The following is a 72089-nucleotide window of genomic DNA, read 5'->3' on the forward strand; positions in this document are numbered from 1 at the left end:
ATATTCACAATGGAGAATATAATAAATGGAAAGAAGTAACACTGGCAAAGTTCTCTTGGGCCTGGAGTCAGAAACACGTAAATTCACATCCAGTCTCAGACACTTACTGTTTAACCTTTGGCAAATCACCTAGCTTCTTTTTACCTCAATTTCCTTAACTGTAAAATAGGGATAATAATAGCACCCATCTCATAGGCTTGTTGTGAGAATCAAATGGGAAGATATTTGTTAAAAAAATTGCACCTAACTTCAGTGCCTGGCACATAGTAGGCACCACATAAATGCTTGCCTGGTTTCCTTACTTCTCCTCCCAAAATAATTTTTGGGGAATAAGATGGTAAGGAGGATGAGTATTCTAAAGTCTTTACTGAGTAAATGACCACCTGAGTTGGGTCTTAAAGGACTGTAATAGGAAGAGAAATGGGTGCTAATCCAGGTATAGAGGGACAGAGAGTATTGGCTCTAGATTGTAGTTAATTCAACTTTTACCATGTCATGCTCTGTTGCAATTGGGTTCTCAGTAAATGTTATTGCATCATACCAGGATGTGGGTGAAATTTTCCAGTGCAGGAAGATGGAATAAGAAAGATGAGCAAGTCTAGGGGTGAAGATAAGAGACAGACCTAGATTTGGCTCAGGTCAAGGGAAAGGTATGTGAATGAACGATCAAGGTGGAACATGAGGGGTTCTTCAACATGACACCAGCTTCTGATATCAGAAAGATGTTCTTATTTTGACCTAATCATCTGGTCCAGGATACCTATCCTCCTTGACCATTCACTTTCATGCCCTTCCACTTACCTGAGTCACACATGTTCCTATCCTATATTTTCAACCCCATTTGGAAGTGAACAGATATTCTACTGAAAAAATAATAATAATCTAAACAAGCCTTAGATCTAAAATATAGGTGAGTAGTCTAGGTAGTGGGAATCAGGAACTCAAGGAACCCTATCACATGATAGGGATTAGAACAGTGAGAAGGAGTTTGCATAACTGTCACTCAGGAATCAAGGTGAGAAATTTAACAGGTAGAAAGCAGCAGCAGAATTCTAGTGTTGTGAGCAGGGCTGTTATGGAGCTCATGTGAGATAATGGATGGAAAGCACATTGCAAACCATCAGACACTATACATAGGCCAGTTGTTACTATTAGGTTCTTATCTCTAGGCCTCTAGTCTGTAATAGCTTCTTTACCTTAAGCTTCTACTGAAGTTCTACTGAGCTCAAGTAATGCCTATAGAGCAGCACATGGGTGTGTTGATAAATTTGTGTAAAATTGTTGCCAGTTTTTATTCCTGAGTTAGAAATGCTCCTATTGAAAATTCAACAGTGGCTCTTGAGAGCCAGTTAGAATTGGCTCAGGCACATCCCTGGTCAGAATAGAGAGGTGGAAGGAACCTCAGTGTCTATCTCATTCCAATCTCATTCAATCTCTGTCATTTTACAGATGAAGAAGCTTAGGCCTAGAGAAGAGGAGTGACTTGCCCAAGGTCACACAAGTAATAAGTGATAAAGTCAGGATTTGAAGACATAGCCTTGAACAATAGACCCATTGTTCTTTCCCATTGTATCACACTATGTCTCAACCTTACTTCAAAAACTTTTCTTCTTCTTCTTCCTCTTCTTCTTCTTCTTCCTCTTCTTCTTCTCCTTCCCCTTCTTCTTCTTCTTCTTCTTCTTCTTCCCCTTCTTTTTCTTCTTCTTCTTGTTCCTCTTCTTCTTTTCTTTCTTTTTTCATGATTCTTTTTGAGGCAAGAACCAAACCTTGGGGTCTGCAGGTAAGAGTTAGAAACTGGGAGCAATTAGATGAAAGGTAATCTGGAGGAGATTCTGGAGCATGTAACATCTATGTTTATATCCCTCAATGGAATCAGGAAGACTCATCTTCCTGAATACAAATCAGGCCTTAGACATTTATTAACTGTAAGACCCTGGGCAAGTCACTTAACCCAGTTTGCTTCAGTTTCCGTATCTGTAAAATGAGCTGGAGAAGGAAATGGCAAACCACTCCAGTGCCTTTGCAAAGAAAATCCTAAATAGGGTCACAAAGAGTCATCACAACTGAAATGACTGAACAGCAACAACAACAAATCCCCAATGCCTAGCACACTATCTGGCACTCAGTAAGTATGAAATAAATGTTTGTTAAACTGTATTGGATCATCTTGATTGATAGCAATTGTTACTATGTACTTCTACCAGGTAGGTTTTGGAATGTTTACTTACTTTTCCTTATATTCTCAACTTTCTTTATACAAGGCATACAGCTCATGCTTAGGCAGAGTAAATAGTCATCAAAGATCATGGTATGATTTGAGGCACACTCCAAATCATTTTCCATTCCCAAATCCCTTCCCACCAAACCAGATAGTTTACCTTTAACGACTTATTCTTTTTGGTAATGCAAATTTTCCTGGAAAGAATCATATATAAAGTCACTAACACCTTAACATAAATACATTGATTTGACTATTTTAATTTAATAGTATTAGGAGAGGGAGGGAGAATTGAAGGAGGACAAGAGTTATGAGAAAAGTGAGAATAAAGCAGAAGGATTTGCCAAAGACAAACCTTTTTTCCCAAGGAAAGCTCTGGTCCTGTGGCATCCTAAAGAACAAATTCAATCATGAAAGAAAATCTCTGAATGCTCGTATTTAGGAAAAAGGAGAGGAAATTTGAAGATGAAATTTGATTCCCAGTTAAACTACCAGCTGCTTGTGTGGCCTTATGTTCCATTGGGTCCAGCTCCTTTTATTAGCATAAAAGAGATCCAAATACTTATTTCTCTTCACCTTACTTGGGTGCAAATAGCCCTTTGAGATCCTTGGAAGCAAGGTGCTATGTAAACCAGGAGGGTGTGGTCTTAGAGAATAGGGTGGGGAGTGCTGTGAGGTCTTGGATACGAGTTAGTTTGTCCATGTGCATCCAATTTCTGTTTTTCATTCTTTGGAATCCACCCATGCTGCTGATGGAGTGGGTTATGAATCTGGAAAGAAAAGACTACATGTACACACAAACACACACACACTTATACACCCTCATACATATATCCTAAATAAATTAATAAATAGCTGCTGTCTGCTTTCGAAGTCCATTGCTTCTTCCAAAGTGAGTCAGCACAAGCTGGAACTCATTGAGAAAGCTACAATGCTCTACCTTTCCTGGGTTTCATTTATAAATAGCCTTCAGACTTGCTCATCTAGGAGTGAACAGAAGAACAAGAGGGGAACACGGAAAAGAACATTCCAGCCTTCCAACTGTGACTTTTGATATGTTGAAAGATCTCCTGGTTGTGCCAGGTTAGATTCAGATCTGGAAATGGTGAGAAGCCTACTTTCTTCACCGAAGAAAGCAAAAGCAAAAGTTGGTTTTCCAGGCCACAGAGGATGAAATGATCCTCTCCTTTTCATCCAGAACTTTGTTTGTAAGACCAAATGATACTCTAATACAGGAGCAAAGACCTTCATTTAGAAGGAAATATGCTGGCTCAAATGTTCTATGCAAATTGCTTGTGAAATCCTGTTGAAAACATAATAATCTAAGGCGATGCTAATGTGTTTTTGTATTGTCATTGTGAAATAAATTTCTTAACAATGAAATACAGGGAAATCACCACATTAAAATGATGAATGATCAGGTGATGAAAAATTGGTATTATAATCAAAGATTAAGCAGACAAAGGGAAAATAGAGGTGTTTTCCAAATATTTCATTCTTCCTAAATTTTTGCATTCTTCATGCAAAATGTCTTAGAAACAAAAATTTTCTAAAGTATTGAGAGAGAGAGAGAGAGAGAGAGTGAGAGAGAGAGGGAGAGAGACAGACAGACAGAGAGAGAAAGAAAGACAGAGACAGAGACAGAGAGAAAAAAGATACAGGGCAAGGGTAAGGGCTTCTTCAGATTTAGAGTTGGAATGTCTGTATAAGCTTGGAAAAGCCATTTAGAATTTCTTGGCTTCAATGTTCTCATCTGTAAAATGAGGGGGTTGGTCCAGATTATATTCCAACTCTAAGCCTATGATCCTGTGGTCTCAAAGGTCCCTTCTAGGTCTAAATGTAGGATTAAATGAGAAGGGTTTCACTGGTTACATATCAGCCAAATTGATATTCCTAGAGCATAGATGTGAAACTCCCTTATTTAAAAACCTCTAATGGCTCCCTATTGTCTATAGGATAAACTACAAAAGCCGCTACCTAGCATTTAAAACCCTCTCAAGTCTGAATCTCACTTTATAATAGTTTTTGGTTTGGCTTTCTCCCATGCTTCTCCTCCCCTCCCCCCCCAAATATTACTTCCTTCTCAAGACATTTACTATTCTAGCAAAGGAGGCCTACTGGCTATTAACTGTATATGAGTATTCTGTATTTTACCCACCTCCTTGCCTTCATACAAGTGATTCTCCTCGGATCTAAAAATCACTTCATCCTTACTTCTGCCTTTTAATATTCTTAATCCCCTACAAAATAAATTCAAATATATTTCAGGTATCACCTCCTATCTGAGACATTTACTGATCCCCTCCCATTTACTATTGGCTTCTTCCTCTTGAAATTAATTTTATTATTTTGCATGTACTTTATAACATTTGTACATGTTGAAGTATAAGTTTGAGGGTAAAACCAAAACAATCAAAATTATTCCCTCTTCAGCCCCCCCAACTTTGGAAGATAAGCATCACTACCTGACACCAACCATGTATTTCTCTTTCCACTGAGAAACTGCTGTTCCACATTCACTCCTTTTCACTGCACCCTTGAGTATTGGTTCCTCTGTGCATGCATAGAGGGAAGGAGAAGTATGAATGAGGGAGGTCAGATAGGAAAAAAGCCTAGTTTATGCCAGATGGTAAAAGGCAAAGGACCCTCTGAATCATTTTGATATAAGAAGCAGAAGAAAAACCTCAGGTCCACCTTTGTTCATATTGGGAACATTAACGAAAATAAATAAATCAAAACCCTAAGATTCTCTCTTGATTTGGATTCCTCCTCAGATAGGAAAAACCTGGCATTTTTCAAAGCAAGCTCAATTACTAAAATCAAAGACTATTCTCCCTTCTGTAACCCCTGTTCACAAATCACCATACATCACATACATCAACCAAAATGAGTGAAAATGGATCATACTATAGCAAACTGCCTTTAAAAGTACTACTTAGAGTAACAATAACCTTAAGGAGGGGGCAGAGCCAATATGCAAGAGTAAAAGCAGGGACTTACTTGAGTTCTCCCCCAAACCCCTCCAAATACCTGTAAAAAATTACTCTTAACAAATTCTAGAGCAACAGAACCCACAAAATGACAGTGAAACAAATTTTCAGCCTATGACAACCTGGAAGGTCAACAGGAAAGGTCTGTTGCACCAATCTGAGAGAAGAACGTAACCTGTATGAGCTGGTTTGAACACACAAGGCCCTAGTAAACCCAGAGAAGGTCTTAGGGCACTGAATCAAAGGCAGCTGTGATGGTTTCTGGACTTTTCAACCCACAAATGCTAAATGACTTAGAAGGTCAGTAGGAAAGGTCTGTCAGACCTGGGTGAGAGAGGAGCATGGTCAGACCTCAGTCCTAGGGCAGCAGCAATAGCAACAGCAGTGGCTGCTCTTGGTCTACAGACAGTGGGGGAACAGAGTAGTTGGTCAGAGTGGGGATCTTTTTGCTGGCACTGAGGCAGAATTATCTTGCTTTGCCCATGCTTCAATCTGGGTCACAGTCCTGGGTGGTGGTTCTGGGGAGAGGAGTACTTGTGTGGTAGAGCTGGTAGCAGAGGTGGAGAGGGAATCCTCATAATTTCAAGGCATAAAAGAGTGCCTGAAATAATTCACAGACAAGAGCACAGATCAGGAGAGGAGTAAATAACTCTCCTTTGATCATAAGACTTTGGAAGAACTGAAAACTTACAGGTCTCTAGAAATATTTCTGAACACAGCTGCAGAAAACCCCTGAAGCTTGGGATAGTTCACCCTCCAAAATGGAAGCAGAGCCCTGTCTTCACAAAGAGCTAAAAAGTCAATGAATTGGCTAGGAAAAATGAGCAAATAGTGGAAAAAAATCAGATGATAGAATCTTACATTGATGATAAGGAATATCAAAACATACAACCAGAAGACAACAAAGTCAAAGCTCCTATATCCAAAGCCTCTAAGAAAAATACAAATTGGTTTCCAGACAAGAAAGAGCTCAAAAAGTATTTTGAAAATCAAGTAAGAAAAGTAGAGGAAAAATTTGGAAGAGAAATGAGAATGATGCAAGAAAATCATGAAAAATGAACCAATAGCTTGCTAATGGAGACCCAGAAAAATACTGAAGAACATAATACCTTAAAAATAGACTAAACCAAATGGCAAAAGATGTCCAAAAAGTCAATGAGGAAAAGAATGTCTTAAAAAGCAGAATAGACCAAATGGAAAAAGGGTCCAAAAGCTCACTGAAGAAAAGAATTCCTTAAAAATTAGAATGGAGCAGATGAAAGCTAATGACAAAGAGAAATCAAGGAATTATAAAACAAAACCAACAAGAATGAAAAAATAAATGACAGTATCTCATTGAAAAAGCAACTGACCTGGAAAATAGATCCAGGAAAGATAATTTTAAAATTATTGTATTACCTGAAAGCCATGATCAAAAAACAAAAAGAACCCAAACACTGTCTTTCAAGACATCATCAAGGAAAACTGGCCTAATATTCTAGAACCAGAGGGTAAAACAGAAATTGAAAGAATTCGAGGATCACTTCCTGAAAGAGATCCCAAAAGGAAAACTCCTGGGAATATTGTAGTCAAATTCCAGAGTTCCCAGGTCAAGAAAATATTACAAGCAGTCAGAAAAAAACAATTCAAGTATTGTAGAAACATAATCAGGACAAAATAAGATTTAACAGCTTCTACATTATGGGATCAGAGGGCTTGGAATATAATACTCAGTAGATCAAAGGAACTAGGATTAAAACAAACAATCACCTACCTAGCAAAACTGAGTACAATCCCTCGGTGAAAAAAGAACATTCAGTGGAGTAGAGGACTTTCAAGCATTCTTGATGACAAGACCAGAACTGAATAAAAATTATGACTTTTAAATACAAGAATGAAGTGGAACATGAAAAGCTAAACAGGAAAAAGAAATCATAAGGAACTTATCGAAGTTGAACCGATTACATTGCTACCTGGAAAGATGATATTTGTAACTCATGAGACCTTTCTCAGTTTTAGAATAGTTGGAAGGATTACATACATACATAGGGCACAAGGGGCACAGGGTGAGTTGAATATGAAGGGATGATATATAAAAAATAAAATTAAGGGGTACGAGAGGAATGTACTGGGAGAAGGAGAAAGGGAGAGGTAGAATGGGGTAAATTATCTCACATAAAAGAGGCAAGAAAAATTTTTACAATGGAGGGGAAGAGGAGAGAGGTGAGAGGGAATAAGTGAACCTTATTCTCATTGGATATGATTTAAGGAGGGAATAACATACACACTGAATTGCCTATGAGAATCTCTTTTACCCTACAGGACAAAAGGAGGGAAGGATGTACTAAAGGGGGGGAGTGATGATAGAAGGAAGGGCAAATGGAAGGAGGGGATAATCAGAAGCAAACACTTTTGAGGAGGGACAGGATCAAAGGAGAGAATAGAATAAATGATGGGGAGTTGGATGGAGGGAATTATAGTTAGTCTTTCCCAATAGGACTGTTATGGAAGTGTTATGCATGACTACACAGGTATAATTTATATTTAATTGCTTTCTTTCTCAATGAGGTAGGGTAGGGATGGAGGAAAAGAGAGAATTTGGAAATCAGGGTTTTATAGATGAATGTTAAAATTGTTTTTATGTGCAACTGGGAAATACGATATATAGGCAATGGGTTATAGAAATCTATCTTGCCCTACAGGAAAATAGAAGGGAAGAGGATAAGAGAAGGGGGGAGTGATGGAAGAGAGGGTAGATTGGGGGGAATTCATGCCATCTGGGGTAGGGGGCAGGGTAGAGATGGGGAGAAAATTTGGAACTCAAAATGTTGTGGAAGTGAATGTGGAAAACTAAAAATAAATTAATTAACCTTAAGAAACAGAAAAGTGTGGATTGTGCACCCATACTCTGAGCACACACATGAAAAGAGGTAGTTTTATTAACTTATTGGATTTTTAGTCAAAAGAAAGGTCAACAATTGTCCAACATTCCAATAGCTAGGTCCCACAGTGGATAGAACTCTGACTGTGCCTGGAGTCAGAAAGAACTGAGTTCAAATGTGACCTCAGACACTTATTATCTGTGTGACCCTAAGCAAGTAATTTAAACTCTGTTTAATTCAGTTAAATATGGATATTAGTAGACCTACCTCCCAAAATTCTTGTGTGGATTCAGTGAGATAATATTTGTAAAGCATTTATTATTATATCTGGCAGAGAGTTTATTCCCTTCCCTGTGCCTTATTCTCACGTTCTAGTTATCTGTCCCTTCAGATTAAAGAATCAGTGGTCTCAGGCTCCTCTGTCCCAAGGATATCTTAGCTATTGCCAAAACTAAACCAGTAGCCAACCAGCCCTTCCTCTCTCTGCTGCAGCCTGAATTCAAAATGCCCATTATCTCTCCTAGCATCACTTCCAACAGAATCCTCAAGTCTCTTCCAGAGAAAGAAGATAACTCTGTCTCCCTCATAGTACTTCTAGGAACCCATCAAGTCAGGCTTAATCTCAAAACTCAGTTCCACTTTGTATTTTCTTCTCTGTGTACAAGATATGCCTTGTCCCCTGAACCCTACACCACCTCCCTGAATACAGACTTTTTCATTATTAGAACTGTATTCCCAAAGCCTAACACCTATTAAGTATATCCTAAAGGTTAGTTAAGTTGAATTGAATTAGTAACAGAGAGGGAATGTAAGATATCATCTACCAAATGAATCCTGGACTATCTATGGATAATGCAGCACTGAATAGACTGCTATTTAAAAAGAGATCTTCAAAGCAAACAGAACTTGGGTCTTTGAAGAAAGGGTCATGATTTCGGGTGATTCTTGGATCCTTGTCTTTAAATCACACTGAGTGGTCAATGCGTCCATTCTTTTGACTTTGGGAAAGATCACTCACAAAACGAATCCAGAACACTGAAATCTTAGCAAGCCTTGGAAGATTCTCATTTTAAGATGTTCTATCATATCCAACTGTAACCCAGTTTCACGCTTAACTGTTCTTTCATTATCAGTAACTTCTCTCTTTCTTACTCAAATTTTTCCTGTTGCGGAATCAACCTGCTTCCTCTTGTTCAGGCCTCAGAAGAGAAGAACAACAACTACTGCTTATTCTCTGGGACCACAGCTTTGCAATATTAGTTGAATTAATTTTCGCTGAGAATATTGTTAAGCCTCCTACAGAATTTTTTGCTCAAAGCTGAAATCTGACAGTTTCTTTAATATTCTTGGAAGTCAGAAAACAGCCACATTCCAGTGAAGGCTCACTCATAAGTGGTTTTCTGGTTGTCCTTGGGAAGGTAGACTGCCTTGATTTTGTCACTTTATTGTAGTTAAGGAACTCTAAAGATACTTGTTTCAGATGTCTTCTATGTGAAAGGGCTATTTTTGTTGAATAAAATGGAATTTGCTAAGAGGAAAATAGCATGAGAATTCCTGATCAGTGAGGAATTCTCTGGAAGCTGGAGAAAAGGCCCTAGGAATAAAAAGTCTAGATTTTTATAACTGCCATTAATGGTGATTGATCTAGGAAAACTTCTTGCCCCCAGGATATGTACTGAATAGAAGTTTACTGGATTCACAAAAGGTAAGCTATTTGAAACCAACCACTTTGCCTTTACAATATAGAAACATCCTTTAGGAAACTGTTCTTTCCTAGTGTTTGCAAATACCAAATATAACACAGGAGAGGAAACGAAAATGTGAACAAACATTTCAGCAGAAAGGGCACTGTGAAAGAGATGCATGACCTACATTAAAGAGGTAGAGAGGGAGGTTTCTGGTGGAAAAAAAACTGAAAAGAGGAGGAAGTAGTTCAGGGTGACAGCAAAGGACGTCTTAATAAGTCTTACATCAAAAAATTATTCCTGTATCTCAATTAGGGAATGTCTTGTAGTTTTATAAATTTGGTCAGTTTTCTATATATTTGAAAAATCAGGTCTTTATCAGAGATACTTGCTGTAATTTTTTCCCTCCAGTTTTCTGTTCTCCTTCTAATTTTGGTTGCATTGTTTTTGTTTGTACAAGACTTTTAAAATTTTATATAATTAAATCATTCATTTTCAATTTTGTAATGCTTTCTATTTCTTGTTTGTTCTTAAATTCTCCCTTATCCAAAGATCTGACAGGTAAACTACTGCATGATTTCCTAATTTTCTTATGGTATCACCCTTTATGTCCAAATCGTGTACTCATTTTGACCTTATCTTGATATAAAGTGTGAGATGTTCATCTATATCTAGTTTTTTGCCATACTATTTTCTAGTTTTCCCAGCAGTTTTTGTCAAAAAATGAATTTTTGTAGCAAAAGCTTGGATCTTTGGGTTTATCAAACACTAAATTACTGTGGTCATTTACTACAATGTCTTGTATACTTATTTTTTTTCACTGATCCATCCTTCTATTTCTTAGCCAATGCCACCTTGTTTTGATAATTAATGCTCTATAATACAGTTTAAGATTTGGTAAATCTAGGCCATCTTCCTTTACATATTTTTCATTGGTTTCCTTGTTATTCTTGACTTTTTGTTCTTTCAGATGAATTTTGTTATCTTTTTTTAGCTCTATATAATAATTTTTGGTAATTTGATTGGTATGGTACTGAACAGGTACATTAATTTAGGTAAAAATGTCATTTTTATTATATTGAATTGGCTTATTCATACTGAGGCAATTAGTTGATCAACAAACATTTGTTAAATGTTTTATTTAAATGTTAACATGCAGGCATTGTGGGTATGTAAACATCAGCAAAGAAATAAAGCAGTCTCTGCTCTTAAGTAGCTTACATTTTAATGGGGTGGGGGTAGTGAGGGAGTAAGATAACATCTGAAAGGAAAGTGAAAGAGGGGGAAGGAAGTGGACAATTGATGAACTACAAAGTGCAGCCTAGTGAGAAATGAGATCTTTCTCTTTAAATAAAGGTTCTAGGAAGAGACATTCAATCAAAAGTGCAGAGGGAACTTTCAAGATTTAAATTCCAAGGCCTAAAGTGACAAAAAGGTTCTGTGGCATGACAGAGAAGTCTGGGAGAACAACCAGGTGGTACAGCAGTCAGAGTGCTGGGCTTGAAGTTAGGAAGGTAAAAGTTCAAATTTTGTCTCTGATAATGATTAGCTATGTGACCCTAGCCAAGTTTCTTAAATTCTTTCAGTCTCAGTTTCCTTATCTGCAAAATTAAGAACATTTAAACTAAAGATTAAATATTTTTTACAAGGGTAATAGCACCTACCTCACATAGTTGTAGGGGAACTCAGATGAGACAACCTATGGAAAGGACTATTATTATTATTAATTTGTATTACTGGCCATAAAATAATCTAACTAAGAGAACTAAGCCACTTCCATATGTATAATGTGTCTTGATCCCAAGTCATTCTCATTTTTGTTAAAGAAACAAAACATAAATGAATGAGTAAAAAATACTTATTAAGGGCTAAAGATACAAATAAAAGAAAGAATAGTTTCTCTTCTTGAGGAGCACAAATTGTAATTTGGGAAGGCAAAATATACATGAAAATTCAATTTCAGTGAGGATGGAAAGACTGAGAATTACTAAGGGTAAACCTACAGAGCTGTCCTTAGGAATCATCAGAGTGCCAGTACCAAAGGAGCAATCCACTCTTACTGGAAGTAGGAAAGTAGAAAAAGGATTATGATGGATTCTTTGTGGCAGGGATGGGAATGGGAATTTAAGGGTAAGGCACTTAGGGAAAAGGAATATTTTCAGGCAGTTTGGGGTTGAATGTGGATATCACATCAGTTGCCTCTTCTTAGTTGTGGCTCTGCAAGTGCATCCAAAAGGGTCTGGTGAGGCCTGAAGCTCTCTAATATATATTCAAGTAATATTGATAATAGTTAATAATCAACAAATTTTCTTTAAACAGTACTTCTTTAAACAGTTTTAGCAAGTTGTGCTAAAAACTAGAGAAACAAATATAAAAAAAATTAAAGACAATTCCTGCCATCCAGAGCCTACATTCAAATGGGGAGAGACAATACACAACAGAAAGCTGAGAAGCAGGGGAAGGTAAACCTAATGTGGTGAAGAAGCCAAGGAGGTTTAACTTGAATAAAGCCCAGTGGGCAATGAGGAGGTATTAGTCCTTCAGTGGAAGTGTTTATGTCTCCTAACTTCAATCAGAGGGACAGAGGGTACTGATGAAGTGTGAATGATAAAGATGATTTGGGTCTTGCAAGATGAGGAGATTTCCCAGTTATGAGTTTACTGGGGACATGATGGAAAAACTGAAGAAATTCAAAATGAGTCATGCCAGAGATGTTAAAGAAGTCCAACATACATGCAGTTGGATGGGAAATGAGATGTCAGTCCAGACAATTGTAAACTATTGCTCCATCTCTATGTCTAGGAAAAGTGAAAATACAATACTAAGTTTTTGGCTTACTGCTTTATTCTTAGAGCAATTATCTGTTTTCCAAATATCTACCCCAGAAGCCACTGCCAAAGAGAAAGACTGAAGGATTTGCTGCAATGGTGATGGTGGTAGGGAGGTGAATGTGTTGAAGGAGAAGAAGATGGTGTTTTGCATTAGCGTTACAGATGAAGTTCAAAAATAAATAAAGGGATTAGGGTGATGAGACAAGATCATCCTCTACCTTCCAAGAGTAAAGTATGTCCTGGTGTCCTGAATGATGTCTCTTCCAAACTCCAACGAGGCACTGCCTAGCAATTATCTTATTCCCCTTTTCTGTAGTATTTTCTCTCTTCATTTCTATTGCTTCTTATTCTTCCAAAGCTTTTCCTTAACCTGAAACTGCCTAATGTTCCATTTCCTTTTCTTTTGCCTCTTTTCTTCTATACTCTAACAAGTAGTCAATATCTCCTTCACCTTTACCCACCATATTTGATTCTTAACCCCTATCTTCAGTTAACATTATGATAACAAAATAGTAATACACTTTTGTTTATAGAGAACTTTACAGTTTACAAAAAACCCTTTCCCTATAACAAGGCTATGTATAGGGCAGATAGTACAAGTATTATTATCCTCCTTTTACAGATGAAGAAACAGAGGCTAAAATTATTTGATTGACTTGCCCATGGATACATAGCTAGTGAATATCAGCATCAAGCTAGGATTGTGAGGAACTAGACTCCAATTACAATCACAGAATATTACGTAGCACTGTTACTCAAAGCAATCAGTTAGATGGTTGGTTGTTGTGTTTCTTTCTCAAAGAGGACCAAAATGACATCACCATGATAAGAGAAGTTCCAATGTGTACGACTGTGGCTGATAAGACCAATACAAGCTCAGAATGCTCTACCACAGGTTGGGCATAGATAGTTCTTGTGAATCTTTGGGTGGATACTCCAAATTTGTGCATCCTGTGTTTACTTTGTGCTGTCTCAATTCTGCTTTGCTCATAGAGCACAGCACTCTTTCTGATGTGGGCACGCCAGGTTGAGTGGTCCTGTGCCAGTGTCTCCCATGTTGCACACTCAAATCCAAAGTTTTTGAGAGAGAACTTGAGAGTGTCCTTGTATTGCTTCTGACCACCATGTGATTGTCTGCCCCATATGAGTACTCCATAAAATAGTCTTTTTGGCAAGTATACATTTTGCATTGGAACAACATGGCCAGCCCATTGGAGTTGCACTCTCTGAAGCATAGTTTGAATACTTGCCAGTTCAGCTCAAGCAAGGACTTCAGTGTCTGGCACCTTATCCTGCCAGATGATTTTCAGAATCTTCCTAAGAGTATTCAAATGGAAGTGATTCAGTTTCCTGGCATGAAACTGGTAGACTTTCCAAGTTTCACAGGCATATAACAATGAGGTAAGCACAATGGCTCTGTAGACCTTCAGTTTGGTGGTCAGTCTAATACCTCTTCTCTCACAAACTTCTCTATGGAGCTTCCCAAACACTGAGCTAGCTCTGGCAATGCCTGTATCAACCTCATTGTCAATATGTACATCCCTGGAAAGTATATTACCAAGGTAAGTGAACTGATCCACAACATTCAAAACTTCTCCATTTGTTGTAAGCAATGGTTCCATGTATGGATGGTGTGGTGGTGGCTGGTGGAGCACCTGTGTTTTCTTGATGTTAATTATTAGGCCAAAATTAGCACAGTCAGCAGAGAATTGATCCATACTTTGTTGCATCTCAACTTCAGAGGCTGCATTGAGTGTGCAATTATCTGCAAATAGAAAACCATTCACCAACACTCCCTCCATTTCAGTCTTGGCTTGTAGCCTTTTCAAATCGAAGAACTTACCTTCAGGATGGTTGTTGTGCTCAGGGAGAACCAGTAGCTTTGGTGTGATGACTTTCGAGCCCTTTTCTGGGCTCTTTCTACCTCTGGTGTCCACCTGTTTCACCAAACTCTCACTTGTGGTTCCCAGAAGCTGCAGCATGTACAGCAGCCACATTCAAGTAAACTGTTTCAGTAGATGGGCCAAGCAAGGTTTAGGGTAACCAAAGGGTCTCAAACCCATTGGTAAGTCACAGGGGTATCTACTCCAAGCATGTGAAGAGTTCTGGTGGAATGGGCAGATGAGAACAATTTGTTCCAATGGCCATGAAGGCAGCTGAAGGAAGTGATGTGGAATGCTTAGAGCTTGATTAGATACCAAAGACGCCAAGGTCATCTACTGCATCCTGAGCCATCACCTGTCATCTTGACTTTGTCCTGATACTGGACTGTGATGACTTGGGAGGAGAGAGTGAGGCTGATGACTTCTTGCAACTCTGCTTCACTTAAATCCAATTTATGCAGGAATCAAAAGACATTACCATACCATTTTAGTATTATGCCTCAAAGTCCTCTGGCAACAAACAAGTGATGAAACAGCAGGTATGGATACATTGGGAGTTGTAGTTACAGTCCTGTACACAGGTGGCTCAGGCATAGGGTCATTTCTCACTAGAAGCAGTAGTGGAACTCCGCAGGCCCCTGGGTGTCAGCCTTTTAAGGCACCAATGGAATGAAACAGGGCTGTGTGCTTGCTCCCATGCTTTTTACCATGATGTTTTCAGCCATGTTGTTGTCAAATGCTTTCAATGAGGATGAACAGGACATCAATGTCAACTACTGTACTAATGGTAAATTCTTCAATTTGAAAAGCCAAGATCAATAATGTTGTATTTATAAGAAAGGCAGACAGTTCTCATTTTACTTAATGTAAATTTGCATGATGCAAATTAGACTTAAAGTGTGCTCAAAGAAATCCACAGTCCAAACAAACAAACAAACCTATGTTAAATTTACAGTACTGTGAACTCTCTAGTCCTACCCATCAATTAGCTGTTCTGAGGCTTTCTACGCCCCATCTACCTTGTAACTAACAAACAAAAATCCTTAAAAAGATCTCTAAATGAGACTAGAAGAATGGATGTGGATAAAGACCTCAGGTGGATGGGGCTTGGTTTCAGACCTCTGGTGCCAAGAGAGGATACTTTTGCCCTACTCAGCCCACCTGGCCACATGTGCAGGTCCCTGAATGTCTGTCTTCAAGCAGTCCATGCCTGGGTCCCATGTTTATCCCAATGTTCTTTTTCTCTGTTCTGGCCAGGCCTGCACATGGCTAGCCCTGGACTCCTCTTGTTCCTCCTCATACTCTTACTTCTCTGTCTCTGACCCCCACCAATCTTTAAATCATATGTTAGTACTCAGAGGAACAGAAGGCCTCCTTCCTCCCTCTCTCCCTTTCTTCCCCATGTCAGCAGGCAAATTCTCATTATGTAAAAATCACTTTAGGTGGAGGCATGCAGAATGGTCTACTTAAGTAAAGCAAGAAATGTCTATACAGATGAATTATACAGATTTACATAAAATTAAAATGAAGTAATCATTACCTCAGGGCAGAGAGCAGTATAAAAATATACAATTTTAAAATATGCAGTCTTTAACACTATTGATCATCCCTTTTTCCTCATACTCTCTTCTTTCTAGCTTGTTAGGACCTTATACTTTCCTGGACTCTTACTACCTACCCAGCCCTTCTTAGCCTCCTTGTCTGGATCATCATTCAGGCCAGACCTGCTAACTATTATCCCATGTCAAATTATTTTGAAAAATAATAAGGCAATAATTATTGGGGATTTCAACATATCCCTCTTAGTCCTAGATAAATCCAACAAAAAGATAAACAAGAAAGAAAATAAATACCTGAATAAAATATTTTCGGAAGTTAAATATGACAGATCTCTAGCAATAATAGGAGTCAAGGAATATATTCCTTAACTTTTCTTCTATTTAATTTTATTTTTAGACTCAAACACCACAACACAAATACAGAATAGAGAAAAGAACCAAAGACATATCATAAACTTATATATTAGAACTTAAATACAAAGTAAGAAAGGGGGAAAAAGCATGCCTTGTGTATAGCAGAACATGAGAAGATTCAATATATGTAACAATATGTAACAATGAACAATAAATGTTCATTTCAATATAGCCCGCATGATAAATAACATACTTTGTGTTGAGAACTGTCCATCTTTGCTTCCTTGTAAGTTTTCTTTGTTCTCTGCTTTGTGCTGTTTTACTTTGTCCTTTTTTTCCCTTCCCCTCTTCCCCCCAAAACCCAGAAGGCTACAATTAAGTGCTATACATAGCTATAAATACACATATATATGTATAGCTATAGATATAGTTATACACATATAACTATATACATATGCATATACATAGATATTTAGACATATACTTTCCCAAATTCTACTCTTTATCTTTATTTTTATGTTTGTACATATCTCTTGTTTCCTATACCTCCTGCCTCCTCTTCTTCACTTTACTTTACCTACTAGCTTGCCCACCTATTACTTACCTACCCACCTCCAAGGATCCCTACTCTATCCTCCCATTCCTATAAATCTAAACACCCTTCTCTATATAGCCTCCTAGAACCTATTCCCTCACCCTCCTCTCTAGAGATCCCTCCCTTATCCTCCAATTCCCATTGATCTAAACACCATTCTATACCTTCTATACTTATTCCTTCATTCTCCCCTCTAAAGATCCCTCCCATGTCCTCTCCCCCTCCTTATCCCCTTACCATTTTATTCTTCTGAATTTAGAAGACCTTTATACTCATATATATATATATATATATACACACACACACATATATATACACACATATATATATACACACATATGTGTATGTATGTGTGTACATATATATGTATGTATGTATTGTTCCCTTTAAACACATTTCCAATGCAAGTAGGTTACCAGAACTACCAGCCCTCCTCCCCCATCTAATTCCTCTGTATGGAGCCTTTTTCTTGCCTCTCATTTGTATAAAATAATTGCTCTTTTTAGCTCTTCCTAAATGGTTTTACTTGTTAAATTCATATCATACTCATATTTACCCCAATCTTTCTTATGAGCTACCCAATTATTAATAAGAATCTTAGACATTCGTTTTGCATTTTACATATATAAAAAGTATGTCATATATTCTATTAAGTTCAGTTTGTTGTTGTTGTTTTTAACAGTCTTCCAAGTCTGAAAATTGATCAAATGTCCACTTTTTTTCTCCATTCAGGATTATTCTGAACTTTGCTGGGTATGATATTTTTAGCCAGAACCCCAGTGCTTTTGCTCTTTGATATATAACGTCTCTACTGCTACATCTTACGTGATTCTAACTGTGACACCATCATATTTAAATTGTTTTATTTTTGTTGTTTTTAATATTTTATCCTTGGGCTGGGGGGTTCAGAATTTTACTATGATATTCCTATGAGCTTTCCTCATAGAAATAAGTGGTGATCAATGGAATTTTTTTTATTTCTTCTTTTCCCCACCTAGTTCTATTGTTTCAGAATAATTTTCTTTAATTATTTCTTGTATGATTGTGTCAAGATTTTTTTTTGATCATAGCTTTCACTTAGTCTGATTAATTTTATGTTTTCTTGATCTATTCTGCAAATCTGTTGTTTTTCTTATGTTTCACTTTTTCTTCTATTTTTTTCATTATTCATATATTAATTATTTCTTGATCTCTTGTGTTTTTGCTGACTTCACCTTGTCCAATTCGAACTTTTAAAGTGTCTTTTTCTTCCTTACGATTCTGGATCTACTTTTCTAATCAGTTGACTTTCATAATCTTTTTGTTTTTCTTGGATCATTCTTATTTATTTTTAAAGATTTTCCTCTATCTCTGTTATTTGATTTTTAAAATATTTTAAGATGTTCTATGAATTCTTTTTGGGCAGGTGACCATTTGACATCACTCTTTTGGGGTAGATGGGGGATTCTTTGCTCTAATATCCTCCCCTGATATGGGCAGCTAGGTGGTACAGTGGATAGACCACTAGTATGGAGCTGAGTTCAAATCTCACCTCAGACACTTGACACTCACTAGCTGTGTGACATTGGGCAAGTCATTTAACCCCAATTGCCTCATCCTGGGTCATCTCCAGTCATCCTCATGAATATCTAGTCACTGGATTCAGATGGCTCTGGAGGAGAAGTGAGGCTGGTGACCTGCACAGCACTCCCTCACTCAAAACAAAGTCAAGTGCAAGTCGTGTTATCATTTCTCTGATGGCATGGTCTTTTTTGGCAACGAATGATGAACACACACATCCTCTCCTGAAGATGAATCCCAGTCTTCTCTATTCCCATAATACCCTTTGATGGTTGGATTCTTTCTCCATTGCCTGTGCATATTAATAGCTTAATTTTTGTAATCATCTCTAGCCCTGGAGTATGGGGGATGGTGCATCTTGCCCCAGATCTTCAGTTTTCCCCTCTAGCCTGGAACCAAAATCAAACTTCCAACCTCCAGTAAGTGCCCACAGCCAGGAGCTTTCTGCACCACTGCTTCTGTACTTACCAGGCATATGCTCTTTTGAAGAACAGCTGGGCCTGGGATTCCTTGTGAGCAGAGGTTCCCTTGATCTTCCCTGGCTAAAGCACCCAACGCCCTTCATAAAAAAAGTAGTTGTTACATGGATACATAAAACTAGAAACATTTTATAAAAAATTAATAAAGTAGATTTTTAAAATAACTAGATAAAAAAAGAAAAACAAATGCAAAAATGAAAGAGGACAAAGGAGAATTCACAATAGATGAGGAGGAATAATGAAAATAGCTATAACTATTTTGCTCAACTATTCATAAATAAAACTGAGAAATGAAGTGGATAACTTTTACATAAAATATAAATTGCCCTGCTTAACAGAATAACAAATAGAGAATTTAAATGATTTAATATCAGAAAAATAAAGTGAAGAATTTGTGAAAAACTCCCAGTCCGTGATACTTACAAGTTAATTTTATCATGCATATACAGAAAAGTTCATTCCAAGATCTAATAAATTGTTTGCAAAATACAAAAAGAAAGCATCTTACCAAACTCTTTCAACAAAAATGGTAATATATAGAAAACAATAAGAAAAAAGGCAGAGCAAAAGCTATAGACCAATATGTCTAAAGAATATTGATTCAAAGTAGCAAATAAATTATTAGAAAAATGCAGAAATTTATTTTGAAGTTTATTTATTGTGACCAAGTTGGAATTACAACAAGAATAGAAAATTGTTTCAACATTAAGGAAAACGAAAAATACAATAATTCTATTAATCACAATTGTTTTAAATTCCATGATTATATCAATAGCAAATGGCAAATGTGATATTCATTTATATACAAATGTACTAAAATCATAGCAATAAGAAAACGCATTTATTAAACATTTATTATGAGCCAGGTACTATGCTAAGCATTTTATATATATTATCTTATTTGATTTTATTACAATCTCACTTTATAATTGAGAAAACTGAGGCAGAAGAGGATAAATCGCTTGCCTAGGGTCACACGACTAATAAGTATCAGATATTCCAACTTCAGGTTCAGTCCTCTGTGGCATCTGGTTGTCTCAATAAATGGAATTTATCACAATGTTGTAAATAATCTCTACCTAAAACAATGAGCTAGCATTAACTGTAATATATAAACTTGAAAATCTCTAAAAAGAAGATCAGTGGCAAAGCAACATATTCCATTCTCGCCAATATTACTTCAAATAGTTCTAGGGATGTTTGTTATAGTAGCATAGTAAGAAAATGAGCATAGGTAAAGAGGAAATGGTGGGGCAAGATTTAATTTTGAACTATGTAAACATTTTGTTGAAAATTAAAAATGGAGAGTAGACAACATATATAATATTGACATCGATTTGAAAGATTTTCATCTAGAAGTTAAACCATTGTAAATTAATTATTGCAAAAATGGGACTCCAAGGGACCATAAAATGTGTGAGTCAGAAAAAAAAAAATCTGACCTATTTGTCAAACTGAGTTGTTTGCCCAAGGCAACACTAGCTTAGAGTATAACTTGTCTGTAAAATCTCATACATAAAAATAATGAATGATTATAAGTAGTTTGTTTTATTAAGCAGAGAGAATCCTTGGAAGCTAAAACAACATTTTTTTTGTTTTATTTTTCTTGGTAGATATTAAATTAAGCAGAGTCAAGGAATTGTAAGTCAGGAAGAGACAAGAGACTAGATATGTTGGAAGAGTGAGAAATACCAATAGGTTGTTGTACTTATATCTTCATACAAGGAAACACTTAGTAAAGCTTCCAGTATTTTGAGTAGATTCCCTCTGCTAAACTTTTGGTAAACATTACTAAATGTTGCATAGAATGGATGAACATGAATAGATTGAAAACTGCATTGTGGAAGGGAATATTGACATCAATGAGATCACAGATAACTGAATATTTTAGTAAAAAGGGAACAAAATTATTACTATTAACAGAGAAGGGATTATATAGATATCCCTAAAAATTCAATTAAAAAATGAACAATTTCAGTAAAAGAACAGATTATGAAATAAAATCACAAAAACCACCAGTCATCCTATATATTGTCAATGAAATCTAGCAGGAAACAAGAAATACAATCCACAAAAAATAACTATAAAGTTTTTAGAATCAACCTACCAAACACAATAATATATTAAAAGAGCATAACTATGAAACTCTCCTTACACAAATAAAGAAAAATGATTAGTAAATTATTTATTGTTCATGGTTTGGGCATGTCAACATATAAAAAATAGGACATTACCCACATTTATGAATTTAATGTCATTTCAATCAAACTACTAAGAAGTTACCTCATAGAATAATGCACAATGATAACAAAATTCATTTGAAAGAATAAAATAAAAAAGAATATTAAAGGAAATAATGCCAAAAGGAGGCTTGAAACACTATCACATCTTGTACTATGCTACAAAGCAGTTCAAAACTCACTGGATAGCAATTTTAAAAAATAAAATAATAAATTAACAACAACAACAAAAAGATTAGACAAACAAGACCTAAAAGCAATTATAGTTCTTACTAACCTGAAGGACACCAGTTACTGGTTATGGAAAGACTTTGGATTCAACACAAATTATTTAAAAAACTAGAAATCAGAATGACAGAAACTTTACATAAATCAGCATCTTACATCTTATTCCATAACAATCTGCAGATGGATACATGATTTAAATATTAGAGGTCATAAAACAGACAAATTAGAAGAGAAGAGAAATAGATATCTTTCACAGCTATAGGGGAAGAATTTTTAATTAGATCTGTCATAGAAGGGGGCCATGGAAAATAAAAACAGATAATTTTAATCACTTAAAGTTGCCAAAGGTTTTGCACAAGAAAAAGTTTGAAATAGAAGAGAAGTAATTAACTGGAAAAGGAATCTTTTCAGGAAATTCATTTTTAAATTTTTTTATAGAAAATGATATAAACCTTTGAGAATGAGAGTTATTCCCCAGTAGATAAGGGGTCAAAGACAAGAACAGGTAGTTAAAAAATAAAAAAGAAAGAAAGAATACGAAGCTATCAGCGACCATATGAAATAATGCTTCAAATTACTAAAAGTAAGAGAAATGCAAATACCTATTTTTTTTAATTTGCATTTTGCTAATTTCCAAAAAAGGAAGACAGTTATCAGAGGAACTGATTGAAGGCAGATACTGTAATATAATATCACTGCAGGTATGAATTGGTCCAACAATTCTTTTAAAAGTGAGCTACATTGTATCTATCTATTGACATATTAAATATATCTAGCATTCAGTATGTGTGATATATTTGACATAATATCTTTATTATAGTATATCTTTTAAAAAATATTATATCTTTAAAGTAATTTAACTGCAAGTTTCCTTTGAAACAGCAATATCAGCACTAGGTATTTACTCCAAAGAGGTCAAAAGCAGAGGGAAAGGACTCACATATAAAAAAAATTTATAATTTATACTAGTACTTTTTGTTGTGTTAAACAACTGGGAAGTAGAAACCTATCATTTGTTGAATTGCTAAAAATTCATGTATTTTCCAAGTTTTTTATATTTTTCATATTTATCATTTTTTAGTGTAATGTTATTTAATTATGTTACATTAACTAAATGTTATTGTACTGCAAAAAATGAAAAATATGAAGAAACTTGGAAAATATTGTCTGAACTGATGCAGAGTTGGACCTGGGGAAAATATATGTGGGTGTGTTTATGTATTAATATATTTGTGCATATATATTACATATCTTACATATGTATATAGATATACATATTGTATGTGTGTATATAAGGGTGTGTGCATATGTGTGTATTCACAGACATAGAGATATAAATAAAACTACTGTATTCAGAACCCTAATCCACACAATGACCCCAAACAATACTTCAGAAGAGATGATGAGTACATCTTACACCTTTTACCAAAATATAAAGATAATAGAGATACAAAATATACCTGTTTATGCCAATCTGTTCTTTTGTTTTACTTTGTTATGTTTATGAGTTATTAAAAATAGGGCTTCCTTTGAAGAAGGAGGGCATGGTGACTTAATGAGTAGTCTTAGATTTGCAAAAAGTAATAAGGGAAGAATATCAATGGTTTTTTTAAAGGACACAGAAGAAAATAAAAAGAACTTCAAGAACTGACTCAGATATATAGGGCAATACCGCCATTACCTTGTCAAATACATACATATATATATTATATATATAAATTATATGTTTGTAGTTATCATATATGTATAATTATATATAATAAAATATATGCAACAAAAACTTACAACTTTTCATAAATCTACTTTTTTATGTATATTTAAATGCTGGTGTTTATTATTAAGTTCATAATAAAAATAAAATTTTGAAGTTTATATGTTCATGTCTTATCTCCATACCTAGATTGTCAGATTCTTGAAACCAAAAGGTATGTATTTTACTTTATTGAAAACCCTCCCATACTTCTAATTTAAAAAATTGTGCCAAATATTTGTTAAAAAAGTGATTGATATTAAGAAAACTTAGAGGTGGTTCTGTGTATATTCATATTCACATATGTATATACATGGATTTGCACCCAAATATAAGATATTTGTGGTTAGGTTCATCTAATAATTCTATAGATCTCCATAACTCCCCAGTAATAAGTCATTTGAGGGCAGGCACTGTTTAATTTTTACCTTTATGGTCCTAGAACAGCACAGAGCTTAACATACATGCACACACAAATTTGCTAAATATAATTGAAAATATCAGGTGTGTAGAAAATAAGAGGTTTTATTTAGGAGTTAACAATGATTTAGAACCATAGATTATGGTGACGCCAGATTAAACCTAATAATGACCTAACAGCATTAAAAAAGTTATCATGATTGAGTATGACACATATTCTATTTAGCATTGCAAAAATTTTTATAATTCTTGTGAATTATAGTCTGGAAAATAGAATGAAAGAGAGGGAGTCCATACAAGACATTAAATAATTAAAACATTTGTTCTACCAAGAGTTAAATGAAAAGTTGATTTGTCTACTCTTTGTCATATTAAATTTATGGTTTCAGAAAACTTCTTTGGACATGCAGTCATAGATGAACATAGATAATGGAAGGTCCAGGCCTTTAGATTAACAGTCTTGAAACAGTTAAATCCCAAGGCTTTTCCATTTCAAAAAGTGGATGGTTGGGTATGAATAAAAGATATCACTTTCATCTGAACATAGTCACTAAATTGGGATTAGTTAATTGCTCTATAAAATTATTATGATCTACAGGATAAGAAACGTGTTATACATTGTAATTTCCAAAACAACAAATCAATTCCACGGGGGACCGTCTCACCTTGATGTACTGTGATTTACACACACAGCTCCCATTAGTATAAATGGGAATTATATGCACAAGTCCCTTTAGTAGCAAAAAGGAGATTCTAACCCCACATGTTTATTTTAAGCTTTTAGATAGGAATCAGAGAATAGAATTCCCAGAGCTATAGAATGTCAATATTTCACATGTCAACAGTAAGAATGGATATAGGATATGTTTGTATCATTCTTTCTTATGTTGAGCTAAAAAAAATGCTTTATCAAAACTACATGGGTGACCTTCAGTTTACCTATGATACAGCTCTCTTAGTTCATTTGGGATACGTTAGGTCAAAACTGAAGCCAAGGTCATTGTTGCTACAGTTTTTATTCAAACATATTTTTCATCTTTTTTACTTAGGAAATAGACAGAAGGGAATTCTTAGAGGGGAGAAAACTGAGGTGAAGAAAGATCTATACTTTTAGTTCACACAGCACAATGGAATGCTTAAGGTTAAAACAATGGCACATGGAAACAAAAGTTGTATTGACCAACGTGGTGGTTTTATTAGGGAAAAAACAAAACAACTCTAAAGCAAATTTCTAAGCCCAGTTTGAGAACAAGAAGACATCCATTAATTGGTGACTTTAGAAAGACATAGCTCTAAAAAGGTGAAGGAGAGATCATTTATTTCCCCTATTTCCCCTACTGAGATATTCACATTACTTTTAAAAAGCCACACCAATAGGTTAAAATTAGGCAGACCAGATAGCTCTCTCCCTAAACATCTGGGTACTGACCTTCAGAACTACAATTGGTTAAGAAGAAAAAGCTATTTCTCAATTTCTCAGATTTTACCTCCCTCCCTAAAAAAGAGTTGTTTCAGGATCCATGGACTTAGAGCGGATAAGTTGATGTTAGCATGCCTTTTATGGGTTATTCAAAATGTAGCTCCATGTCTTTATAGATTACATAATATAGATTAAATTATTGTTTAGCATTAATTTAATTTCTCTGGCTAGAGTAGAAAAAAAAATACCAATATCTGTCGGGCTGATGGAGGGGAGAAGGGAGAAGAAATACAAAAGACCTGTCGTTAAGTTCTTTGCTACTGGGATTAGAGAAGCCAAATTCCCAGTCACCTTGTTCAGAAGACTGCTGTAGCCCAACTGTTTCAGGCTCAACGGGTTCATTTGTACTTGCAAACTCTGGGTATTCTTTGCAGTATTTCATTTCTGAGCCCACAGTCATGCTGAGCTCTGATAGATATTCTTTTCTGTTCTTCTCTCAGAGAAACATTAGGAATATCTTTAGTCCAGCCAAAGAACAGATTCTTGGCTGTCATACATTTGAATGAAAATGCTCCAAATGTTGCCTATAGGAACTGGTGTGTTTCTCATTTAAAGGTTTGAGGTCAAACAAACCTCAGAGACAACCAGTAGACTGCAGAGTTTTAATGGAGATGCCAGGTCTATTTCACAGCAGACATACCAGTGACACCCACCCTAGCCCAGCCCTCCTTCAGCAGGTAACCTGTCAAATCTAGTACCACTCATCAAGGATAAAGTAAGCAAACATCAGATCTGATTAGACTAGACTTTCAGGAGTGTGTGTGTGTGTGTGTGTGTGTGTGTGTGTGTATGTGTGTGTGTGTGTGTGTGTGTGTGTGACGTAGTTGAGATCTTGAATCAGACTCCTAAAGCCAAAAAAAAAAAATGTTTATTATAAACAGACCTGCACAAACTCATTTGACAAGCTTACAAATTAAAGCTTTGTTTGGAGATCGTTAACAACAACAAGGAAAATAATCTCACTGGGCATTTTCACTTTAGATTGGTTACCTTAAGTCAATGGAGAATGTTAAGTAACCCAAATGCTCATGATCTATAACATACCTTCATTAAAGCTCCTATGATCTATAGCTTCATTTTATGTAGACCATATGCTGTAAAAAAAAATAAATAAATAAATAAAATAACTAGAGTTGCTTTATTTTAAATGTGCTTTTCTAAGCATTTCCAAATGCAAAGAGGACATTAAAACACATGCACATGCTCACACATGCACACACACACACACAAGTTAAATGTTTTCATTTCACTTCTTTCCTTTTTATTCTTTTATAGCAATGCTACAAAGAGGAACTTTTGATAACTATTACCAGCAAAAACCCCTTGTTGCGACATAGTTAACTGCCCCCAGAGCTTCTATTTAAGGTTACCTGGCAGAGTTAGCCATTCCAGATGTAGTTCTGCTATTGGATAATTTGATTTGCTGACAATGTGTACTGCCTTAAAAAAGGAAGTGCCTAGGTGACTTATGTCCAAATCACACAGATTCTTTTGGTTAAAATGAAATGTGAGACTGAATTTAGCCTTTAATTACATTTCCTTCCCTACCTCCAACAAACAAATTTTTATAACCTTTCCAATGAAAAAAGTCATATTTTGTGAATTACTAGCTTGGAAGCAGCCCAGAACCAAAAGTTATTTAGGAAATTTTCTATTATTTGTATTAATCAAAGATGTACGTTGGCTGTGTTTTCAGTGGCTTTATCAAACCACCCGTGCCTTACAGGCCTCTTTTGGCCATAGGATTTTAGGCTTTTATCTAAACTGCTAACTGGCAAATTGAAATTACACTTGTAAAGAAACAGGCACAGGATAAAACAAGCCTTTGTAGATGCGGAGCAATATACGAATAGGTCCTGTAATATCTCAGGAGCTCTGACTGGCTCAAAATTATCTTTATTTTAAAGATAAGGATCAACTGAATTCATGCAAAAAAATAAATAAATAACCCTGTCATGGAGAAGGAAGAATGCTGCATGTGCAATGAAAAATAAAAAAGTCTCACTTAAGTGAAATATTAAATCCAAGTATTATTAAAACTCTCTTTTCTAATAAGACGTCTATTATTCTTATTATTTTCCATTTTGTTTTGACCCTGTGAATACTGCATTGTTTTGTCGTGGATTGCTATGTCAAGTGAAAACCCTGTTGGCCTTTTACCATGTGCTTAAACAAGCAAGACTAAGTATTAAATCTGAAGTCTCTGTACTTTAAGAAACATTTTTACAAGTGGAAAGTTATTCAGCTTACATACTTCATCCATTTTTCCAGAGCCTTTTAAACCTGCATAATATATTGAATGTCAAAAAGCTATAAAATCTCTTTAACTATTGATATCTATTTGTAGATAGCAATATAAATCCCGCCATAAATTTGAATAAGTAAATGACTTTATCTAAACAAAGATTTGGCGCATCGCTGTACTATTACAGAGACATTGCTGCCCTGGCATATTGAACATCAGGGAGCTAGAATTTTTATGCACTCATGGTTCTTAAATTATTGCCATAGAAAATCAATATGGGGTTCTTTCTAATAAAGAAAAAAAGGTGTAAATTTTAATACAAATGCATCTGATACATAGCAGGAACTATAAACACATGAGTTCTATATGTGTAGGTGTCTCTTGATGAACAGATATTCTCAAAAGTGTGGGGGGAAAGCCTGTATTTAGTCAAAATGCACCCGTTCATCTCAGGTCCAAGTAAATTCTGTTCTTGATGTCTTTGCCGTTACATAATGTCATTCACCATCCAATTAAAACCAAATATTTCTTCTGCTTCCTTTTCTCTGGTGACAATATGGTCTAAGAGAACACTGCAGTCATAGGAGAATAATTTAAACATTGTTTTCATTGAAGTTCAAAAGGATTCAACATCTTCTGTAAACTGGTCTCTTGAATACTTTAGCAACTGTCAATCCTTATGCTCTTCCACCCATTCAATCATTTCTTATTCAACTGTCACCTTTCTTCAAGTTCTCCAATGCAATGCTGCCAGATAAATGGTTGATTACTTAAAAGGTCCATAGCTTACCACTAGCTAATGAACAAAATTCACATTCCTTAAGCCTGTCAAAGTCCTTCATGTCTGGACTCCAAACTGCCTTTTCAAATATCTCCCATTACTCTTCTGTTTATACTCTGTTTTCACAAAAACAAAACAGAAACAAAAACAGATCTCTCTCTTTGCAGACTTCCTTACTACAGAATTTGCTGTTACTTTCTTCTTATGTCTACCTCTTGGATTCCTCCCCATTCCTTAGAGCATATTTTAAGTGCTGTATTCTCCCTTAATTTTTTTCCTGGTCCCTCAGGTACAAGCCATCCTTCTTTCTCTGAATTAAGACAGCACTTTATACATTTAAATTATGTTTTCTATTTTAGTAATTTACATATGTGTCATCTCAGCTACTAGATTGTGAGCTCTCGAGAGCACAGATTGTTATCTTCTATGCCTTCCAGTAAAAATCCTATTGCAGTGCTCTGCATGAAGTAGGCAAACAATAAATATTTACTGAATAAATTAGGTAATGAATGGCCATTTTGATTCACAGTAGAATAGATTTAGAACTGAAGGAATATTAATCATCATCTTGTAGCCTAATCCCCTCATTTTACATGTAAGGAAATTGAGGCTCAGAGAAACTATATTTCTTGCCCAAGATCACACAAATAGCAAAAAGCAGAAGTAAGTTTCAAATGCAGGTCTTCTGACTCTAATTCCAGCATCCTCTCCATTGTATCAAGGAGCTCTTGACCAATATGAATTTTCTCTAATTACTTCAAGCATATAGGTTACCATTTTAATTAGCCTGTAAGTCAATGTCCCCAGTACAATGAGTGGAAGGAGTAGTTGACATAAATCACTAGGTCTATAAAATTATATAACTTGAGGAACTGGGATTTTTTTCTTTTCTTTTTTCTTTTGGTGGTTGTGGTGCCTTCCCCAAAGAACAGGGCATAGTACTTTCATTTATACTTTCAGGAGGAAAGATTTGAGATCTTTCTCTCTCAAAATAAAGCCTGTTCTTCCACAGAGTATGAACTAAGGACTGACTTGGACTCCTTTCTTGGAGATCTGTTAGAACATGCTATCTCATCCTTATCATTTCATTTGAGGACAATATCTATCCTGTCCTAGCCTCACTCATTTTGTCTTATCTCTTCCTTCTTTCCCCTGCCTAAGTACTACTGCTTCAGTTAAGCTGAGATATAGGAAAGACCTTAATTTAAAAAAGGCCAAGGGCTCCCACTGCATCTGGGGCCATCTCTAGTCACCTTGAACTATATCTTTTCACTGGACCCAGATAGTTCCAGAGGAGAAAATGAGACTGATGACTTTGCACAGCCTTCCCTCACTGAAATCCAATAATTCACTTGCAATTCATCGTATCACCTTCCTGATGTCATGGTCCTCTTTGAGAATGAAGGACAAACAACAATGACAAAAACAGGGCATGGTGCTGTGCATGTTTGTGTCCTTTATGCTTTCATTATGTGGGAGTGGAGTGATCATGCCAAGTGGTTCTAACTACAAAGAGACATTTCTGTTTTTAGCCAAATATATCACTAATCAGAGTTTTAAGTGATCCAGGTGGCAACACCACATGTCTAACAAGGCATCCCCTCTACAACACACCTGAGAGGTGGTCTATGTTGAGATGCAGACTTTGTTTGACTTTGAGTGTGTCTTCACCACAAACCAGAAGAGCGATTTGGTCAGTTTTCTCAAATAATTGGTCAATCAAATGAAAAGAATTGCTTAAACTAATGTTCTAGTTTATCAACAACAGAAATGCTTTGTTGTTAAAAGAACACAAAAGATTATTGAACTAAATTTTGACTTTTCAGACAGTTGCAATGATTTTCCATGGTCTTAGTCTTAATTGGATGTTTAGTTTAGATTTATAAAAGCAAGATTCCAAATCCAGTGGATTCTCTGCTTTCCTTTCTGATTCTCCATATGTTTGGACAAGAAGCAGAAAAGTTTGATACTCACTGGTAACCAAAGTGAAACCAAAAAAACTTTTTTAGAGCATAACTATAATATGGGGAAATGCCCAATTGGGAATGTCCCTTATTAGATCTGTTAGATAAAAGACATTTTAGCATTTCCCAAAGCAATATTTTTATGATATTTTCACAGTACTAGTCACCTATAAAGGAAGAAAAAAAGCAATTGACTTGAATGATCTTCATAAGACAATAATGAAGAAGATTTAAAAAGAGATTCCACAGCCAATCATTATTCTATACATTAAAATATATAAGTGGGTGACAAAGTTTTCCATATTTATTGAAATATTATTAACCAACTCTGGATGGACCTACAAATAACTGTTTATAGATTAATCACCATGCAAAAAAGTCTTCAAATAGTTCTAAATGGTGTAACAATACTTTCAAGCATTGTGTTGAATTTGGTAGATGTGACTCAGATTAGCTCAATGATAAATTACTTGTTGATGACTTATGTGAAATTTTATTTAGCTAATAATAAATGAATGGCGTTTCTTACAAAAGTATACTCAGTTGGGTCATTTGTCCTTCCTTTTTATATGACAAAAATGGAATAATGTTACTCTAACACATGGAGTTTTACACAGAGCTGTCATTTGAAGTGGGATAGAATGAAAACAAAAGTTCATTTTTTATTATTTCTTTAAAAAGAAGGAAGAATTTGACATATATAAAGGAAGGGACCCAAATAATGTTCATCTAGCAGAACTACAAATTCTAAAGACCAACTTAAAATCTCAAAGAATATAGGGAAATAGAACATAGATTCTCAGAAGGGGTGACACATTCAGACTCCAAGAAGATTGAAAGTAGAAATACCATCACTGACTAAGGGAAAAGTTTAATGAGGGGACTAGTATTTGAGAAGAATTTGAAGGATACATAGAAATTAAGAAGGCAGAGAAGAAATCAAAGGTCATTCCAAGTTTAGGGGATAGGATCAGTAAAAGCTACATTGTCAGTTTAGGACAGTACTTAACATAGTTTGTCTACAGTGAAAAGTGGTAGGAAGTAATATCATGAGCTAGAAAGCAATCATGTCACCACATTGTAAAAGATACCAGGGAAAGAACATTGAAAAAATGCTGAGTACTCAGTAAAGAGCCACTGACATTTGTTTTGTTTTGGCTTTTTGGTTGTTTTCTTGTTTTGTTTTATTTATTTACTTAAACATAGTTTATTTATTTTTCAGTTCTCAAAATTCACTTCCATAAGAGTTTGAATTCAAAATCTTCCCCCCAATCTCTCCCCATCCCCCACCCCAGGACAGCAGACACCCCATCCACCCCTTTCTCCAGTCTGTCCTCCATTCTATTCCCCCCCTTCTTCCATTCTCTCCCATTTATTTTCCTGTAGGTATAAACAGATTTCTATGCCTCATTACCCGTACATCTTATTTTCCAGTTGCATGCTAAAACAATTTTTTAACATTCATTTTTAAAGCTTTGAGTTTCATAGTCTCTCCCTTCCTCCCTCCCCACCCACCTTCCTTGAGAAAACAATCAATTCAATATAGGTCATACATGTGTAAGCATGCAAAACACTTCCATAATAGTTATACTATAAATCTAACCAGATTTCCTCATCCTATCCTGCCTTCCATTTATTCCATTCTCTCCTTTGACTTGTCCTCCTACAATAATGTTTGCTTCTGATTATCACTTTCCCCAATTTGCTGTGCCTTCTATTATTTTCCATCTCCTATCTCCTTCTCCCTGCCTTCATGAAGGGTAAAATAGATTTCTATATCTGATTGAGTGTGTGTTATTCCCTCCTTAAGCTAAATCTCATGAGAGTAAGGCTCACTTATTTCCCTTCATCTCCCCCCTTTTCCCCTCCATTGTAAAAGTTCATTCTTGCCTCTTTTATGTGAAATGATTTGCTACATTCTACCTCTCCTTTTCTCTTACTCTTAGTACATTACACTCAACAGTAAATTTTATTTTTTAGGTATTCTCCCTTGATATTCACCTCACTCTGCTACACACACACACACTTACATATATATATACACGCATAGGTATGTATGGGAGTGTATGTGTGTGGATATTATATATATGAGTAGGTAAGTGTATGTACATGGGTGTATGTGTGTATATATGTATGTATATACATACATACATATATACACACACACATACACATACATGCATACAAGGACTTCAGTGTCTGGTAACTTATCCTGCCAGGTGATCCTCGGAATCTTCCTAAGATAATTGAAATGGAAGCTGTTCAGTTTCCTGGCATAACACTGGTAGACTGTCCATGTTTCACAGGCATACAACAATGAGGTCAGCACAATGGCTCTGTAGACCTTCAGTTTGGTAGTCAGTCTAATACCTCTTTTCTCCCAAACTTTTCTTCAGAGACTCTCAAACACTGAGCTAGCTCTGGCAATGTGTATGTCAACCTCACTGTCAATGTGTACATCCCTGGAAAGTACACTACCAAGGTAAATGAACTTATCCACAGTATTCAAAACTTCTCCATTCATTGTAATGGATGGTTCCATTTATGGATGTTGTGGTGGTGGCTGATGGAGCACCTGTGTCTCATTAGTGTTGATTATTAGGCCAAAATTAGCACAGTCGCAGAGGATTGATTCATACTTTGTTACATCTGAGCTTCAGAGGCTGCACTGAATGCATAATCATCTGCAGACAGAAAACCATGCACCAACGCTCCCTCCACTTTGGTCTTGGCTTGTAGTCTTTTCAAATTGAATATATATTCCCTCTAACTACCCTAATACTGAAAAAGGTCTCATGAGCTATAAATAACATCTTGCCATGTAGGAATGTAAAACAGTTCAACCTTAATGAGCTTCTTAAGGCTTCTCTTTCCTACTTACCTTTCAATATCCCTCTTGATTTTTGTATTTGAAAGTCAAATTTTATATTCAACTCTGACTTTTTCAACAAGAATGCTTGGAAGTCCTCTCACTGAAATTCCATTTTTTCCCTGAAGTATTATACTCACTTTTGCTGGGCAGGTGATTCTTGGTTTTAATCCTATCTCTTTTGACCTCTGGAATATCATATTCTTAGCCCTCTCGCCCCTAAGTGTAGAAGATGATAAATCCTGTGTTATCCGATCGCATTTCCACAAGACTTGAATCATTTCTTTCTACCTGCTTATAATATTTTCTCCATGACCTGGGAACTCTGCAATCTGGCTACAATATTCCTAGGAGTTTTCCTTTTTGTATCTCTTTCAGGAGGTGATTGATGAATTCTTTCCTTCTCTATTTTACCCTCTACTACTAGAATATCATGGTAGTTTTCCTTGATAATTTCTTGGAATATAATGTTTAGGCTCTTTTTTTTTTATCATGATTTACAGGTAGAATAATAATTTTTAAATGATCTCTCTTGGATCTATTTTCTAGGTCAATTGTTTATCAAATAAGATATTTCACATTGTCTTCTATTTTTTCATTCTTTTGGTTTTGTTTTACAATTTCTTGGTTTCTCATAAAGTCCTAACTTCCATCTGCTCCATTCTAAATTTTAAACAACAATTTTCTTCAGTGAGGCTTTGAATCTCCTTTTCCATTGGTCACTTCTGCCTTTTAAAACATTCTTCTCCTCATTGGATTTTTGGACCTCTTTTGCCTTTAGGGTTAGTCTATTTTTAAAGGTGTTATGTTCTTCAGCATTTTTTTTGTGGTCTCCTTTAGCAAGCTGTTGACTTGCTTTTCATGATTTTTTTGTATTACTCTCATTTCTCTTCCCAATTTTTTCCTCCACCTCCCTTACTTGATTTTCAAAATCTTTTTTTGAGTTCTTCCATGGCCTAAGATCATTGCATATTTCTTGGAGGTTAGGAAGTAGAAGTCTTGACCTTGATGTCTTCCTCTGGTTGTATGCTTTGCTCTTCCTCATCTGAAAGGATGGAAGAAAATACCTTTTCATCAAGAAAGTAACCTTTTATAGTCTTATTTTTCCTTTTTGGGGGCATTTTCCCAGCCAGTTACTTGACTTTTGAGTCCTTTGCCAAGTGGAGGGTATACTACCCTAGTCTTCAGACATTTTTTGCTGTTGTTCTCTAATATATCTTTAGGGATCTGTAAGTTCTCAGTTCCTGCAAGGTGGCACAGTAAAAAGGAGAGCAGTTTCCTCCTCCCTGATCAGCACTCTGATCTGTGAGAAATCAAAATCATTCTTTTCTGCCCTGGAAGTGAAAGTAGGATTCCCTCTCCATAGCTGCCACCAGCTCTATCATGCCAGCCTTCCTTCTCACCTCAGGACCACCACTCAGAACTGAGACCCAGATCAGCTGTTTGATTCCCCCAGTATCTTTTGGTCTAGGGCTCCAAAATCAGATGCTGCTGTCTCAGTGGCTGCCACCACCATGAGGTTGGCATTGGGACCAGACCTCACTCCCCTCTCACCCAGATGAAAGAGCTTTCTTACTGACCTTTGAAGCTGTCTATGGTATTTGTGGGTTGAGAAATCTGAAAACTGTAGCACTTGCCAGTGATTCAGCACCCTGAAGCCTCTTCCAGTCCTATCCATGCCACATGGCCCATGTTGGACTGGGCTCTGAACCTGGTGTGATAGATCTTTCCTGTCAGCCTTCCATGATGTCTCAGGCTGGGAATCTGTTTCACTGTGTCATTTGGTGGTTTCTGCTACTCTAGAATATGTTTAGAGTAATTTCTTTACAGGTTTTTAAGGACTATGGGGGAGAGCTAGAGCAGGCTTATCCTTCTACTCCACCATCTTGACTACACCCCTGACCCATGTTTTATTTTATTTTTAGCCAGAGAGTAACATGACCAGATCTGTGTATGAGGAAGATTAGTTTTGCAGTAGAATAAAGGTTGTATTAGAGAAAGTAAAAGAAAATAAGGTATCTGTCAGACAATGAAGTTTTACTAGATCATCTCTAAGGTCTATTGCAACTTTAAATCTTAAGTTCTATCAATACATTTTAGTGTGCTATTTTAATAGTTCTTATCACCAATAATGAGGTGTTGTTCTTAGGTGCTGGTAAAGAGATACAGAAGAAAAGGTGGATGCTACATACTATTTTTTCAAGTTTAGTCAATAGGAAATAACTGAGTATAAGATTACATGATAGTATGAGAGGTACTCAAAAGAGAGAAAAATGTCATATCATTATATTTGAATAGAATAATTATTAATGCTTTAGTGTCATCTTGTTGGAAACATAGCAAAAGGGCACTTCTCTAATGTACAAAAAAGAAGGAAGTTTATTATTAGGTTACCAAAGACACTAAATTGGGAAGGAGGCTAATAGATTAGAAAACAAATAAAAATTTCAAATGATCTGGACCAGTTGACCTAATGGGCATAAATCAATGGGATGACACACAATTAGGGAGAATGTTGGGTGTGTTGCTTAGGAAAGAAAAATAAGCATTAAAATCCAAAGGTGGTCAGTACTGTTTTCATTTCATGCAGAGCAATGAATAATGTAACATTAACCCACTTTAAGTTAGATATAGCTCAGTGTTGTTAGCAATTAATCCAGAAGCATTTATTTAGTGCTTATTATGTGTCAGATACTGTGTTAGGTGATAGGGACATAAGGTCAAAAATATAATAGTCCCCACCCTCAAGAACCTTACCTTGTATTCTCAGAAACAATATGTCTGACACAGGGCATAGATTTATGTCTGGAAGACTTCTTAGAGCCATCAAGTATCCGTTTCCATATTTTCAGTGAGCCATCATCTAAAATAGTGCTTCCCACCTTTTGGGCTACCAAACCCACAGGTCATTGGGAGCTATTATAAAGGTTGGGGATGGGGGAAGCAAAATTCAATATGTGAATCAAATATTGTCATTTTTTTCATTTCATATTTTATCAATCAACAAACTGAGAACATGTGGGAAGTCCATGATTTTACACACATATATGTGTATGTATGTGTGTGTATATATATGTGTGTGTGTGTGTGTATATATATATATATATATATATATATATATATATAAAGGTTCTAATACTGTAAAATGGCAAGGAGTAACATCAAAATAATCTGAATAAATCTCTATAAAGATGAGAAAAGAGAAAATAGTTTAAAGACACGTTTAGTTCTGAAAGCAAAAAGGACACAAATTTTCTCCTCCTGAATACGAGAAAATTAGCAAAGTTAATAATCTACTTAAAAGAGAAGTGATTGAGTGTATATATATGATGCATATGTATATGCAACCAGGTTTTTACTTTTTTCCACTGTGGATAGGACAAGAAGAAATGACAAAATTATATAAAGTAATTCTATTTTGAAAAGTCGAGGTGATGACAGGCTCCTCTGTTTGTGTGTGTGTGTGTGTGTGTGTGTGTGTGTGTGTGTGTGTGTATGAGAGAGAGAGAGAGAGAGAGAGAGAGAGAGAGAGAGAGAGTGAGAGAGAGAGAGAGAGAGAGAGAGAGAGAGAGAGAGAGAGAGAGAGAGAGAGAGAGAGAGAGACTCTGGGCAAGTCATTTAATCCTCTTCGCCTCAGTTCCTCATCTGTAAAATGAGCTACAGAAGGAAATGGCAAACCACTCCAGTATCTTTGCCAAGAAAACCCAGAAGGGGATCATGGAGAGTTGGACACAACTGAAAAACAATTTAACAACTGCTACTCACTATCTCTGTGATCTTGTACAAGTCTCTTAAATATTGGGCCAAGAGGCAGGGGGCAGAGAGGTATTGTGTCCCACTTTCCTTATTTGTAAATCGAGGGATTTGTATTAGATGGTCCCTAAAGGAATTTCCATCTCTAAATATATGACCCTAAGATTTAATAAAATTATTCCTATTTGATTTATAGGATAGTTTGTAAGCAATCCTGGTCAGAGAAAGTGAAAAAAGTTAGATGATCCCATGGTTCTTAGGAGAGAAGGAAGGCTTTAGTCAGAACATTTATAAAGTTTTTTCTTTGAGTGGGAAAAATAAATCGCCAAGATGGTGTGGGACTCAGAACCCAAAGGCATCTGTCATTCTAACCACAGCAATGGGAAATAATTGCTTTCAGGGAGAGATGAACAAAGCTAATAAGTGAAATATCTAGTATCATCCTTTAATATTAGTCTTATGAGGTTCTGGATCAACATTAATTAATGAAACCCCCTGACACCTTTATGTGATAGGCTAAAATAAGCATCTTCAGTTTATCCAGGTGGTGCAACTCGAGGTGGAAGGCAGGTTGATTTCCTTAGCATGCTTCCATGTCAGTTGTTAGGTGAAGTGTCCAAATCCCCAACCCCCAGTTCTAACCAATCTTTGCCTAACAAGCCAAATTTCTTCTTATGCCTATCTTTTCTTGAAGCAAATCACTGCAACCTCTCCTTCCTGCCACTAGGAAATTATAATTAATGGAAAGAAAAAAATAAGGCCTAATTAATGTTTTTGGCATACTCAAACTATATAAGCACAATTAATAACCCAGACAAAATCCAGTCCTAACATTATTGATCATAGAATCACACAATAGTTCAGGATTAAAAGGATTCTTGGTGGCCATATGGGTCAATGGGTCATTCAACAGCATTTGTTAAGTGTTTTGTTTACTATGTGCCTGGCAATGGGCTAAACAGTGGGTATGTAAAGAAAGGAATATATAGTTTTTGTCTGCAAGGGGCTCACATTCCAAAAGGATAAGCAACATGCAAGAAAATATGATCATATGAAATATGATAATAAGAATAGCTAATACTTAATATGATATACAATACTTAATATAATACTTTCATATATGTATATACATATATATGTATAAAATACTTAACAGTTTACACAGCATTTTACTGATTTGATTGATTATCTGATTTTATCTTCACAACAATCCTGAGAAGTAGATGCTACTGTCACTCTCATTTTACAGATGAGAAAACTGAGGCAAACAGAAGTTAAGTGATTTGCCCAGGGTCATACAGCTAATGAGGAACAGAGGTGGCATTTGAACTCAGTTCTTCCTTACATCAGGTTTATTATTCACTGGAACAGTATGTAATTGAAGAGAGAAGGCCATAGTATGCCATTTAATATAAGTTTAAAAAAAATAAAGCCCTCTTTATTAAGGGGTGATCCAGTCTGTGCTTGAAGATACGCAATGAGGGAGAGCCTACTATCTCTTGAAATAGCCCATTTCACTTTTGGATAGCTCTCATTGCTAGGATGTTTCCTTGTTGTGTTTTCCTGATATGAATCCCAACCTTGTGTCTTTTCAGCATGCACCTATTGCTCCTAGTTCTCCCCTCTGGGGCCAAACAGAACAAATCGAATCCCTCTTCCATGTGACAGCCTTTCAAGTGCTTGAATGCAGCTATCATGTCCCCCCTGAGTCTTTGCTACTCCAGGCTAAGCATTCTCAGTCCTTTCGACTGAGCCTCATATGGCATGAGCTCAAGATAATGAAGCTAAAGAGTGTACATTAAAATTCCATGTACCTGCCTCATGAGACCATAGAGATGGGGAAATATGAAAAAGGCTCATGGAGACTTTGTTGTTGTTGAGGGTTTTTATTTTTATTGGTGGAGGGGTCAAGGAGAGTGGGGTGCTCACTATGGCAAATATTACTTCTATTGAAGGGAAAATCAACAGAACTGTGTCAGACCCTGCTGCCTTTCCTTACCAGCTTGAATCCAAAGAGGAGTTTGGGTACCTGCATAACAATCTGCACACAACCTTCTGTCATCCTTTGAAAGAGCAAATGGAAGTTATTTAAACCAGATGAGTGACTGGGTAGGGAATTAGTGCACCTACAGAGCAGGATATACAGTATCATGCACCTATTTCCAGGGAAGGGAGAGTGGGTGGCTGGAAGAAAGGAACTTTTCCCCCCATTTAACCTGTAATTTGACAACATCTGTAAAGAATTATCCCCAGTATTGGCATTGTAATTGTTGTATCTAACATCAATCACCAGGGAGAGGTTTCTTGAAATAGATGTTAGCTATGTTATAGTTTTACAACATGAAAGTAAAAATGAAAGGAATGAAGGGTAGAAAACAGTACCCAAATTAACTGAGGAGGGGGCGAGGGGGGAAGGTAGACATTGAGTCATTTCAATAAGAAATGAATTACTGTATTTCTTTACCTAAGAAAGGCTTCAGCAGAAGAAGCAAAGGATTCATTAAACTGGACATTTGTCTCAGTGTGGAACAAAAGAATGAATTTCTAGAGATTCCCTGTTTAACAGCAAAGCCTATATTTTAAAGCATTGAATGTATTATTGTTCTAGCATTAGGGAGTGATGTAAAATGAATGTATATGTGTATATATACATATATGTATATATATACATATAAAAATGGAAGAATTCAAATATAAAGGCTTTTCCTGACTGATAATGGCTTAAAAAATGTTCACCCAACTTTTGGCCAGTATAGTTCAAAAGAAAACTATTTATTATAATTAGAAAAATTTTGAAAGTCATTGATGGAGGAAATGAGGCACAGGGTATAAAAGCACTGAATTTAGAGGCCTAAGACTTGTGTTTGAATTCTGACTCTACATGTACTACCTGAGTGACCCTGATAAATCATTAATCTATATGGTTCTGGTTTTCTTGTGGGTAAAATGAAGGAGCTGGACTAAGTGACTGAAGTTTCTTTCAGGCTGTATAATTATGATACTATGATAAGATCAGGTAATAATAACTGATGTTCCAACAGCACTTTAACATTCACAAAGTATTTTACTCATCGCATTCTAATCTTGCAAAAACTTTGTGAGTTAGGTTTTACAATATCATCCTCCTCACTTTTCAGAGGGAAAGGTGAGTCACAGATAGGTAAACTGTCTTGCTCATCATCATACGGCTAGCATTAAAGTCAGATTTTGAATCCAAATCTATTTGCTTTTCCAGGTCTCCTTTCAGTTAAAAGTTGTACATTATGGGTTCAGTTGCACATAATATTCCTTTCCCTAAAGTGAATGAGGGAGGGAGAGGAGGGATTATTGGCTTATTGGCTTACTCATTTATGTTTAAATGCACTTACATCTCATTCTAAGAGTGCCTTGGATCAGACTCTCCAGGGAAACCCAATGACCTTCCCAGACCCCCAGAATAATACCATAACAATACCTCATGATGTACATGTTCCATATGTAAGTCAAGGGCCCTGAAATGTTATCTAGCAAGCAATAATCAACCATTTCTTTCTGGAAAAATGTTCAAAGAATGATATCACATGGAGAAATTAATATCTCTGAGTATCTCAAATTATATATGTTGATCATACTAATCTCCATGAAATTAATATCAAGTGTATACTATATGCAATATAAATGCAATATATATATGCATATATTGATCATCTAGGTTATATGTATGTCAACCCAAGTTTGTCCCTTGGGAAGACTTTGACAGATCTCAGGAATCTTGTTCATCCTTCTCAAAGGGGGACTTTGATTTCTGCCTGGAGAAGGGGAGGAGATTGAAGACATGGGCTTGTCCTACTCTGCTCTCTCCAGAGATGGGATACTAGACTAGGAGTACATCTAGCTTCCCTGCCCCTGCCAATACTGCTAGTCAAGGGGAAATTGTATTTTCTTTAGGTTAAAATTGGTTATCTTATTACTATCCTTTCACAGTGAAATTGTCAGGGGAGGGGTGGAGAATAAGAATTTATATAGCACTTACTATGTGTCTGGAAGCATGCTAAATATTTTGCAAATATTATAATATTTGATCTTTAAAGAGAAAAGGTTATGCTCAGCTTACGTCTGATGACTTGACCCCTTCTCACCAAATGCTTGTTCTGCAAAAGACCATCGGAAATAGTAAATGGCAAATGAACCTATTTATCTAATCAAACAGATAAACAGAGAAGAAATTTTGTGCCAGACAATAAAAAGTGAATGAGCTTTTCCACTGGGAGAAAGGTATCTCAGCTCAACTAACAGAGAGTCCACGACCATAGTCAAAGGGGATTTTCCTGAAATCTCTGGGGAAGCAAAACTGTAAATCAGAGACATGTTAAAGTACAAGTTTGTCCCCTTACATATCTGTCTTCTGAAGTCTACTCCCTCTTTCTCCAGTTTTTCTCCCTGAAATGGTTTGAAACCACATATCTTCTTTTAAAGAAAGAATGAAGAAGAACCTTTTCTCCTTTTCCTAGGTCTCACATCAGCTCCACTCCTTACATTGACATGCCCCATTGAGTCATGATTCCTTCTGTCAGAGAGAGGAGTCATAGACAAAAGCTCTATGCTTGAATCTAGGATAGCACACAGAACTTAATAGTGTTTAGTCTGAAATCCTCACTTTACAGATGAGGAGATTCAGACCCAGAAAGTTCACGTGTCTTGCCTAAGGTCACATAGCTGAGCGGTGGAAGACTTGGGAGTTGGACCCAGGGCTCCTGATTCTCAGGCTAGTACCGTGTCATTAAATCATGCTCATGTCTCTTCAAAGTACAGAAACTTTTAGTGCTGCACAGTAGATTGGTGATAACTCAGGAAAAGGAATCAAACTTCTAGCTGAAATACTAACTCAGGTTAAACCTTGACCAATTATATTTATCTGCTTTTCTTTTTCTGATTAATCATTTAATAGATTCCAATTAAAGAAGATTTGCTGGAAACAACGTTAGTCACCTCTAATGAAGGAAGCTTTTATTTGTTTTGTTTTGTTGGGGAGTGAGATGGTGCAAATTTCATGGAAGGAATGTCTATATGTATGACATCATCAATATAGGTAACTTCTGGTGTGGGAATTTCTTCCATTGGCGTCAATATGCAACCCATAGAAAGTTGTCTGGACTTTGACAGGTTAAGTGATTTGTCCATGGTCCCAAGTCAGGTACATATTAGAGTCAAAATTTAAACTCAGATCTTCCTAATTCCAAGGTCAGTCTTCTATCTACCAGAGCATGATGTCTCTTGCTTACTTTTTTAGAGGGGAGGGGAGTATGGTAATTTGTATGGGAAAGATGAACACAGATATAAGGAATTATTTTTCATCATTCGTGGATAAATCTTAGATCTAAATATAAAGAATTTTTACTATTTAAAAGGTTTTTTTGTTTTTACCTTTTTTGACGGTAGTCTTAAGCTCAACTCTATTTTCACTTTAGTTTTGGCTTGTAGCCTTTTCAAGTTAAATGATTCACAGTTAGTGTAGCAGTTGACCTTGAAGCCATTTTCATTCTTGTCGAAGGTGTCTGACAATATTACTGAAAATACCGTTCTTAAAAGCAAGGGAGAAAGCCCACAGCCCTGCTTCATTCCACTGGTAACTAGAAAAGCATGAGAGCATCATCTATTATCCAAAACCCATGCAAGTATGCCATTTTGAAACTGTCATACAATACGGATAAACTTCTCCAAGCAACCAGTTTTTGCCATAATCTTACACAAGCCCTCACAACTGACACTATCAAAGGCCTTGGTCAGATCGATTAGTGTTGTCTAAAGACCTCTGTTCTACTCCTGGCATTTCTCATTGAGTTGTCAGTCAGAAACATTATATTAACCATTCCTCAGCCCTTTATGAAGCCACTCAATGAAGCCTCTGAGGTTGTAATACAACAAAATGTGTATCAATTCTCTGTCATTGTGCTAATTTTAGCCTAACAATTAACACCAAGAAAATAGAGGTCCTCCACCAGCTAGCACCATGCCATCCACATGTGGAACCATTGGTTACACAAATGGAGAAATTTTGAATGCTGTGGATAAATTCACTTACCTTAGTAGTATACTTTCCATGGATGTATACATAGATAATGCAGTTAACACACACATTTCCAAAATTAGCTCAACCCTTGGGAGACTTCAAACCACGTCTATCTGAATTCTCTTAGGAAGGTTCTGAAGATCACCTAATAAGGTACCAGATCCAGAGAGCATGACTCCAATAGACTGGACATGTTGTTCAAATGTCAAATGGACATTTACCTAAAAGTCTGTTTTACAGAGCACTCACACAAGGCAGGCAGAAGAAGCAATAAGGGAACACTCTCAATTTCTCTCTGCAGAACTTTGGTATTGACTGTGAGACATGGGAGACACTGGCACAGGACTGTCCAGCACAGTGTCCCTGCATAAAAGAAGGCTCTGCACTCTATGAACATAGCATAATAAGAGACATCTCCCTCCCAAATGTGCATATGGACTATTTGTGCCCAATATGTGGTAGAGCCTGCTGAGCTTCTATTGGTACAATTAGCTATAACCAGGCACACAGTACAATGATCCTAACATCATGATGTCATTTTGATCTCTTTCAAATAAGAAGAACAAATGACAACAACAGTGTAAGCTCAAATTCCATATTTGTTTTAAGTTTCTGTAACTTCAGTGAGAGTTGGTGCTGGTGAAGGGAATAGAAAATTAGTCAAGAAGACCAGGGTTCAAATCCCACCTCTGATATATATTGGCATTGTGATCTTGGATCCATCACAATCTTCAAATATTCTAGGAAGTTCTCTAAAACTATACAGTTGTCAAGAAGGTAGTGATTTGTCATGGTGGAGGGTGTTCCTTCCAATCAAATCAGAGGTCTAGTGTTTATCACTTAAGTATTTCAATATAAATGATTACAGTATAAATCTTTTCTGATATGGTTGTATAATATCTCTCAATTGTTTTAAAGCTCTTCTAAGTGGCTCACAGTGGCTTTGAGATGTATCTCTTATGAAAAGGGATATACTGGTAAAGGTTTAACTGCTGGTTCTCAAAAAAATACCTATAACACACATTTAACATTCACCTACATTATAATTTTCTCCATTACTTTTTTAAAGCTAGACAGTTTACAAAACAATAAATTAAACCATGATTTGTATTGTTTGATGATGCCCTGGTACTCACTAAAAAATTTATAATCGGCGCTCCTCAGCTGATCCAACCTGGTTCTAATATACCCCTACTTATCATACACTGCCTACTATACCCAAGCTTCACATCTCCAATCAAATCCCTATGCTTAAGAGACTGATAGAACTTAACAAGGCATAGAAGTAAAGGAATCCTTTGAGAAGGAAACTGGTTTTATTTGTAAGTAAGGCACAGGAAACTTCAGAAGTTTCAACTCTATGTAGCTCAGAAAATGTCCTTATCCTCTAAGGCCCCACCACGCCAAAGTAGATTTTCAATGAGGCAAATACACAGTTATTATAATTTATTTAGTTTCTTATAAAAAAAATTGTGTGTTTAAAAAAGGTAAAATTCAGTCAACTTGTAAGGCTTCTTCTTGTAAGATAATCAATTGCCTATAGAGACCACAGCTCAGAATCACGAATCTTACATTCCCCAGAGGTCATTAACCAAGTCAAAACATGCTAGAGCCTAGGACTGAGATTCACATGAAAAAGGTTCAGAATGACCTTCACATGGGCCAAGAAAGGATCAAGGGCAAAAACCCAGAGGATCTCCAGAAAAAAAGATCTGAAACACCTCACCAGTGTTCCATAGGTGCAAATGGAACTGTGAAGGGGCCACATTGCATAGGTGGTCTGTAGAACAAGTTTTAATTAAATTGAGTAATAAAAAGCACTGCCATTTATGGTGAGAAAGAACTCATAAAACTTTTGTCTGAATGCCAGGTAATGTTTGCATTAGTGTCCATGAGGGGTTTCATTTTTGCTGTTTTCAGCTCTATAAAAGTACCACCTAAAAAAATATCGAAGATCCTTGTCTTCCTTAAGTGAATTTTGAATTTGAAAGCTACTGCGCAGACTCACTGAACCATCAATAACCTCAGGGAATATAAAATCCATGAAATGCTCAGGAAAGTCTCTGAAAACTCCCAACTCTTCTTCTTTCTTTTTTCATGAAAAGTTAGAAAAATGAAAATAAGCTATGTCATAAAATAACCATGAAGTCTATTTTGAAAGGTTCTTATTATTTTCACATTTGTACAATTTGTCTTTTGTTTTATCCTAGAATGGAAGTAGGAATTTCCTTCTTTAAAAATAAATCCTGTAACTACCACCTTGACCTTGTTTATGCTCCTTAGAAATCAAAATAATAACAAAGTACAACGTAAAATGATAACCTGAGTTATTAGGCCCAGAGTTCATTCTTGAGCTGAAGGGAAATAGAACTTCTATATTACCCTAGAATTTTTGTTTTTGTTGCTTAAGCTTCCTGATGCATTGGTTCAGCCCTCTCTTAATGTGTCCTTTTGTACTTTTTCACCCCCAAAGCTGGCTGTCTCGTTCTGGAGATGTTATCTCTATTTCCTCTCACTGCCAGGAAGGGAACCAGAAAGGTTCTCAATTATTACATTTCTTCAATGATAAAATCTCCTTTCCTACTGCTAAAACTCATGAGGGTTAACCTACCTTTATCCCCAGATTGTAGTTTTCTTCAGGACAGCTGACACGCATTAACAAAAAAAAAAAAAAAAAAAAAGACACAAATCTTACAATGCCCAGTGCAGAGATATGCATCAGGGAGCTCTTCACTACACATCTGAGGATGATGATAACATGGTAAAATTTGGCAGCCGGGTCAAATTCTAATTTATCTCTTCATTGTCCTCTCCTCCAATTTAGTTTGTTTAGGCATTAATTTGGAGGTACTTCTCTTTCCAAATCATCTAAAACTCTCTGATTATGACAGAAGTGCCTAAAAAGACTATTTTACTGAGTACTCACACAAGAAAGTGCTAATATGGTGGTCATAAGAAGCAATAAAGGAATATTCTCAGTCTCTCCACAGAATTTTGATATTTATTGTGAGACACGGAAGACACTGGCGCAGGACTGTCCAGCACAGTGTGTCTCCATAAAAAAAGGAACTGTACTCTATGAACATACTATAATAATGATAGCTCAAAAGAAATGTGAGATGCACAAATTAAGAGACATCTCCCTCCCAAATGTGCATATGGACTATTTGTGCCCAATATGTGGTAGAGGCATCTGAGTTCATATTGGTACAATTAGCTATGGTCGGACACACTGCACATTGATCCTAACATCATGATGTCATTTTGATCTTTTTCCAGCATGAAAGACAATTTACAAAGCAATTTAAGCTCAAAGTCTATATTTGTTTTAAGTTTCTATAGCTTCAGTGGGAGGCAGTGTTGATGGGGGGATAACAAATTAGCCTGGCAGCCAAGAAGACCAGGGTTCAAATCCCACCTCTGATATAACTGGCATTGTGATCTTGGACCCATCTCATCCTTCTAGTATTCTAGGCAGTTCTCTAAAACTATAAAGTTGTCAAGAAGGTAGTGACCTGCCATGATGGAGGGTGTTCCCTCCAATCAAATCACAGGTCTAGTCTTTATCACTTGAATACAAATGAACATTATAAACCTTTGCTTCTTCTTACAAAATGTCTTAATTCAGTAATATCTTATAGGTTGAAATGCATGCCTCTCAATTATAAGACAAATTATTGAGGTACAGAATAATAGAGTATATTTACAGAAAACTTTGTGGTTTATAAAACATTTTATTCACACTAACCCTAACAGATAGGATGAGTTGGCATTATTAACCTCACTTCGCTAATAAGACTACAAAATTAGAGGACATAAACTTCACAGTTATACACCTAATAACATCAGATCAAGGCTTGATTCAGTTTCTCTTACCTCTCTGGTTCTCATTCTGCTACACTTACTTCTCATCTCAAAAAGCAAAGCATTAACAAGTAACTGGTGAATGTAAGAGCTCTCCCACTCCTATAGAGTTTTACATGTATTAGCTCATTTCAGCCTCATCAACATCCTATGGAGGTTGGTATTATTTTATCCCCATTTTGCTGCTGAAAAAACTGAGCCTTGGACAAGTTAAGTAACTGGAAAAGTGAAAGTTTGCTGTCTCATAGTCAAGGAAATAGTTTGGAATCCTCCTGGATAAGTCACTTGCCTTTTCTCAGATGTGCAAAGTACTTAACTTGTGTTTACCTATTCCATTCTCCTAACACCCCCATGAAGCAGGTGCTATTTTACAGAAGAGGAAAGTCACTTCAAAATACTGTTTAGATACTGTGAGCTATTATCATTAAGGTCCTACAGTTAATATGTCTCTGAGGGGAGAATTTAATCCCAGCATTTCTGACTTCCATTTAGGATTCTACCCATCTTAGAATTTTATTTCTCACTATGAAAAACCTTTCATCAGTTAACCCTGATGCTGTAAAGTCTAAACTGATTTAAAATAATCAATCCAATAAGTTACAACTATATTAAATATGCATATATGAATGACCATTTAAATTTTCTTTTAAAATAAATGACTTTATACATCATACAACATTACATTGTATTCTTGACCCTATTCTCACTCTGTTTAGCACCCCCATAGAGCTGATCGAAGCTTGAAACTCCCATTGGATTCAAAGGAAGTTCTGTGGACCAAATCATCCATGAATTATAAATTGTATTAATTAAAGGAAAAATGAATAATTTCAAAGATAGATGTTTTATATTTTAGAAGTCATATTTTAAAAAAAAGGCCTTAGAACTGAATTGTAGACCTATGGGACATGATCTATTATTTCTTAAATCAAGGAAATGACCATTTCCCCAAAGTGGGGCCAGAATTCCCAAAATAAAGAAAAAATTATTGTAATTCCCACACATAATCAGAAAATAGTCAGCTTGTACTTGACAGTTTTAAGGTACAGGAAGCCATTCAATTTTCATAAAATCTAATTCTGGGTTAATTTGATTCAAATACTCCACATAATAGGTTGGGTTTTGTCAAAACAACAATCTTCAAGTGATACGCTTTTATTTGACAGAGAAATATACAAAAATTCAAGAAGTTCCTTTTTTTCCCTTCCATATCTGAAATGCAGCAAGTCTTGGGCATTTCTGACAAGGAAATCATGGAAAATCCAGGAATTCCTTGTGAAAATCAGTTAATGTCTCCTTTACATGAGTCAATAAGAGGGGGAAGGAAGACAGATGTTTCTGAAAAAAGCCCAGGAAACAAATCCGAGTCTTGTGAAGACTAAGTCATTTGGGTTTGCCTCAAAAAGTGAGTGTGTCATGACAACTGAAAATATCACAGGAACTTCAAAAGGCTGTTTGACCTAAGCAGGCTGATGAAGAATGCTATTTTTAATTATTTCAGGTCAATTTATGAGCCTGGAGAACTTTGAAATAGCTAGAAGATCCATGAACTTGATTCAGGTACATTTAAGTTCCAAGTTCATGTAGTTTTAGCATTGATGTTGTAATATCAGAAAAAGAAAATGAAAATACTGCTTTATAAACAGAGAGTAGAGTTTCAGCTATACATCTTCCCTTGTAAGTGAGTTAAAGGGTACAGAGAAAGGGAGAACAATTCTCAGATATATAGCCCACCTAGGTAAAGTACTTTCAAATGCACTTCATTTATTTATTTTAGGCCATTTTTGGCTCAAAATCATGCAAAATTACTGTCTCTAGTTTCATTCTGCTCTTTTGAAATTGTCCAGATTTTACGCTAAGAGTCCAAAGCCACAGCAAAGAGCTAGGCCAAGAGGGAAAGCTTTTGAAGAGTTCCCACAGCTGTGAAAACACAGGCCTCAGGCTGTGTGTAGAGTTACTTCAAACAGCTGCTTCAGGTGACTAAACACCTTGAGTCTCATTCATCAAGTGTTGTTTATACTGGCTGACAGACCAGACTTGGAGAATTAACTCTGAGAAAAAAAGATGTACTCCATACCAAGTATGGGAAAGGAACCCAAATGTCTTAACTGGGAAGGAAAAGGAGGGAAAACATACCACCAGCAATCACTAAAGTCATTTTAGAATATCCTCATCCAGAACTAATTGTATTTTATATTGATAGTCAAAGATGTGGTACATCCTGGAAGTTTATAATTGGAGAGGAAATTATATTAATGGATTGTCACCTTGGATTCTATCACTGAAATTAAGATAGGAGACACCTACTTGTAAATGAATATAAAATGTGTCATTAATTGCTAGCTTTGTATGCTGTTGAAATAATAGATACGAAGAAATATAATTTCTTCAATCTTTTTCTAAAGCAAAATATATCTTCCTTCTTGGAGGCCATTCACTTGTTTGCTTTCAAAGGTTCCATTATAGTTTGGGCAAGGGGCTTATCACTCAGTTAGAGAGAATATTCTTTCATCTCTTATCCATTCAAAAAAAGAAGGTGACATGGTAATATATTTGAAATCATGTAACCGCTTTGCATGGATCAAAAGAAGAATGAGAGAAAAATGACATGAGTCGTTGTCAAGTGAAGTGTTACCAGTTAAGTAAGCTTTAAATATTGAAAGCGAGTTTTAATATTTCCTTTTAATCTAGAAATATGTCACTTGGTAATTTTTTTTTTTCTTTCTAACATTAGGGTGGTTACTAACAACATTTTTAATGGCTTCAATTCAATCCAAATGAAGAAAACTCACCCTATCTCAGTCATGGCAAATGTTGTCATTTCTCCTGGCAATCTTTCTTCCTTTCTTTTTTTTTTTCATTTTCATTAGGGTAGGTTTCTAGGAAAAGTTCTGTTTTCAGTCCTTCAGCTATTACTGTAATGATATTTAAATACTGCCTTCCTATTTTAGATTACCTCTCCTCATTCTCACCAGTTAATAAGTGGTTCTTCCTCAGTTTTAAGGAATTAAAAAAATGTTCTGAAGGGAGGGCTACATCTTTTGGTGTGGGAGAGAGCAGGGAGAAGAAACAACACTTCTTTTCCTGCATTATGTTAACAGCACATTTCCCCTTCCCCCAGGTCTTTGAGGATCAAGTTCAGAATTAATTCTCAGAGAACAAGGAATCAGAGAATCTCAGAGTTATAAGGGACCTTAGACATCAGCCATTCTAACCCATCCATGAGCAGTAATCTCCTTTATAGCATGCCCTTGAATGGCTATCTAGTTAACTCTTGAGTGCTTCCCAACAAAGTTAGGATAGCAAAGTCTCTCTGTCTCTGTCTCTCTCTGTCTGTCTATGTCTCTCTCTCTCTATATATATGTCTCTGTATCTCTCTCTCTGTCTGTCTCTGTCTGTCTGTCTCTCTCTGTCTCTCTCTGTCTCTCTCTGTCTCTCTCTGTCTCTCTGTCTCTCTCTCTCTCTCTCTCTCTCTCTCTCTCTCTCTCTCCCCCTCTCTCTCTCTCTCTCTTCCTCTGGATGAATGATATGCCAGGTTGTCAGCATTCTTCTTAAAATGTGGTGCCCAGAACTAAAGAATATATTCCTGATAAGAGTAAAATAAAATGACACTATCACTCTCCTCATTCTGGTCTCTATGCTTCTACTAATGTAGCCTAAGATATACTTCCTTTTCTTTTTTTTACTGCTATGTCACATTAATAACAACCTTGCTATCCACCAAAACTCCCAGCTCATCTACATCTTCTACATCCCAAATATGCACAACCAAAGGTATGTATATATCCCAGGTATGTGAACCCAAACATAGCATTTTCTATTTATTCTTATTCAGTTTAATTCTATTACTTTGGCCCATCACTATAGTTTCTCCAGATTCCCTGGACCCTAGCTCTCTCAACCAAGAGAGTCCTTTGTCATCTAAGTCAACCAAGATATCCTTTGTATCCATCAGCAGGTAAATCCTATTGAGAGTGCAACAAAGATGTTGCATGGGGTAACATGTAAGATGTGTTAAAATGAATGTGTGCTTACATATACTTGTCCTCAACAACCTATTATCCAGGTTATGGTGACTGAGCATTAGCACAAATAAAGCAAAATCGTGAGCTTGAGATTTTCCACATTATTTCAGCAACTGAGTCTCAGAGACTCAGTTTATAAAGTCTCTAAGAAAGCCCTGGGGGTGATGGACTTAGAAACTCTCTTCAAGACTTTTCTTCCTTACTTATATCCTCTTAACATCAGTGAACAATTATTAAAAATGAGATCCAAGGTAAGCACCTTTTCTTTTATTAACAAACAAAAGTAACTGAGGCAATAATGAAAACATTAATACAAAAAAAAAAACAAAAAGGAAAGACATTTTGCTCTAAGGACAAAAAGAGGGGGATGGGGAAGCTCCTTAAATGTTAGAAACATTGCAAAAATCATGGTATTTTATAAACAGTGAAAGAAAACTAGAGGTACATTAGAAAAAAATGATGACCGTGGAAATATTGAACAGTAAGGTGAAGTGCAGATAATTTGAAAAGGGAAAAGTGTATACGTGTTGTTGAATCTACTATGTAAGACCTAGCATTTTTTTTCCTGTACAGTTAGACAATGGAAATACTCATTCAGCCTTTGCTATTTCATACACATGGTGGATAATAACACTTTCCTCTTACCTTCTCCAGCTGAACATTGTGAAAAAATGCAGAAGTAAAAGGTGATATAGAAATGTAAGATTTTTCACAGTTGCCTAGAGAAGGCAGATTAGTGAAACAACAGATGCTCATAATGTGTTCACTTTAAAGGTGAAGACTCTTTCTGAATTGCAAACCATAAAAAAGATATTTCATAATACTTTAAAGTTTGAAAAACATTTTCTATAAATAATTTTATTTGAGTCAATTAATTACCTAGTGAGACTGGTACTACAAGTATTATTATAATTACCACCACCCCCATTTTGAGATGAGGAAACTGAGGTTCAGAGAGTTTCTCACTTCCTTTTGTCCTCAGCTAGTGTCAGAAGTCGGATTTGACCCCAGGTTTTCCTGACTCCAAATCCAACATTCTATTCACTGTAGCCACCATACTGTCACATAAATGAGTGCCTCTGACTTGTGAGGCTTGGAGATGCATTATAGCTCTGTAGATAGAATAATATGTACTGAAGATTTAAGGCACAAGGAGTAATATAACAATGTCCTTCAATATCCCATAGAAACAGTACTTTCGGTGTTATATTTATTCAATGGACATAGAAACAGTACTTCCGGTGTCATGTTTATCCTATAACTGGGCAGAGTTGCAAACATGACCTACTACCAGTTAAATTAGTTAATTTCATGCATCATACTCATCAAGGAAAAACTAAAGTACAAAAAAAAGTAACATTCATTTTAAGAAATTCCATTTCCTTCTGGAATAATATTGTAGTGTCATGAAGCCTTCCAGGGAGCAGAACTCCTTGGAATTTTGTATTGTAGAGCCAGTAATTCAGAACTGAGGAAGCATCTAAGTGTTTCTAGTTTGGGAAATAAAGTGCATGTCCTACATCATTATTTTTTTGCTAGGTTGATAAAAGAGAAAACAAAATTCCAAATAGTAATGATTTTAATGTTAATTTTTGTATCTCAAAAATTATCAAATTTTGGATGCCGTTCTATAATTTTATTTTTTTTAATATTTTAAATTTATTTTATTAGAAAAGGGAACAATTTATTTTTTCAGAATGCATCTCAAACGGAAGTAATATTGAACCATGTTCTTAGAGGATTATAGGATCACAGACTTAGAATTTGATAATGCATTAAAGGTCAAGTTCAACATCATTTTATTGGTGAAGAAACTGAGACCAGTAGTGGTGGGGTAACTTTCCCTAGCTCACCAACTAGTCAGCAGCAGAGCTGAATTTCTCAACAAAACTTTTCTTCCACATTTGCTGATTTGTACACAAGAATTCAAAGACCTATTTTAAACCCAATCTTGTTAACTGGATAGGTTGCTGGATATAATCTCTTAAAAATGTTAATTCAGTTGAAGGACTAATAAGAAGTGAGGCATTAAAAAACTAACATTTCCCAATAATAAGAAACTTTCCTAAATGTCATGGCTTCCATGATTGTGAGCAGTCTGATGGTGGTTAAGTTCAAATGTGGTGAGATGTACGGACATAAAATGGGTTATGTCTGTGAATTTTAGATTTCTGTACTTTCTCCCATTGGGGGTGAGAGGGTGGGTAAACACCTTACCATATAATAACAAGACCTGACACATAGCAAGATTTACAGTGCATTTTAAATACACTATCTTTTTTGATTCTCACGCCAACCTTGTGAGTTAAGTACTACTGTTCTTCCCATTTTTTGATAAGAAAACTAAGGTTCACAAAGGTACAGTGGGTTGCCACTGGGTCACAAGGCTATTAAGTGTTAAGCAAAGAATTCAAAGTGGTTTCTCTCATGCACTTATAGCTCTAGCCCCTAGATCTTGAATATTTACTCCAAATTGCATATAACCTCTTAGTCAACAGATGTTTCCCAACTGCCACCCACCTCGTCCTCAGGTTTGTGAAAGGTGGGGGGATGCTACAATATTAATGTCAGGAGCATTTGTGGTCACTATAACTGAAAAATGTTGAAAAACTAGATAGTCCATACTTGCATGTGGTTGGAACTTGAAACTATACCCTTTTTATCTTCTGTTAAATGAAATTTGATTTTTTTAAAGTAAGATTGCAACTAAAGTACAATTTGGACATGTCAAAATCTCATAGGGTAATATATTTAATAGAGTCTTCTTTAGTGAAATGTGACATCTTTGAAGTACTTACTATTACTTTTTTGGATAACTTAACTTGAAGTACAACCATACTGGGAAACATGTTTAGCCATATTCAAATACTTATATAAGCTGTGGGAATGGGTAGGTTGGTAGAGAATTTATGCACAAATACATATACATTTTCTGTATATCTTACTTAATGCTTAGCTAAGATGTAAATGTCCATGTAATATCCATACATCTACATCAGTTGTATAAATTTACAGACATGTAGCTTTTGAGTAGCATGGATAGAGATATCTAATCAGACCCATTAATGTTCAAAAGAAACTGGATTTCTGCCTTGAGGGGAACAAAAGGAGGATTTGACTGAGTATATGCTCTTTCCCTAACCTGTTACCAAGAAGGATATCATGCTAGAAATATATTTGTCTGTTCTGCCAATATTATTGGTCTAGTAGTATGGGTTTGGGGGATTTAAAACCCATGCTGCTTCCCTTGTCATTCTTAAGGAATAGGGTAACACAATATTTTAGCCCATGAGTTTACTCTTTCCCATCACACTCTAGTCACAAAAAAGAACATATTTATAAATATTGAATAGTGAATAGGCAGTACAACTACTTATCCATGAAAACATAAAAAACAAATCAGAGAATTTATGCAGATGAGAATTGATGGGAAAATATATAGGGAAAATTAGCCCTTTAGATAGGAACAAGATAGGATTTCAGCCAATCCAAAATTGAGGTCATGATCTTAGCCATGGAGAAATTCTCTCTGAAGTCTGTAAGGAGGCAAACTGAAAATCAGGGATATGTTGAGGAGTTGGATCCCCCAAGAGGTCCATAGCTTCCAAAATCTTTCCAAAAGTCTGTCCCAAAGAGTATCTGTCACCACATGTCTTTCTTCCAAGCAGTTCCATCCAAATTCTCCCTATATATAAATCTTCAGCATCACACCAGTATTCTCTTCCCTAATTAGGAGTTGGACATGTTTCATGTAACACAGGGATGCCTCTTCCTCACATAATTTGAGTGACAGCTGGGGTCCCCCTTTTAAGTAAAGCCCACCGTAAATTTCCCCAAATGAGGAAGAGTAGGATTAGTTTTTTACTTGTAGAGGATTTTAAGAGCTATAAGACTTGGTTTAGTTAGTCATTAGGTAATAAACCTGCAGAAACTAGGAATGGTGCGTAAAATATACATACTTCACACTTAGATATTCAGGAGTCTTTTATTATTTTTAATTGCTTTTAGATGGCTTTTAAAAATGTGCGTTGGCCTGGGCAATTTATACTGGTGCATCCCCCATTCCTCAGAGTCCAAACTATCAATCTATATATACCTAGGATAAGAGAACTGAATCTTCCATCTGCAGTTAAACGCCTTAAAAGTCCACTTGCAAACACAAAGTGAAGTAGTCCACTTTAAAGGAAGGTTTTGGCATATTTATTCAGCTTTTCCTCTAGGCTCACCCAATTTCCTTTTAGTCTGGTCTGATTTCATTTAAGTGCTGGGAATGTGGATAAGCCTAAAATGGCATGACTGACTGGGGAACAAACATTGCTCTTGAAAGGATTTAACCATGAGGGGGGGAAATCACTTTCTGGTATGGTGCAAAAAGAGGGAAACATAACCATTTTAGAACATTATCTTCTCAAGGTCAGACTATTAGACAGTTAGTGGGTATAATTCCACTAATCATGAGGAATTTGATGGAAGGTTGAACAGCTAACTATCCCTTAAGCAGATTAGTTCCATAGGTATTCAAATAATCCACCACCACCCCCTTTCCCTTAGCATATATTTTACTGCTAAAATGAGAGGGGAAGAGAAGAATTCTGTGGTTATCTTGCTTCAGCACTGATGAATCCTTGGAAGAGTTATGGCTTGGATCATAATAGCCCTATTGGTAAGCAGTGGTGGCTATCAGCTGCAACAGTTGCCCTTAGAGCAGAGATTCTGAAGGCTTGAGCAAAGCAAACATTCAGCTGTGTACAATAGCTAAGCAGTCTTCAATAGACTTTCAGCAAACAGTAATAATAATAGCTATCATTCTTCTAGAGGTTTCAATTTTGCAAAGTGCTTTACGTAAGTTATCTCAGATTAGCCTCACAAAATCCTGTGAGGTAGGTGCTATTTTTATACCAGTTTTGTAGAGGAAGAAACTGATGCTGAGAGACTTGCCAAATAAATGTGTAAGGCAAAATCTGAACTCATATCTTCCTAATTCCATCACACTATCCACTATGCTACCCAGCTGCCTCTTTAAATGCAATTCCTAACTTTAAAACAATTCTTTCCCAGGAGATGACAGTCTATCATCAGAGAAATTAAGAAGAGGGAGGATGTTGTTAATCTCTTCCTAAAAGCTGGGATTGAAAAGATTAAGATGTTAGCAAATTAATATTCAATAAAGGCAGCTTTGTGGCACAGTAGAGAGAGTGCTGACATTGAGGTCAAGAAGACCCAAGTTCAAATGTGACCTTGTACTCTTACTAGCTGTGTGACCTTCAAGAAGTCACTTAACCCTATCTGCCTTAGTTCCTTATCTGTCAAATGAACTGGAGAAGGAAATGACAACCACTCCAGCATCTTTGCCAAGAAAATTCCAAATGGGGTCACAAAGAGTCACTACCCAATAATAGCATTCAATATTATATGGCAATCATAAGATCGAGAAGTTCCTCTGGATTTTACTTCTCTTACACAACACCAGAATCCCAAAGATTAACACATCCACATTTGATTTGTCAGTCAACAAGCAAGGAGTGCCAACCATGTGCCAGTCATTATGCTAATCCCTGGGGATACAAAGCAAGGTGAAAAATACTGTCCCAGCCCTCAGGGAACTCCTGTTCTAGAGGCGAAATCAGTATGCAAACAACTGTGGATTTATAATCCAAAGGGTAGTTTGTCAGTAATCTCAGAGGGAAACCTCTAGTACGGAGTGAGACCAGAAAAGGTCTTTTGCAGAAGGTGGCATGTAAATAGAGAAGGAAGCAAGGAGAGACAGGAGTCAGAAGTGTGGAAGAGAAGCTCTAGTGATAACTGTGAATAGCACTTGTAGGATGAGTCAAATCTAGTTGACACATACAGTCTCCAAAATGGTGCGTGCTCACAGGAAACAACAGCATCTAGAATTTAAAATGGGTTCTTTGAAATTTAGCTCCATATGTGGGATCCCTTGGGGCAAATGAAAAATGAGGTAACACCACCTACCCACAAGAAATGAATAGAGCCAGCCTGAGGCAGTTCTGTCCATCTCAGCTGCCAGCATCTAACTCTGTGTGATGACTAACTAGTTGTAAAATAACTTCAAAGAGTTAAGAAACTTAAAATCATAAAATATTAGAGATGGAGTAGACCTTAGGAATCACTGGATCTATAACTCTTCTCCATAACTGTATTCTGCTGATAAGGAAATTAAAGCCCAGAAAAGTTAAGTTATTTACCCAAAGTCACAAAGCTATTTAGCATCAAATGTGGGATTAGAAACCATATTTCTTGACAACTCAGTGATCTTTATAATACATCATGCTCTTCTTTACCACACTGTATAAATATTTGGAATTGGAAGGGTCCTTCTTGACTCAGAGCCAATACTCTTGCATTGCAAGCCAGGAAACTGAGACCTACAGAAGCTATTCCACCTTCCCAATGTCATACAACTGGTTATGGTAGAAATTAGATCCCCTGACAAGTCAGAGATCACGTGTTAATTTCATACACCTTATTGTGTTTATGTACCAGTCCTTAAGGAAACTGCTTTCCTATCTGGACATAGCTCTGGACATAGCCCAATGATGCATATGGAAATAAAAATTGACAAAAAAAATAGGATTTTTAACTGTACAGGACAAGTTGTCCAAGGAAGGCTTATTACCTCATTCATTACCATCTCCCATGCAAAGTCATTCCTGATTATGATCACCGTTTTCTCTCTTCCTCAAATTACCATATGTTTGTTTACATTTAAAATGCTCCCCTCCAGTAAAAGATATGCTTATTGAGAGAAAAAAAGCTTTAAAATAATGCCTTATCATCTTGGTTTTGTCTTACCATCATCTATGTAGACTGATATCTTGCACATAATAGGCGCTTAATAAATACTTGCTGAACTGAATTTGAAGATATTTCCAATATATAGGTAGCCCTAAAAACCTAGTTTTTTAGAAGTGGCCAGATAGATGCTTCTTTTTTGCTCACACACACACATACACAGTGTTGGTCCCCATAATAGTGCTTATATCACTTGTATGCTGAATATCTTCAGTGGAATCTTGAGTATTACGGTGGCCTACTTCCATAATATCTCCAGGCTTTCAAGTTGAAGCAAATGAAAGGTTTCATTCACTATCAGTTTTATATTGATCATCTTTGGGGAAAAGAAAATATACAGAATCATATATAAAATTTCAGACTCATTTCGATGGGTTGCCTCAGCAAATAGATCAATAGATACGTTGATCAACAGACAGGCAGAAAGACAGATAGATGATAGATAGATAAATAGGTAGATAGATAGATAGATAGATAGATAGATAGATAGATAGATAGATAGATAGATTAATCCATCAATCATCACCTATTATCCATCCCACCAGTCTCTGGACTTGTCTTTGGATAGCAGGCTTACTCTATTACCAAATACTTGAAGTCTTTCCAACACATTTAACTTGCAAACCTTTTGCTCCACTGGAAGAGTGTTATATTCCAGGTTCCTTTATTATCTGAACATAGTTGACTCAGAGGTACTGTCAGCTGTGTCCTAAAGTCTACATTCTATAGTGTGGTACCATATTGTAAACCTATCTTAGACTACATGGCACAAGATGAAAATTAGTAGAGGAAAAGAAAGTACCTCATTCATCTTGCCTTTTGCCAAATTGGGGCTGCTATTCCAGGCTCATCCAAAATGATTTTGGATCTCTCAAAATAATTAAGCCAAGAATTAATGACCCTGAGATCACTTTATTTCAACATCAAGATTTATGAGAAAGAATGTTGGATTTAGAGTGAGAGGGTAACCTTTTTCCAAGCAGTGATTTAAGTGACCTCTAAAACCTACCTCACATTTTCTGGTGCTATTGACATCTGATTTTCTTTATATACAAAAACAGGGAGCTAAATAATGGACCAAGATTCTCTGTGGGGTTAGATATTTATGTTACTAATTGCATCCTGAAACCACCAGTGAAACCTCCATTTTGAAAGATTTTCTTCCTAAGTAGACATACACTTGCATTAAGTGCAGAATACTTACTGAAAGTTAATGATTTTCTTTGACAAAAGTAGCTAATGAAAGTCAAGGTTTTTTTTTTTTTTTTTGTCTCCTTTCACTTTTATAACTAATGTTAGAAGTTCACTCCAAGCTTCTTCCAAAGCAAGCTCAGAGTAGTTATTAACACCTATAGTAAGCAGACAGCTCATTCTGAAAGGACAGCCTCTTCTCAGGGTTATTGAATTTATGTCATTCTTAATTATGAGAAATTACCAAATATAGGCCTCCCATACAGGTAAAAAAAAACCCAGAAAACATTTGTGTCTACAGTTCCTGAAGGTGTTATATGTATGGCAAGGCTGAGTGGCTCAAAGACCAATTATCATGTCAGAAGGTCTGTCCATGAACTCAGTCATACAAACTCTAGTCAAATAGTACCCCTACACATATACCCCTTCTTAGAGGGTACATAAAAAGCAAGAATTTGCTAATAAGTTACATCAGAAATAGGGTGTTTTGTCCATATGAACAGAACCAATTCATACTCAGATCATACTCTGCAGATGATTACTGTCAATTATTCACTACTGCCTTTTTTCAACATGTATAGATATGATAAGACTTGAAGAGTCATCATAGGCACAGGAAGATTAAGTTAATTGTATTTCAACATATGTCCATCATTTTGGAACCTGTGTCCTTTAATAAATACTACTTGAATAAACAAGTTGTCTTTCCCTCTGCTTTTATTTTTTAAAGATGTGATGGTGAAAATTATTGCATAAACATCCATTTAGATAGCCTGTGCTACTAAATTTGGAGACTTATCATTTCGCCAACATTTGAATTTTCCCTTTGAATCCAGTTCAAAACCAACTTTGCTGCTTAATACTGAGTAATATTGGGCAAGTCACTTGATCTCAGTGACCCTTAGTTTTCTCTGTTGTAAAATGAAAGAGTTAGACTACATATACTCTGAAGTCTTTCCAGCCCTAAATCTAGGATCCTATGAACTCTGCTGCTACTCCTTTCTGCTAATTAATTGCAATTCATATCTATTCTGTCACAGATGCTAAATGGAATGATATTTTGGAAACAAGACCAAGAGTAAGACTATTTATTACTATTATCATAAGTCTTTGAGGTTCTTGTGTTTGTCTTTCGATTTTGAAGAGGACCATGACATCAGGGAAATGATGACATCACTTGCAGTTGACTTTGATCTGAGTGAGGAAGGGTTGTGCAAGGTCACCAGCCTAACTTTGTCCTCCTGAGCCATTCAGATCCAGTGACCAGATATTCATCAGGATGACTGGAGATGGCCCAGGATGCAATGTGAGACACTTGCCCTTTTAGGCTAAGGTCTTTTCAGGTACTCATTTAAAAATGAGGTAATGCCCATTGAGGGAATAGGGAAGTGGGGTTGGCCCCTTTAATTAAAAACAGAATATAAACATCAAGCTGTGAGAGGAAGACCATCAGGGTTGTTGTACCAAAGAGAAACAGTTACCATTGACATTCACTCTAAATTCACTCATAGCCAAGAAGGCCTGAAATATAGCCATTAAGTAGATCTTGGCCTGGGACCCATTGTGGTCGAATGTATGAGCTTCAGAGTGAACTGGGGTGATGGAAGGAAGCGAGGGAAGAATGGAAGAAAAGAAGGAAGGAAGGAAGGAATCTAGGTAGTAAATCCCAAGTTAACTGGAAATTTATCTCCCTTTGGAGAGGAGAAGAAGAGGGAGAGGGAGAGCTGAATTAACCTACTAGCTGGGTCCCCTTTCAGACAGATTGGTCCACTCACAGATTGTGTTTGTCCTTTGTTTTCAAAGAGGACCATGACATCAGGGAAATGTCATGACTTGCAGTTGACTTTGATTTGAGGGAGGGAGGGCTGTGCAAGGTCACCAGTCTCACTTTGTCCTCCTGAGCCATCTGGATCCAGTGACCAGGTATTTATCAGAATGACTGGAGATGACCCAGGAATTCTTTGAGGTAGTCCTCCCAGGACCAATGACAGTTATCAAGGCTTATATGAAAGAATATGCAAATTATATATGAATGATTTAATACTATTTTTTTAAAGAATAGATTTTTTGTGAGACCAAAGATGATTCAGGTTGTACTTCAACTTAAACCTGAACCATCTTCCTCCATGATTAAAAATTACACTGGTAATATAGGGTTAGAGGCTGTCAGTGAATTCTGCCATTAATAGTGCTCTGTTTTACTAAGTGAAGCTAACTCTTGCTTGAACTCTCATTAAAAATAGCCTACCTTAGCTGAGTTGTCATCTCTGGAGACCTGATAGTAAGAGATCTAAGTGTGTGCGTATCAATATCTCTATATAGCGCTGTATAGGTATATAGAATTGAAATGATTTTTTGGAAAGATGTCACTTGTTTCACATGAAAAGTACATTTATGGAAAAGTTGTATGTTAACACTTTTGTTATTTTGTTAATGGTAATCATCTTTAGCACTGACTTATATTCGAGTGTCAGAGATGTATTTCCATATGTACATAATTACGTCCAAGACAACAGAGGAATATGAACAATGATATACTTTCACACTTAAGAAAAATTAGGACTGATAAAACTAAGGTGGGGCATGTTGAAGGGTTTCTACTTTATCTTCCTTCTCCAATTCATTCTCTATATAACTACTAATGTAATTTTTCTAAGATGCAGGAATGACAATATCGCTCCCCTATTCAGTAAACTCAATTGGCTTCCAGTTGAATCTAGAATCAAAAGCAAATTTTCATACAAAACTCTTCATATTCTGGTCTTATACTATCTTTCTAGCATTATTACTCCCTGTTCTTATTCTACCAGCCCATCCAGCTTCTGTAGGCTTCCCTCTCAATGACCACATTCCTTATATTTTACATAGGTCATGCATGTACAGATTTATTGATATATTGTCTCTTACCTTAGAAGGTAAATTTCTTGAGGGAGGGAACTATTTTTGTGTTTCTTTACTACTTTTACCTAGTGCCAGGCACGAGGATTTTTTAAAAAATGGATCTTTCTTTTCTTTTGTCTCCCTAAATGCCTAGCACTGTGTTAGGCACATGGTAAGTACTTAAGAAATGCTTGCTGATTGATTGAATGGCCTCTGAGGACATGGTGAGTAAAAATCTGCAAATAGGCAAGAACAAATTTATTATCAGTTAAAAAAAAACCTTCCTCATAATTAGAGATATTTTAAAGTGGAATGAATTGCCTTAGAAGTGGAGAAATAATAGGGGGTAACTGCATAATAGAGGTCTTCACTTAAATCCAGATTGCCCCTTGTCAGGTATATTTTCAAAGGAATTCATGTTCATTTATGGTTTGGGCTAGGTAGCCTCTGAAGTACTTTCCAACTCTTAAATTCCATGTTTCTGTTTTGTAGAAAAACTTTAAAGCCATGTGGTTAACATGAAATTGTAAGTGTAATAAAATTCTCCATAATGAGTGCATCTTCATTTCTAAACAATTCACTGTATGAAGATACAACGACCCTTTCTCAGTCCTTGTGGCTGTATATAGACCTCTCTTCAGCACTGGCTATCATTGGTCACCCTCTCTCCTCTCTCAGTTTTCATGTCATTACTCTCTCTTGGTTCTTTTCCTACCTCTCTAACTTATTCTTCTCAGTCTATTTTCCTGGATCATCAGCTGCATCCCATCACCCTATTTGTTGTGGCTACTGTTCAGTCATTTCAGTCATGTCTAACTCATCATGGCCCTAGTTGTGGTTTTCTCGGCAAAGATCTCAGAGTAGTTTGCCATTTCTTTCTCCAGCTCATTTTGCAGATTTGGAAACTGAGACAAATAGGGTTAACTGACTTGCTCAAGGTCATACAGTTAGCAAATATATGAGATCAGATTTGAACTCGAGAAAATGAGTCTTCCTGACTTTAGGCCTGACACTCTAGCAACTATGCCACCTAGCTACCCTCCTTATTTGGAGGTGCACTGTAAGATGCTATTTCAATGATCTTAGTGATCTCATCATCTCCAAAGGGTTCAGTTAACATATGACTGTACACTGAGAGATAGAAAGGACCTTATAGTCCATCTAATCCAAGTCCCAAGATTTTACAGATGAGATAACTGAGGCCTATGTAGACTAATATACACAATACTGCTCAGGTTGACTTTGAACCTGGTCCTGATTCTAGAGTTAATGTTCTTTCCACATTGCCACTGTACCTGAGATGTCTTTCAAATTTATATAATTAGCCCTAGTGTCTCTAACATAGCAATCCTACAACATCAATTGTCATTTGGACATGTCCAAAACCTATAGCATAAACATCTCAAGCTCAATAGAAGCAGAATGCATTGTCTTTCTCCTCCCAATCATCCTTCTCCATCGTGTCACTGTTTCTGTCAGTGGTTCCCCCATCATTCCACTTACCAAAGTCTTGGAAGCATCTTCTAATCTAAACACTTTCCCAACCCCTTTCCATATCCAGTCAATTGCTAAATTTTGTTGATTTCACCACTGCACTGTCTCTTGTATTGGCTCCCTTCCTTCTATTCACATATCCATCACCTTTTCAGACTTGGGGCAGCTAGGTGGTTCAGTGGATGGATCACCAGTGCAGGAGTCAGGAGAACCTGAGTTCAAATCTCACCTCAGACACTTGACACTCATTAGCTGTGTGACTTGGGTGAGTCGCTTAACCTCATTTGCCTCATTCTGGGGCTTCTTCAGTCATCCTGATGATTATCTGGTCACTGGATCCAGATGGCACAGGAGGGGAAGTGAGGCTGGTGACCGGTACAGCCCTTCCTCACTCAAAACAAAGTCAAGTGCAAGTCATGTCATCATTCTCTGATGGCATGGTCTTCTTCAGCAACGAAGGACGAACACACACTTATTCAGACCTTCATCACCTCTAAAATGGCCTATTTCAATACCTTCCTGTTACATCCCCCTGCCTCAAGTTTCCCCTTTCTCTAATCTATTCTCCATACAACTACCAAAGAATGGAGCTTACTCATCACATTCCTTTCCTGCTCAAGAAATTATAGTGGCTCCTCATTGCCTAAAGGATAAAACACCAACTCTTTTGTTTGGAATTTAGAGCCCTTTACAATCTGTCTCCAGTTTACCTTCCCAGGTTTCATATACATTACTCTCCTTCACACACCATATGTTCCAGTCAAAATGGTCTGCCTGTTGCTTCTTATGCATGGTATCTCATTTCTGTCTCTCTGCTTTTTTAGAGGATGTCCCCTCTTCAGACTGTCACCTCTTTTCCAATATTAGCTCCTACATGAGGTCTTTCTTGACTCCCCAGCTACAAGTCTCCTATCAATGATTTTACTTACCCTGGACATGCTTGTAAATGCCCTTTATTTACTTACGTGTGCCTTGTACTTATTTATTTACATATGCATTATTTATTTTTTTATATATAGAACATAAGTTACTTGAGAGTAGGAGCTACTTTTCCTTACTTGAACTATCCAAGCAGCTTAATAAATAATCTATGAAGTGCACACATATATATTCACATGCACGTTCAGGAAATTCTATCAACACATGTAACTGTGAAGAGACCAACTGTTTGCCTTCCTTATGTCCCATAAGCTCTTTGAAGTTAATGGGAGATAGGTGAATAAGGAGGTATAGGAGAATTAAACCGGGAAGGAAAATAGTTTTCTGTCTTTTTGTTCTCAGGACAGAATAAAATGATATACTAACTAGTTTCTATGGCTGCTTTTGGTAGTAATTTTTTTCAGACCTTAGCTCCTTCCTCTCTTTCTACTACAAAGGGAGCATGTGGCGCCACATCCTTACCCAAAGAAAAGAAAACATAGCTGTAAATTATCTTAAATACACCTGAATTCATGATAGCCAGCCAAGCTGTCCCTAGATGAATATTTTTTTCCACATATTTCTAGATTTATTTTGCAGTTTAAAAGTTTGTTTTGTCTGGAGCTGAAATTTAATTTGTTCTTCAAAGAAACATAACAATGGGAATACAAAGAGGAAGCTTTTGTTCACTCCCTGGGAGTTCTGAAAAGTAATAATTATAAAATGATAAGATCCCAAATGAAAATGTCATTGGGAAAGGTTGAGGTTGAAAACAGCAGAGACCTATGTGAAGTAAGAAAAGTCACATTTGATTCATGAACTTATACTACCAAAATGATGTCATTTCACATCTTTTGAGGATTTATTATATAAATATTTCACAAATTTGAAATAAATTTCCCTATAAAAAGAACGTCTGCTAAAGCTATCAGAGCCAAAATAAAAAGTGATGTGGAAAAATCTGCGTTTTTGCATTGTTATTACTAATAATAGTAAGTAGATTAATAAAATTATATAAATGAAGAATTGCTATTCATAGAAAGTCAAATAGCGTACTGAATAATAATCTAAATTTGATCAGAGGGTAACAATGTTAAATGCTTCAGATGCCCTGTATTATTTGCAGTAATGGTATTCTGGTTATTTTGATCTCAATCACACCCAATGCAGGGGAGCTTTGTGCAGTTTTTTTTTTTCCTTAATGCTAGTAACTAAGGAAAACAAATGCGATTTTTCCCCCCTCAAACACACAGTTTCATCAACATGTATGGGACAGATTTAGCTCTCCATTCTGCTTCTGCATTTCTTCTCTCTAGGAGTTTCCACAGGGCTACATATGTTGAACAGATAGGTAAAATGCTGGGGAACCACAATCTGGATGCATGACTTTTGTAAGTTTTACCACTGGATTTACCAGACATATGTCTCATGTATTTTATTTATTAGAAGTATAGCTGATAGACATAAAAGGCAGACATATAGTAAAAGCCCAATTTGGCCAAATTTGCACTTAACTACATGTGTGAACCCCCTATCCGATCAAAGGAAAGGAAGACAGCATGGTTGGTTGGAACGTACATTTGACTTTAAAGGAAAATTCAGTTCAATTCAGCACACATTGTTAAAGTACCTACTAGTTTAATCCATGAAACTAGACTTAGTGAATAAAAAGCAGGCACAGTAGAGAGAGCCAACCTCAGATTTAGGAAGATAAGGTTCAGGTCTTGCCTCTGATAGATACCGACTCGGTGACCCCAAGTGAAACACTAAGCCTTGTAGTGCCCTAAGCTTCTTTCTAAGACTATAAATCAAAGAAAAGGTGCTGATTTTCTTTGGCAGAGGGATTTTTGTTATCTGGGAAAGTCTCCTAAGAAGATGAAATCATAGGTTCAATCCATATCCTTATCATATATTCATCTTACAAAGATATGTGTGTTCATTCATTTTAATAATGTTTGATTCTTTGTGACCCCATTTGGGGTTTTTTTTGGCAAAGACACTGCAGTGGTTTGCCATTTCCTCTTCCAACTCAATTTACAGATGAGGAAACTGAGGCAAAAAGGATTAAGTGACTTGATCAAGGGTTACATAGCTAATAAGTATCTGAGGCTATATGTGAAGTTAGGTCTTCCTAATTCCAGACTGAGTGTTCCATTTGGTCCCTCACCTAGCACCCCACCCTACATATATGGATATGTGCTACTTATTCTACAAAGAACTTCGTTTCAAATTTACAAAACAATTATATAATAAATCATCAAAGATATGAAAAGACAATATTCTGGCTATATTTATGTTCATGAATCAACATGGGTTCATTCCTTATTCCTATCTCTATCTCTTACACACACACACAAACATGTATGTATGCTCATATGGTTTTATCCATACATGCACATATGGTCACAAAAAGCTTATTATATTAATAAAGAGTGGGAGAGGAGATTTATATAAAAATGTGATATAGGGGAAAATAATGTAAAGGAAACAATACTGATACACATTTTTGAGAAGCACAAGGTCACTATCACTGGTAGCGGAGGGGAGAGGAAGGTTTTATTTAGGAAGTAAAATATTAAGTTGGCCTTGAAAAAAGAGAGGCACTTAAACAAATGGAGATTTGGCATGAAATGGAGGTGGGTATACATCCCAAGCTTTAATGATGGTATAAGTAAAGGCATAAAGATAAGAAATGAACAGATAAGGAAAAGGGGCAGAAAATTGTCAAGCTTATCTGGAACATGGATTCATGACTATAATGGTCATGATGATAATCATGTGTGTTATACAGTGTTTAAGGTTTGTGGAATACTTTGCATATTTCATCTCATTTGACTCTCACCAGAACCCTGCACTGTAGTACTATTACTAGTTTATGGATAATAAGGCTAAGGCTGAGAGATGTTAAGTGACTTACTTCAGGCCACGCTGCTAACAGTTACCTAAGGCAATATGAGAACTCATGTCTTCCTGACTCCAAGTCTATCACTCTGTCCACTATGCTTCCTAGCTTTCTAGTAAAATATTTCTAAGAGATAAGTAGAGCGTAATGTTGGGTAGGAGGGATGATTCTGTCAGGGCCTTGCATGCCAGAATATGGGATATTATATCCTGTTATGTTAGTTATGATATGTTATAGTATATCACATTATATCATATTATTATATGTTATTTCATGTTATGCTATGTCATATTATGTCACATTATATTATATCATATCATATTATATTAATATTATTTACTAAGTAATGGAGAGCCATGGATGGTATTTGAAGAAATCAGTTGGATGATGTTTGTCATGCTTTATGAAGATTACCTAGGCCATAGCATGTAGAAAAGAGTATGAAACAGAAACAGGAGAAGAATTAGGTTTAAAATCTAGATTTGCAAACCACTTTGGAGCTGTCATTTGATTTTGTTCCTGAACACTGAATTCTGAAAGATTCACTCAATTGGCAATATTTTAATATTGTCAAGAAATTTCTGTTTTGATATCTCTGTCATATGGTTCTGTTGCCCATAGTGGATATGAATGTCCAATGAAGCTAGGAAGTTGATCAGTCGCTCACTTCCTTATAGGCTACTCACCCGTAAAATGAGAAGTCTACCTCACAATTCTCCATCTTACTAACCTAATATTTAAATCAGAGAGAAAGAAAATGTGTGAGCAAAGTACTCTGAGCTCCTCAAAAGAAAATTCCAGGTAATGATAATATGATTATATGTTTTCTTCAGTCACTTCATTCCCTCTAATTTAAGGAAAACAAACCAGTCATCTCTGAGCTCTGAATGAGCTCAGGCCCTTCAGAAGAATGTGGTCCTACAGCTTAATCATTTGGGACAATAACCGCATTCTAAATATCCTAAAATATTATAATCTAACCAATAATTTAAGGTCGTATAAGGGATCATTTGTTAGGAAGGGAGGGAAGGAACGGAGCTTCTTAAATGCTTTTTCAGAAGCCCATTTTTGCTTTGATTCAAGGTTTCTAACCAATTGTTATAATATGATTTATACCAAATAGTAACATGATCATAATAATATATATACCATTTTTTATTTTTTCAAGCACTTTCTCATACTTTATCTCATATGATCCTTAACAACTCTAGGAGGGAGACACACCAGGTATTAAATTATAATTCCCAGTTTGAAGTGTAAGAAACAGAGATCTAGAGTGGCTAAGTCATTTGACCAAGGTCACATTGCTAAGTTGCAGAGGATGAATTCAAACACAGGTTTTATGAATCTAAAGTCAGCTATCTTTTCACTGTATCCCACAAAGGTACTTAGAGTTGCAATCACTGTGCTCACTTTTTTGGTGTGCATCAACTGCTTCACCCCCAATCCTCATGGCTTTCCATTCTGAATAGTCTATGTCCTTCTGTAATTCCTTGAAAAAATAAAGTACCTAGAGCACAATATACTGCATGCCTTATATCCCTAATATCTTGGGATATAATTGTAACACTTTGGCATTCTTTCATTTCTTTTTCATTCTTGCAACATGACTGTTCCTATCTCTTGCCATCTCTGTCTCTATGTCTCTGTTTCTGTCTGACTGTCTTTTTCTCTGTCTCTCTGTCTCTTTGTCTCTATGTCTCTCTCTGTCTCTGTCTCTCTCTTGCATACACACACACACACACACACTCACTCACTCACACACACACACACACACACTTGTGTCTGACTATTTCTTTTATACTACCTTATTCATGGTGTTATAATGACTTTACCATGGGCTTTTTGATTGTTCTTTGGGCTATTTCTGATATTACTCCTTCCAAGAATGTTATACTCAGTTATGTGTTAGGTTTTATCAAGGGCATTAATTAATGGGTTAATTCCCAAGCATCCAGAGCCCAGTAACTAGGATGATAACTGGGCTCAAAACCATGCCAGACAAAGATTAGTTGAAAGAACTAGAAATGTTTACCCTCAGGCAGAAAGGATTGAGGAAAGAGGTGATATTGTAGACTTTATGTTTAAGAGGAATAAGCCTTGCTCTGTGTGACCCAGAGGATAGAACTACAAACAGTTGGTGTAAAAAGCAAAGAGGCAGATTTGAGTTCCATTTAAGGAAAATAAATTCATAACTAGAGCAAGGGTCATTAATGTGTATCTCTGTTTATGTGTGTATGTTAGACCTCTTTGGCAGTCTGAGGAAACCTATGAAACTCTTTTCAGAATGTTTTAATTGCATAAATGAAATGCAAAGGATTATAAAGGAAACCAATTATATTAGTTATTAATATACTGCAGACTCCAAAAACAGTTATCCACACTCTAAATGTGTTGCCTTCAATGACACATTAGCTCTAATCAAAGCCTTCTAGCCAAGACTGGGTGACGTGTGTCAGAAATATTATAGAGGGATTCTCCTTCTACTCTAAGGGCCCTTTCAACTCCTTCATGCTGAAAATATAATCATTTTCAATGATCAATATCCAAGTAGAATTACAAGAAACATTACTGAAAAAAATTACTGGGGAAAAATAAGTCAAAGATATTCTTGTTTCTTTGTTTGCTCTTTTTGTTTGCTTGTTTGTTTGTTTTTTGGGTGAGGGTTGGGGGGAGGATTAGCAAATAATAGGTCCCAGTCCAATCCTCCCTTGCTCATTGTTTGGGTATTGACAGCTCAGAATAAATATAAATTGCATTTGTTTCTGTTCTGGTCAGAAACTCTGAGGGTCTTCCCGTTCCAGACTGATTCTTTTATGATGGCAATCTAGGCCAAGTTTTGCCCTGATTCTTGCTTAGCCTTTAATTTCCTGAATGAGTGTTACCTCAGACCTACCCTCAGACCTGGGAAGGACCTTAACTTAAAAACACCAAAGTCTCCCGCTACATTTGGGACCATCACCAGTTGTTTGACTTAGGTCTTGCCACTGGACTCTGTTGACTCAGAAGGAGAGAGTGAGGCTGATGATTTTGCACATCTCTGCCTCACTTAAATCCAATTCATTTGCAAATCAAGACATCATCCTCCTGATGTCACTGGCCCTCTTCCAGAATGAAGGACTGAGAACAATAATTTGTGGGTCTTCTTTTTTGTGACAGCAAGCAATTTGGAATCACAGAAAGTACTGTGCAGTATTCTTCCAAATTGATTCCAGTTTGATTTCTTTCTCCTTCTCAATTCTAGCCCCAGCTCTTGTGTACCTACCCAAGGTCTGTGGCCGAACTAACTCCATTCATTGTTATTTTTAGGCTCAGAAAGTGTATATCTGGAAGAGACCTGAAAGATCATGTCTGACGTTCTCATTTTACAATGGAGGAAACTGAGTCTATTAAAAATAACCCACAATGAAAAGTTTTGGATAATTATTGTTTAGGAAAGAGTATCACTGCTTTGTTTCTCACTGTGTAGCACATTTACAAAACCTGTTAATATGGTTTGGCATAAATTCAGAAAGGCAGAAATGTTAAATCTATCATTTACAGGCTATGATGTAATACAATAAGAACCAATAAGGTATATGTGAGCAAAGGACACAGATAAAAATCGGGGTAATATCATGTCAAATAATATTCTGAGTGAACAATAAATCTAATAAACAATAGCTAATTATAATAAATAGAATATTAACAATAGACAATGTATCAAAATTTACTAGATGTAGTTAAAGAAATGTCTGAGAAAAAATTTCATAAATCTGAACATTTATTTCAACAAAAGAAAGAAAAGACCAATGAACTAACTGTACTAAGGAAAAAACCTAGAAAAATTAACAAACACATTTTTTCAAATAAAAAAACTATAAAAAATATGATAGGTAAACAAAATTAAAAATAAAAAGTTTATTGAAGTGATAAAAAGAACTGAGCTCTTAAAAGAAAAAGGTCAATAAAATGTATAAATCATTAATTTAGTTGCAAAAAGAGCAAAATAAAATTAAGAAAATGAAAACTTAAAAGGAGATTACGAAATGAATGGTGAGAAAATACAAACAATTTTCCCATGTTATTATAGCCAATTTTATAGTAAGAGAACTGAAATCTTCCCCCCTGCCCCAAATGGGGAAATATTTTTAAAAAGTACTCAGATTTTTTTAAAAGTAAATAGATACAAGGAACCTACTCTTGGAAAGAGAAAATGAGTACATATAAACTCCCGATGTAAAATTACCTCCATTCATGTACATTTATAAAAGAATATTTCCAAACATTTAAAGAATATATACACCCCCACTACATGAAGAAATGGGGAGAAAAGAAATCCTGCCAAATTTCATCTAGCAGACAAATATTTCCCTGATAACTAAAACAGCAGAAAAAAACAGAGAAATAGAAATAAAAATTCAGATTAATCTTATTAATGGACATTAAGGAAATAATTTCATAACATATTACCAAAGAGCTGATGCCCATGTCTTCAAAAATATATACACACAAATATTCTCTATGCCTACTGCCTGCTATGTTGTGAATTCTTGTTCATGTTCACCCACAAGTTCATCTCAGACTTTGTATTCAGCATTCTGGGAGTCTTTCTGACTTTTTCTTGATATCATGAGCATACCAGTTGAAAACACAGAGAATTCAGTGGTTATCTTTCATTCTCTCTACCTCACTAGGCCATCTTCTTTTTCTTTCAAACATTTCTTTGATAGTATCCTTTATTTCACTAGTCCTTTGCAATTTCTTTTTTGTGCTATGTTGTCTCCTCCTCACAACCTCTGCAGAAACTTTCTATTACATTCTGAGTGCTACTCATTTTCAGTTCTTTGTAAACTGTACTGGTGTATATCTTGTATGTAGCCATATACCAGCACTAGTAGAATTTCAAGTATTACAAAAGATGGTCTTTTTTTTTCTTTTTTCAGGGAGACATTTGGAGATGTTAAAACAATTTCCCAGTTTCCCAAAGGTAATCTAGCCTCCTCCACTCCTAGGCTACTGTTCAATTCTTGGTGCAACTCATTGTCCAAACAGAAAATGACATCAGTCATTCCACTGTCAAAGAGTTAGATTGTCCTAGTTTAGTTTGATTGGAAACTTTCCTACTTTTACTGTGCAGATCTACTACATAAGAAGTCACATACCTTGACAGGATTCAGATAGAAGAGCTAAAGTCAGTTATGTCATGACTTCTCAAGGATGCACTTA

Source organism: Notamacropus eugenii, chromosome 5 (assembly GCF_028372415.1).
Source record: "Notamacropus eugenii isolate mMacEug1 chromosome 5, mMacEug1.pri_v2, whole genome shotgun sequence".
NCBI classification, from domain to species: Eukaryota; Metazoa; Chordata; class Mammalia; order Diprotodontia; family Macropodidae; genus Notamacropus; species Notamacropus eugenii.